Source organism: Lotus japonicus, chromosome 1 (assembly GCF_012489685.1).
Source record: "Lotus japonicus ecotype B-129 chromosome 1, LjGifu_v1.2".
In the NCBI taxonomy this organism is placed as follows: Eukaryota; Viridiplantae; Streptophyta; class Magnoliopsida; order Fabales; family Fabaceae; genus Lotus; species Lotus japonicus.
Genome location: NC_080041.1, coordinates 37824483 through 37896571, shown reverse-complemented (window position 1 = coordinate 37896571; position 72089 = coordinate 37824483). Strand labels below are relative to the sequence as shown.

At 39.2% G+C, this 72089-nt stretch overlaps 2 protein-coding genes, 1 non-coding gene and 1 pseudogene across 3 annotated transcripts; all 4 read left to right on the top strand.

Annotated features, from left to right (window-relative positions):
- The first annotated feature begins 28753 nt into the window (after positions 1–28753).
- Positions 28754–28860, top strand: LOC130734860 (small nucleolar RNA R71). The gene has a single exon (XR_009018198.1). It is a non-coding gene; the product is annotated as a small nucleolar RNA R71 (small nucleolar RNA).
- A 2116-nt stretch (positions 28861–30976) lies between these two features.
- On the top strand, positions 30977–36014 carry LOC130734998 (dynamin-related protein 4C-like). The gene is made up of 3 exons (XM_057587216.1): positions 30977–31686; positions 33629–33746; positions 34694–36014. Exons 1-3 carry the CDS (start codon positions 30977–30979, stop codon positions 35891–35893), a joined length of 2028 nt encoding a protein of 675 aa, XP_057443199.1. The 3' UTR covers positions 35894–36014.
- A 2430-nt stretch (positions 36015–38444) lies between these two features.
- LOC130734982 (protein REDOX 2-like) lies at positions 38445–39770 on the top strand (annotated as a pseudogene).
- Positions 39771–52213: 12443 nt separating this feature from the next.
- LOC130734966 (uncharacterized) lies at positions 52214–52669 on the top strand. Its single transcript, XM_057587215.1, has one exon. It carries the CDS (start codon positions 52214–52216, stop codon positions 52667–52669), a length of 456 nt encoding a protein of 151 aa, XP_057443198.1.
- The last annotated feature ends 19420 nt before the right edge of the window (positions 52670–72089 follow it).

The following is a 72089-nucleotide window of genomic DNA, read 5'->3' as shown; positions in this document are numbered from 1 at the left end:
TGAAAAATATTAGAAATATTGATTTTGCAGATGAATTCAAGTTATTTGTGTACGCTAACTTAAACCCTGACAAGTTTGGAGAGAAGTGGGATAAACTGGTTGAGAAATATGGTATAGCCAACAATCCATGGATTGATACGATGTATGAGACAAGAGCTTCTTGGGCAAGCACCTTCATGCAAGACAAATTTTGTGCCGGTATTAGGACGACATCCTTATGTGAAGGTATTAACTCATTCATAAAGAATTATCTGCATTGTAAGTGTTCTTTGTTGGATTTTCTTTTCAATTTTGAGCGGGCTATGAAGAAATACAGGCACAATGAGTTGGAATCTGATTTTAAGTCTTCTTATGGTGAGCCTGTTATGACAACTGCACTTAGTGGCATTGAGTATGGAGCTGCCAAAATATTAACAAGGAGCATGTTCTGGGAAGTCAAGGGTCAAATTGAACATGCCCTGGGGCTAAATGTGGAGCGTTCTGAGGTGGCCAATATTGTGATGATGAAAATGAGAAAAATTAGCAATCGCAGAAAAGAATATATTGTTGTTTATGATAAGAACCAGAAAAAGTTTGTCTGTGAATGTGGTCATTTTGAGTTTTATGGCATCCCTTGTTCTCATATAATAGCTGGGATGAGAAGTGAGTATATTGATGAATTTCCAAGAAATCTAGTTTCTAAGAGGTGGTTGAAAACAGCCAAGTCTGCTCATGTGTATTCAATTTCAGAGCCTAGTATTCATTCACAGAATATGAAATTGTTGCGAAAAGGAGCTATGTCTGCCGCATGCAACTATCTCGCAGAAATAGCATGCGAAAAGGATGATGATTTTTCAAGTGTAATGGAAGACATTTATAAGCTGTTGAGGGATGTTCAGAAGAGTCGCAAACCGGGTTGTACAACAAAGAGTGCAGCCTTTAATGTGGGTGATCCAACTGTTGTACAGGGTAGAGGTGCCCCCAAGAAGACCGGAACTGTCACCAAGAGAAGGCATTGCTCAAATTGCAGGGGTATTGGACACACGATTCGTACGTGCCCGGTTTTGCTTTATCCTGATCAAGTCAATAACACTGAAACAGGTGAATCTGCAAGTGAAGGAATTGAGGACATCACAGACGACGAGGTGATTCTGATATTCACCATATTTATTGCCTGGTCTGATCATAATCATGTTGCTTGTGCATTTTGGATATATAATTGTTAAAATTGAAATGATTTACAGACAAACGTTGGCAGCGTAGATTCGCAAAATAATGGGGCTTCGGTGGCAAGTAAACTTAAATCGCAGCAACGGAAGCAGGGAAATGATTCCTCATCCACCCAAGTATCTGTAAATGAAATGGCTATTATTCATCTTAATTTATCTTGCATTGTGCAGAAGTTTTCTTTTTGGAGTGATGTGTGCTTACAAATTTTGCATAACAAGCGTTCAAATCAAAACACGGTGTCGACAAAACAAAATAAGCGTAAATCTAAGCAGCAAGAAGTCCCAGTCATGATTCATTCAAGCCAAGTATCTGTGAATGAAGTGGTGAGTAATCCTTCTGTTCTCCTTTTAGTTTATTTTACTTGAATGCATCAATGTGTGATACTCTGCTTCCTGGTCATAACCTGTGCAGAATCAGAGTTCAGCAAGTAATGCATGTCGCGGTAATGTGGATAACAACAGAGTTACTTTGTTGCCCCAGCATCCACAGGAAATACCTTTAACCCAAGCATCTGTGAATCAGGTAATTAGAATGCTTGTATAAGTTATTTGCCCTCGAATGGTTTGTACTCAAGTTCCCCATTAAATTGTTTTCTCATGGGCATAATCTGGACAGTTACAGGTTTATAACATGGAGCCTATTGTACAACAAGTCCACTATCCTGTCGTTCGTGCTCAAACTGGACATTCATTGTTGCAACCTACTTATGCTGTGAATTTGACTGGTGGTGTTCAGGTGTTTCCACAATTGATCCAGCATCAAAACTTGCAGGTTCCTTACGAAGGAGCTCAGGTGCTTTTTCAAGCTGGCCCTTCTGGCTTACTCCCGACATTCTCATCGACGTTGGCTGCAGTTGATAGGATTCACAATAGAAATTCAAATTTAGGAAAAAATTGAAAGCATTTCATTTTAAGTCAGTTTGATTTTGATATTGTTCTAAACTAATTCTTTGAGGTTGGAATAGTTATTGGTGTTTTAACTTGTATTGAAAAAGTATGACAATCAATATAAGTGCTAACATTAGAAAATGTGAATGCATCCTTATTCAAGGTTGTCCATTCATGTGAATAAAGCCTTATTCATGCATGATGCTGAATGGAAATGTAATGTTTTTTATTTGGCCTTTTGTTGTGTAGACCAGTTTGAGATGCTTGGCCATTTTTATTTTTTTTGGTCGAAAGATGCTTGTCCATTCATATGTGTAAACATGAAATTCTTACAAAATTATTGATAGCCCAACACGGAAGGTTTTACTTTGGGCCTGTTAGCCCGTTCATCAAAATAAACTGTTTTTGAGATCCTGTTATTTTGGCCTCAAAGGTTTTCATTTTGGCCATGTTAGCACATTTCGTGAATATAAATCAACTTCATTCATGGCAAATTATACTAGTAAAACAACAAATTATCGCTAATTATGGAGAAAAGTAAACAAAGTTGTCCGCAAAAGCAACACAATATTTTTGTACAAACTTCACCGAACATGTCGGTGAAAATAAAAGTACGGTAAACAAACACCAGATATAGGTGCTATTTGAAAATGTTAACAAAATGACCACAGCCAGACCAGATTCCATCTCCACTCCACCTTAATCAGCGAAGGCAATATTGATGTTCACAATCCTCTGATTCATGTTATCAAACTTGAAAGCACAGACATCACCTTCTTCAAGCTGATACTTTGAAGTGAATTCCCTCCAGCCATTAGCAAACTTGCTCTTCGCCTTGCCATGAATAAGTTTGCATTCCACCAGTTTGTCTTTTGGACCCTCATATGGACCTTTCAGAAACACTGGATCAGATCCAAATTCCTTTAAGTGCTTCCCAATTCTCACGGGAAGGTCCTAAGAAATTGCATAAAACATGGGTTATATGCTTGCTTACATGGTACAAGAAGTAAAAGTGCTGCTGAATATAAGTATAGAGACTAGCAAGTTACCAGTTGGCTTCCTTTTGCATGATGGTCTTTGAGGGTAACAGTGAAGGAGGGATTATCAGATTCATGGTTAAATAGCACAAAAGTGGAGTTGCGAATAGGCATGAAAGGGGGTGTTTTTGTGGGTGGTGGAACCTCCAAGAATTCACGAACCTTAACAACATCAGATTCCTCTGTCTTGACGGGCCAGCCATGATATTTGATTTGCTTGGGCTTACCATTGAAAATAACAATCTTAAATCTTGATCTGCTCACACATTTGAAGAGGAACCAGCAAACACCATGAAAACCAAAGACATTGCGTAGCTCTGTCCATCCGTTTGTCAAGTACCCCTTTCCTTCAATTATTTCATACACAACCTTGTGTGTGCAACCAAGAGGCTCAGTCAAATACCAAGTGCAGTCCACCCGATAATTACCCATCCTCACTAAAGTCTGAGGGACTTCTACTCTATACTGTATACAAAGGAAACCCAAATTACATATCATCAGACTAAAATATACATGTGACTGGTTTGATCAGAAAGAATCTAATTAGAATGCAGAAAATTACCATAGATGGATGATGGCATGCAACGAAATCGTGCTCGGGTATCCTTTTTTGGGTAGTTACCATGGTAGAACACAGTAGTTGCTTCTATTAACAAGTTTGCAGTTAAAAATATGTAGTTAGAGTTTCACCACATTGAAGAAGAAAAGAAATAAAAGAGCACATAATAAATTCATTAGAAGTATAACAAGCATGAACATCAGGGGAAAGGGGAGATGGCAAAGTATTCAATTTGTCAGAAAGTGAGTTAGAGTTGAAACTATGTAATTCAAGTAAAAAAGTGTCATAAACAAATGATTGGTTAAAAAAGGCAAAGGTCACTATCAGTATTAAAAAAGGTGGGAAACTTGTACATGAATATGGCATATACCATAAAGACATAATCAGATCTTTTGGACTCTGGCAAATAAAACAAAATGAAAACTCATTAGCAATATGTCCAAGGATCAAATCTTTTACACTGCATGAAAAGGTCACTATCATACTGAAAAAGGGGGTTAAATTCGTACTGACATGTTACACAAAGAAATCAATACCCTTTAGAACATGCATGAACAAGAATGTCAGAGGGAAAGGGGAAACAGAATGAGATTCAATCAAGAAATCAATACCCATTTAGAAATAGAACATGCTAGAACATCAGAGAGGAAGTGGAAACAGAAAGGGATTCAATAAGCCAAAAACTTGTGAACTAAAAAATTTTCATGAACAACTAAATCCGAGACCCACGTTTCATGAACATCATGCAAAAATCATCAAGTTTCGAGATAGAGTGAAATTACATAAAATGGAAAGAATCTTACCAAAGACAAGAGTCTGCAAGCGACTCCGAATCTCTGTAGAAAAAACCCTAAATCGCAAGGCAGTCTTCCAAAAAAGTATAGCCTAAATCGCCAGACAAGCGGCTGCGAATGCGTGATTTTATGAGATTGTCGATTGATTCACATAAGTGGAATGGTGTTTAAAACCATTAAATGATCGTAACCGGTCAATAGGGGAAGATAAAAAGTTGTTTATTTGGTGTTTCATGAGTTATGTGTGAAATTATTGCAGTTATATCTATTAAATCGAATAAAAGACTAAAAACAATAACTGTTGAAGTGGTTAATGCTACACTTATTTAGCAATAGGCCCAAGGATCAAATCCAAACTTGGACAATTTTTCATTATTTACTAATATGTTAACATTTTTAATTTTAGTTTATATAAAAAAAGTCCACATTTTTTTTGTTCCTAAAAACGTTATTTTTTTTTTAATTTTCATACATTAATAAACCTTACTCAATCTTTTTTTTGTTTACACGACTATATCAAGGAACCCTAATGCTTCTAACATGACCTAAGAAATGGTGACTCGTCGGTCGAATGTTAACCTTACTCAAGATTTAACGCTCATGGTCCATTAATGCTAACCCTAATATTATTGGAACGCATGACGGATAATATGTCGTTGTGTGTGCCTTGCACTAGCGCGAGTAAGCGAAATGGATAACTTGGTGTAAGCGACAATATCACGGGAACCCTAATGCATCTAACTTGACCTAATAAGTGGTGACTCGCCGGCCGATCGTTAACCTTACTTGGGATTTTACGCTCATGATCCATTAACCCTAAACCCTAATATTATTGGCACGCATGACTGGTAATATGTCGTCGTGTGTGCCTTGCACAAGCGCGACTAAGCGAAATGGATAACTTGGTGTAAGCGACTGTATCACATCTAACTTGTCCTAATAAGTTGTGATTCGTCGGCCGATCGTTATCCTTACTCAATGTTCTACGCTCATGATCCACTAATGCTAACCCTAATATTATTGGAACGCATGACGGATAATATGTCGTTGTGTGTGCCTTGCACGAGCGCGAGTAAGCGAAATGGATAACTTGGTGTAAGCGACAATATCACGGGAACCCTAATGCATCTAACTTGACCTAATAAGTGGTGACTCGCTGGCCGATCGTTAACCTTACTTAGGATTGTACGCTCATGATCCATTAACCCTAAACCCTAATATTATTGGCACACATGACTGGTAATATGTCGTCGTGTGTGACTTGCACGAGCGCGAGGAAGCGAAATGGATAACTTGGTGTAAGCGACTGTATCACATCTAACTTGTCCTAATAAGTTGTGATTCGTCGGCCGATCGTTATCCTTACTCAATGTTCTACGCTCATGATCCACTAATGCTAACCCTAATATTATTGGAACGCATGACGGATAATATGTCGTTGTGTGTGCCTTGCACGAGCGCGAGTAAGCGAAATGGATAACTTGGTGTAAGCGACAATATCACGGGAACCCTAATGCATCTAACTTGACCTAATAAGTGGTGACTCGCCGGCCGATCGTTAACCTTACTTAGGATTGTACGCTCATGATCCACTAATGCTAACCCTAATATGTGGCACGCATGACTGATAATATGTCGTCGTGTGTTCCTTGCACGAGCGCGAGTAAGAGAACTGGAAAACTTGGTGTAAGCGACTATATCACGGGAACCCTAATGCATCTAACTTGACCTAATAAGTGGTGACTCGCCGGCCGATCGTTAACCTTACTTAGGATTGTACGCTCATGATCCATTAACCCTAAACCCTAATATTATTGGCACGCATGACTGATAATATGTCGTCGTGTGTTCCTTGCACGAGCGCGAGGAAGAGAAATGGATAACTTGGTGTAAGCGACTGTATCACATCTAACTTGTCCTAATAAGTTGTGATTCGTCGGCCGATCATTATCCTTACTCAATGTTCTACGCTCATGATCCACTAATGCTAACCCTAATATTATTGGAACGCATGACGGATAATATGTCGTTGTGTGTGCCTTGCACGAGCGCGAGTAAGCGAAATGGATAACTTGGTGTAAGCGACAATATCACGGGAACCCTAATGCATCTAACTTGACCTAATAAGTGGTGACTCGCCGGCCGATCGTTAACCTTACTTAGGATTGTACGCTCATGATCCACTAATGCTAACCCTAATATGTGGCACGCATGACTGATAATATGTCGTCGTGTGTTCCTTGCACGAGCGCGAGTAAGAGAACTGGAAAACTTGGTGTAAGCGACTATATCACGGGAACCCTAATGCATCTAACTTGACCTAATAAGTGGTGACTCGCCGGCCGATCGTTAACCTTACTTAGGATTGTACGCTCATGATCCATTAACCCTAAACCCTAATATTATTGGCACGCATGACTGATAATATGTCGTCGTGTGTTCCTTGCACGAGCGCGAGGAAGAGAAATGGATAACTTGGTGTAAGCGACTGTATCACATCTAACTTGTCCTAATAAGTTGTGATTCGTCGGCCGTTCGTTAACCTTACTTAGGATTGTACGCTCATGATCCACTAATGCTAACCCTAATATGTGGCACGCATGACTGATAATATGTCGTCGTGTTTTCCTTGCACGAGCGCGAGTAAGAGAACTGGAAAACTTGGTGTAAGAGACTATATCACGGGAACCCTAATGCATCTAACTTGACCTAATAAGTGGTGACTCGCCGGCCGATCGTTAACCTTACTTAGGATTGTACGCTCATGATCCATTAACCCTAAACCCTAATATTATTGGCACGCATGACTGGTAATATGTCGTCGTGTGTGCCTTGCACGAGCGCGAGGAAGAGAAATGGATAACTTGGTGTAAGCGACTGTATCACATGTAACTTGTCCTAATAAGTTGTGATTCGTCGGCCGATCGTTATCCTTACTCAATGTTCTACGCTCATGATCCACTAATGCTAACCCTAATATTATTGGAACGCATGACGGATAATATGTCGTTGTGTGTGCCTTGCACGAGCGCGAGTAAGCGAAATGGATAACTTGGTGTATGCGACAATATCACGGGAACCCTAATGCATCTAACTTGACCTAATAAGTGGTGAAAAAAATAAAAAATAATAAAGAAAAGACTTGCAATTAATGTTTTTTATTTTTTTTGAAATGAAAGAATTTTTTTTCTTGAAGATAACAATCTTTGATGGTCTGAATTCTGAAATGAAATCAATCACTTCAAAGTTCAAACTCATAGAGATATGTAACAAAAAAAAAAACTCAATGAGATATCACATCGGTATTTATGAGATTTTTAATGCTAAATTATCAGTAATTAATTACTTGTAAAATACTCCAAAATTGGCAGCTGATAAGACAAAGGGAATTTTTACGCGCCAGAAGAAGATATTCCTTAGTTTCTTTCGCATTATCCCAGCTTCATAAATGTGACGGTCAGACGTAATAATTTCAGCATCGGGAAAGAAGAATATTTCACAGGAATCAAAGGCTACTGAACATTGAATCCCACACGCACCTAAAACACTATCTATCACTTTCTGCGGGATTCACATACTTCTCTTCCCTTTGTCAAAACCTTACTTCTCATCCAACCAGCAGGCATTCAAGCAGGCAGCAGGAATTGAGGTTAGCCCTTTTTCGCATTTGTTAGGGTTTCTTCACTTGACCTTGGTTTTACTGTTTTGGTTTTTTTTTATATTATGTTTTCAGCTTCAATTTTTCCCCAAATTTTCCTTCATATGCTTGATTTGATTGTTCTTTTTTCTGATTGCATCACTGGGTAACCATATTGTTCCTTTGTTTTAGGTTTGCTCATCCTCTATTTGCCTATTTATGTGTCCAACCATGCAGTTACTTTTGAATTTCTAATAGCATGCAGTTACTTGTTTTGATTATTCTTTTTTCTAATTGCAATTAGAAAAAAGAATAATCAAAACTGGCGCACACACTCACATGGTATATTGGTTGCAAACCGTTTTGTAACTTCCCCCTGTTTGGACTATATATATAGTGATGTAGTGGTGTTTATTCCCCTCAACCATTCTTTTAACTTTAAATTCCCCTCAACCATTCTTTTAACTTTAAAGGTGAAATATACAACTTTTAAGAACTGCAGAAGTGATAGATATACATGCATTATTTAAATTCTGCTTCGGGTTCTAATTGATGATTGTTGTTGCTATTCCCTTGAATTATTTCAAAAATACTATTTGTTTGTGACATACTTTAAGTTTATTCTTGAATTGTACACAACAAACCCCTTTTGTTCAAACCCCATTATGCATTCTATTGTATATAATGTCTACATTTTGATTTGTTTGCAGAAATTGTTAATGCTATTTTTCACAACATGCCTCTAAGAGATATTTGCCCACACCACTGCTATGATTCAGACGACTTGGCTATATGGGATGTTCCTGCTGCTGATTTGATTATACGTTCATCACTGGATGCAATCAACGCTGCTGCTACCCTTGGCCATATTTACCCAGAGATTGTACAGGAGTTTTGGGGGTCTGCAAAATTCACTGAAGATGATGGACTGAAAGGTGAGTTTTTTGGCTATGTCCTTAATTACAACATGAAGTCTATCTCAGAAGTGCTAGGGGTTCGAAGTGAAGGGAAAAATTCAAAACAGGGTGGATGCTTGAAAATGATCCTGTTCATATCAGAAAAACTGTTTATGGAGATGGTAACCTCTCTGCCCCTGAAGCCACAAAGGCAGCCAATTTGACTCAACCTGCAAGAGTGATTCATTTATTGATCACTAATGTCTACACACCAAGGCTCAAATACCATGATTATGTCTTTGAGAAGGACGTTTTTATAATGTACCACATGCTGAATAATGTCACCATAGATCCAGTGAATTTAGTCTATGTGCATCTAAAGACTGTGCAGGCCAACACAGCACATGCAATTCCATATGGCTATCTGATCACACATTCTCTGAATGAAATGAGGGCTCACCCCTTCCCAGGTTGGAGCCACTTCTACCCGGTGCTTGTTGCTGTTATGGACAAGGACATTTTTCTGTGCAGTGGTGTCAGACTTCCTGATGTTGAGTATGAAGATGAGGATGCTGCTATGGATTCAGAGAATGAGGACGAATACATAGGTGGCTGCTGATGTGTTATGTTGTTTTGTTTAGTATAATTCTTAATTCTGGTTTGTAATTTAACAAGTATTTGGACAAATTTATATTTCACTTTCCTCTGGTATGGCAGTAGTCAACCAGATGAAAGCTGGCATTGTTCTATGCTGACAATGGTTTAATTTTAGGGTTTAATTTATGCAAGTGTTCTATGCTGATAATGGTTTCACTTTGATTATGGTTTTATGATTTTACTTTCTTTGATGGTGTTTCTGGTGGTTGGTATATACTTTAGTAAATATCATTGCAAAGATACTTTGGTAAATATCATGGTTTGGAGATGTTCATGAGTTTGATAATATGCCCAGTTTTTTTTTTCCTTTCTTTTGCTTTCTTGTTTTATGATTTCTGTGTTAAATTATTGGACTTATACATATTTAATCGAACAGAAAACAAAAATCGATAACTGTCAAAGTGGTTAATGCCACACCAGTTTAGCTATGGGTCCTAGGTTCAAATCCAAACTTTGGCACTTTTTTAAGTAGGTCGATATTATTAAGGTTGATATTATGAAAAAAAGGCTAAAGTAGGATTCGAACACTCTACCTTAAACAACCAACTAAAGTACTTGGCCAATGAGACAAGGCAATAATTTGGTCATTTTAGTCAACAATATATAATATATTCTAAAATATTTTGTTACACGGTGTTGTAACCCACACTTCATCAAGTTCAATCTCATCCACTTCGCAGCCCCAAACAACAATGTCTGCATCTTTGTTTCTCTCTAGAAACTAGTGTTAAAATACTAAAATTAACAATATCAAATTTATTTTTTCATTAATAGATAAATTGATTTATTTTCACATAAGATATCTATTCTCATTAAAATGTTTACTAAAAAACGCCATATTTTATTTAAACCTGAACAAAGTAAAATTGATTTATTTACACATCTTCTCATGAAAATGGGTACTCTATAACGTCATACATTGTTTGATGATACTAAACTACACAAAGCACGTTCACGCTAGCAATACATATGAAGCTGGGGCCTGATTTTTACTCCTACCTAGGGTTGCTACAATATATCTAAGATTAAAGAATGGAGATAGAAGAAAATAATATCTTATGGAGCAATCTTGGGTGTGAATAGACTTCTTTGGGAAGATATCGTGTGAATAGAGATGGTGTGAATAGATTTCTTTGGGAAGATATATGACTATGGCAGAAATGTTTGTGTAGGTTGAAATGGTTGCAACTTTTGGAAGGTGGAAGGTTGAAATGAATGAAATTATTAATTTGTTTTCGGCCTGCTTAGAGTGAACTGGAATGGAGAAGATCAAAGGTTTATTTAGTTAACATTTCCAAATATTTATGGAGATTAAATTAACAAATTTTAAAAATAACTCAAATTGGCTGATTGATTATGAGGTTTCTTAAAACTTATTTTTTAATTTTCCAGTGATCCAAAACCAATATGCTTTTGAAGCACTACTGGTAGAAATAATTAAGAGACTATGATGACAAAAATGAAATTAAAAGGATGAAGGGGAAAATCAATTGAACACACGTTTCAAAGAAATTTCTTGCAAATTTTACTTGATAAAATCACATGCACTATCGGGGAAAAAAATTTATACAACACATTGATTCAAAAATCCCCATACCCAAAACGCTCCTAAATATGCTCTTGAAGCCCTACACCCTGTGAATATAAGCAATGCGATTCACTGCATTGGTAAAACGGAATCGGAGAAGATCAGAAGCGCATATATCGTTAACATCGCAAAAACTACTCCATCCATCCCCCATCTTAGCAATGCTGGAGTTGGGAAGAAGGTGCATGGAAAATTCCCTCAGATATTGCTGAGGACCGATAAAAATCCACTTGTCAACCCCAACTCCTTTGAGGAATGAAGCACCAGATTTGGGCACGGGCTGCATAAAATAAAAAATATTGAATATGGATTAGAAGACATAAATATCACAAATTTATATATAGAAAAAGATAATCATAAAGAAACTTACAACTTCATTAAAAGAGAAAAACTCTGAAGTGATATGTGTGTCAAATTCACATTCAAATAACACTTCATGAACAACATTTTGTTCAGCAACATCAACTTGCATGGGACCTTCTTGAATAGAATTCTGGTCATCGTCAGACAAAATAGGAGGCTCAGAAGGAGTAGGAGGGTTATACGAAGGACTCCCATTCGGATCAACTTCACCTGAAAATCTAAGATCATGATCCATTTAAAAGTTTATAACCGAATAAAAATAAGAATTTTGTATGATATGGGAAATCCAAACTAAAGAACGGAAGACTTTATAGAGGGGAAGAATTAAAAGTCATGATGGTTGGAGTTCCATGCAAAATAAGATGTTTACACGTGTTCCACTTTTAAACCTTTCAAATTACAATCATGGAGAAGGAGAAAAAAGCATTCATGGAAGATTCAATGAGATATGAAGCATTCGTTGAATAGACATTGATATCTGGTCATGAAAGTTGATGTAACAGGTGCAGTTGAAGACGGAAAGGTGGTAAAAAGAAGCAATGATATAAAAAAATCGAATTGGTCCCCGTGCTGGTTCGTTGGTTCTTTCATTATACTAGTTAAAAAAATCCCCGTGCTGGTCCCGTGTTCGAGGCCATGTCTCAATTTTTTTTTCCTTTCTTTTGCTTTCTTGTTTTATGATTTCTGTGTTAAATGATTAGACTTATACCTATTAAATCGAACAGATCACAAAAGTCGATAACTGTCAAAGTGGTTAATGCCACACCAATTTAGCTATGGTTCCAAGGTTCAAATCCAAACTTTGGCAGTTTTATTTTTTTGATAAGCTAACTTTGGCAGTTTTTTAAGTAGGTGACTTAAGGTTGATATTATAAAAAAAAAAGGTTAAATTAGGATTCGAACGCTCTACCTTAAACAACCAGCTAGAGTACTTGGCCAATGAGACAAGGCAATAATTTTGTAATTTTAGTCAACAATAAATAATATATTCTAAAATATTTTGTTACACGGTGTTGTAACCCACACATCATCAAGCTCAATCTCATCCACTTCGCAGCCCACCAACAATGTCTGCATCTTTGTTTCTCTCTAGAAATCAGACCCAAATAGACCCTAATAAATGCCGTTGGCAAGAGGAAAGAAGTTGCACTTTGTTCAAAGGCTACGAATTAATTTCTATTGTTCAAGCCCTATGGCTCGATGCCTAAATGACTCTCCTTCTTCTTCCTTCTTTCCAGACGCATGCAATGTAATGGTGACGATTATTATCTTCAACACATTCCTACTGGGCATCACAAATCCAAATTTTTCACATCTAAAGAGATATAAAATGCTGATTTTAGGGTTTCGTTTGAAACTTTTTTCCCCAAATTTCCCTCCTACCATCAAACCTCGAACACCAATCTGAATGAGTCATGGCTCGCAAGGGAAAGAACCCTCGACGAAATCATCTCAGAAAGCGTCCATGGGGAATTGACGACAGTCAATCCGTGTCCGGTCCTTTGTTCAGTCCTAGGGTTGAAAGAGCCCTTCGAGCCAATGCTGGCAAAAAGGAGAAGCCGCCGTCTTTGATAATACTATCCTCAAGGTATTTGTTATGTAATCGAGAATGCGGTGCAAAAAAGGTTTATGATCTGATTAGTTTAGTTGTTCACATTTTTTGCAATACAAGTTCTGCTCAATGTTTTTTCAATTTAACATTTGAGAACCAAAATTTTTCAATGTTTTAATGTTTACAAGAAACCCACCTCACCAAAATTGTCTTTTATTTCCAGTAACCAAGAAACCGAGCTCCATACCAAACAAGTAGATGTATTATGCGATGAGTCTCCTACCATGAAAGACTGTCAAAAGAAGGATGCCAATGTGAATCAAGAAGATAAGGTAGAACAAGTTGCCTTTTTTGATTCTGTTTCTTCTGTTTATTGTTATCACGATACCATGTTTTGTTCAGTACAAAACAATAATTTTGTTTTTCTTCATGTCTTAATTCACAATTCTCTGCTTTAGATGAAAAATTGGAAAAGGTTATTCTAGCAGTAGGCATGCTTAGCCAGGCCCTTCATAGCCCTCAACAATATACTCAGTTGGCTTCATCATCTCCGTTGCCCCTTTGTGTTACTTCACCAAACAATTGCACAATGTCTGAACAAATGATTTCTACTGAAACGATCCTGAAAAAGTTTATGCAACCTGATGAAGAAGCTCCGAATGACAATGAAGAACGTGTAAGGGCCAAGGCAAAGGGATTGGTGAAGAAGCTTTTTAACCGACCTGCAATGGATGAAGACAATAACTTTGTACCTGGACATCGACCTATAGTATGCACCCCTCCTGCATCACCATTCTCGGTTCCAGATGTAAGTATTAATTCATCTGAATATTGTCATGAATTGATACATTTAAATTTTGACTGATGAAGAATCTTAAGGTCCCTGCAATGAGATGTTTCCTTTTGCATTTCTACGATATATTGTGTGCTTAGCTTACATATCTTTTATAGCTTTAATTCAACAACACAACAGTAGTTTCCCTAAACCCTAAAATGACAGTCATAATATGTCCTCTATAACCTTTCCAAATATTTATGGAGATTAAATTAACGAATTTTAAAAATAACTCAAATTGGCTGATTGATTATGAGGTTTCTTAAAACTTATTTTTTAATTTTCCAGTGATCCAAAACCAATATGCTCTTGAAGCACTACTGGTAGAAATAATTAAGATACTATGATGACAAAAATTAAATTAAAAGGATGAAGGGGAAAATCAATGATGATTAATGAATCTAGTTTGAAGTTTTAGGCTAGTTTGCATAAGTTTAATTCTTTCAGGTTATGTCTTAGTTGCATGACTTTGTTGTCATTTTTATTGTGAAATATAATATTACTGCTTCATGTTACTGCTATATTTTGTTAGAGTCATTTTTTTTCTAACCTGAACATTGTCATTAATTGATACACTTAAATCAGTTCATTAATTTACATTGTCATTCAACATTTTTTTATTAGTGGCTGCCTTCCATGTTTGGGAATACAAATGTGATGCATTTGAATCATCGTTGTTGTTGCAAATTACATCTTCAACCCAAAACATAAAACAGGGGCTCCACTGTAAGTTTAATACTATGTGGTTTGTGGTTGTATTTAGACCAACAACATTTGCATGCCCTTAATTATAGACTTTATATTTTTTCAAGGGAAGAAGAGATTGTGAAACTTGAATGCAGGGATGCTTATGCCCTTCGGAAGGATATGTTATGTCTTCAACCAAGAGGGAAGCTTCAGGATGAGGTGAGTTATAATCTAAAGATTATATATGGGGATAAATTAATTTAATCTGATTATATAGTTTGTCCAGATATTGACCTTACATGCCAACATACTTACACTGAAAGAGCGAGCAATGACCTTCTACCCATCTATATGGTTCATGCCTACTGCATTTGCTGTGAGTTTTTTTCATATCTATGAAGAACCGATATTAGGTTTTGTTTATAGTGATTCATAACTAAAATTTGACATACTATTTGCACTGTTATCATGTTAGCAATTTGTCCAGTCCTGGACCGTAGAATCAGCTGACATGATCGAGTTTTACTAGAAGGATTTTATGAGAAAAATCAACTATGTTACCAAGGTACAATGATGCTGTATGAAATTAATTAACAAAAATATCCATTACATGTAGTCTCAATGTGTGTTTTACTCTTGTAGATATACATCCCTATGAATGACATTGGCTGCCACTGGTATTTACTTGTTGTTGACTTTGTCAACAAGAACTTGGTGCTGCTTGACTCCTGCCCAGATCCACACAGGCTTGATTTTAGAGTGTTGGACATAAAGCACATGGTTAGTAAATAACTATCAACTACATTGTATTAGATACCAACATATTGTTAATATATTTACCTCTTTATATCACTCAATCATTGTCTCAGGCTCTTTTTATCGAAAGAATGTTAATGGATCAATCATTCTATGCAATGGGAATGGCAAGGCCTAAGGTATCGGAATTTAAGATTGTTATTCCAGAAGGGCTGAGCATGCAGAAGGATAAAACGTAAGTTAGATTTCCAGTGCTCCATCTCTGATTAAAAATGTTTACTTAACTATAAAACTAACTTCTTGTTGTGCTTGTAGGAATGATTGTGGAATCTTTGTGGCTAAATGGATGTCACACCATGGATTCATTGACTACAAGATTGAGGTAAATAAGAATTTCATACTTAAATATTTTATAAATTACTTGCTTCAAATTTTTAATTATTTATCGGTATTTACGCAGGTTGATGAAGGTTCCAGGTTGAGGCTAGCTCTGGATTTGACAATGAGTCAATTTAACAACAAGTATGATGTCCTTACCAAAAAAAGCTTTGACCTGCATGGACATATGCAAGGAGGCAGCTGTGTCAACAACTTGAGATTTTTCATTACTTTCTGGGCACCTACTTTCTGACATTTAACTGCTTGATCGTGTGTTGAATCATGTCCTGTTTCTGTTCTTGATCATTTTCGACTTTTTATATCCCGGTTATTTTGTTTGGACAACTAAATATTGTGACTGCTGGTGGTTAAATGACTATAATTTTGCTATGTAGTCTTTTTATATCTACTATTTCCTGTGAATGGTTGAACTAAATATTGCTATGCGTTATTGTCGAACCATTCATTCATTTTAGAAAAAAAAAATTGAGTATCAAAATGTTTTCAAAGGAATTTTGGTGTCAGGTTATATTACTATTTCAGTCACAAAAAAAAACCTGTACTGTATCAAATAATTTTCCTGAAGCATTCAACATATAGTTCGCAAAATTAATTTTTTCCTCAAAATGTTCCCTTATTTTTTCCAAACAATTGATATTTCAAGTATGAAAATACAATGTTAGCGTATAATTTTTCTATAACGTATTTCCTTATAAATTTTCCATATATTTTCCACATTAACAATTGATATATCAATTATATGATGTATCAATTTTAATTTTAGCGTTTTATTTTACTATCAAGTATTTCCTCATAATTTTTCCATATATTTTTCACATTACTAATTGATAGGAAAATTTGTCAGATTAAAATTTATGAGGAAACGCAAAAATAAAATTTTAGCATTTGAAATTAAAATTTTAGCGTTTACTTTTCCTATTGAATATTTCCCCAAAATATTCCGTTTATTTTTCAAATTAACAATTGATTTATTATTAATTATGCAGTTCAAATTTTAGCATAAATTAATTGACTTTTAGCATAAAATTTTTGCATAATTAAATTTTTAAAACAAAAGAAGCATACATTACTTTTTTTTCTAACTAAATTAATTAATAAAAAATTAAAGCGATTATTTTATTATTTTTCCAAACATGCTTATTTTTTATTTTATGAAAATCAAAAAATATTATTCTCCTCACTAACAAAATACACACACTCACAATTTGGTCCTCTGGTATCCCTTTCTCGAGCTTTCATTGAAATTGGGAAATCAAAAACCAAACCTAGCCCCTTTCTTCCCAAAACGCATCAGCCACCCTAATCATCACTGCATTGGAAACCATCAAGGTATTCAATTTTCTCTTTAGCACTTTGCCAAATGGCTGCGGACACGAGAATTGAAACCATACTCGAGCATCTCAACCGGTGCAATATCAACACACGGTTCCTTACCCCTTGAATATATGAAGAGATTTCCACAACCACTGCAAAGGTTTTTCGACACCTGCGGAATTTCAAGGTACACACCATTTTTTTCCATTTTTTTCTCAAATTAGAAGTTAGGGTTTTAATTTTCCTCATCTATCATCATGTCGATTGCTTTCTTTGTGGTTTCGGTTAGAATCTTGTAAGAGTTTTGTCAATTACTCAATTTAGAAATTAGGGCTTTATTTCTCGTTCTCTATCATGAAGTATAATGCTTTCTGTGTGATTTGGATTACAAACGATTATGGGTATTGTCAATTGTTCTTCTACTCTATTTATAATAGATTAGGGCTATAATCTTCAAAACTGCTTCATCTTCGAGTTCAACCTGTTTAATGTTTTATGAGATTGATGGTTTCGTTTATTTAACATTGTTATTATTAACATGTTTGAGTAGTTTGTAATGAGGAAACCTGTTTTATGTGTGTTAGATTCACAAAAACCAGTATATGCATGTTTTTCAATGTTTACCCCTTTTCAGAGTTTTTTTCCCAAATAAATCATAATTGCTTCCTATTAATGCTTCTTATATATGAATATAGATGGCGGTTTTTTGTGAATTATCTACATTTTCTGATCCCTTGTAAATTCTCACATTTCTGATTCCAGGCTCAAATGGCAAATAGACCCATCTGCAAGCCATATTTTATTGACACCCATGACTTATTGGAGTGGTACATACCAGGCGCCAAACGTATTCATTCTAGTTCGCTTATGCACATAAATTATGCTGCTGCTGAGGAAACCATCTTTCCAGAGCTTGTGAGAGAATTCTGGGGCGGTGCCCGGTTCGATGAAACAGGGACTTTGAAAGGGCAGGTTCTGGACTATGATTTGTCATTTGACATTGACAGAATCTCCGATCTTCTACAAATCCCAACTGGAGGGGAAATATATGATAAGGACTGGAAACGTGGGAAGGACATGGATGATATTCGCCAAACTGTGTATGGCGCTCAGGAAATCTCCAATGCAAATGCCACCCGCGTCATATATCTGACCCCTGCTGCCAGCCTTGTTTTCCTTATGGTTGTCAACGTCTTCTGTCCAAGGGTATCTCAACATAACTATATCACAGATCTGGATGTGTTCATCATTTATCACATCTTGAAGAAAATTAAGTTAGACCCTGTTAATCTCGTCTACCAACATTTGAGGCGTGTCCAAGCAAATAACTCCATGGGCATTCCTTATGGATTTCTGATAACTCTATACCTGCGGTATATGGAACCGATGCGCTTTGCTGGGTGGAACCAATTTGCTCGACAAGAAGCACGGCAGATGTCATCTGCCTTTCTTGAATGTAGAGGTGTTGGCACTGAGGAGCGCCCAGAGTCTGAAAGGGATGCAGATGATGATGATGATGATGATGATGATGATGATGATGATGATGATGATGATGATGATGATGATGATGATGATGATGATGATGATTTTGCATTGGATGCTGCTGCTGCAGATGCTGAAGATGATCATGATGGTGCTGGAGATGCTGAAGATGAACATGTTGTTGATCCAGATGATAACAGTGGGGACAATGAAAGCACATCCAGCGTTGTTAATTTATCTGACCCTACTTCAACCTCTGGTAGTCCTTTTTCATGTCTTAGTACAAGGAAGAGGAAGAGAATTTTTCCTGGATCACCTTCATAACCAAATTAAGTTTATTTATGTTGTTATCATTTTGACTATGACAATTTTATGGCTACTTATGCCATGGTTTGTAATTTTTGGGCATTGCTGACAATCATTTTGGGCCTTTATGACAAATTTCGGTTTGATTTGCATTTTGTTAAGATTGGAAAATGTTTTAATGGCTGATTTTACATCTTTAAGTTCTTTACTTGTGAAATGCTTGTCCTTATTTATATGTATGGGGTCATACAGATACAACTCACCACATGCTATTGTCCTATAAAAACAGAGCAAAGGTTAGGATTTTTTAGAAGTTTTTGGGTAGACTCGCTCACTCATAGTCATAGGAAATGGGCCTGGCCCAAGTTATTTTTTTTTTCGGTTTAGTTTTCATTCCACTTCATTTCACTGCATCCAGGTTTTCTGTTTAAGATTCAAGATTAACTGTGGAGATAAGATAAATCTTTTTCCATGAAGCTTGTGAAAAATTGTACCATGTTTTCATTCATTGCTGAAGATGAATAACCTTTCCATGAAGTTTCATTTACATCTAGGGCTAACAATGATAAACATATTACTTTGGCAATGTACTTATAACCACAAAAATGTACTTAACTTATAACCACCAAATTGTACTTATAACCACCAAAATGTACTTAACCACCAAAATGCTAAAATTTAGCATAATACACACTTAGTCTAATACAAGAATTCGAAGACAATAAACACAACAATTACAACTTCAAAATAACAAGCAATAACGTAATTAGGACCACCACAAGAATTCCAATAACTACAGTCAACAACATTTGGTCCCTGGACTTCATTCCATCCACCAGTTTTTGAATTTTGGCATCTTCATTCTCATGGCCACTATTCTCTTCTTCTTCAGCTACTGGATTAACAAAACATGTACTCGCTTGATTCCTTGGTTGTCTACTAGTTTGTTGTTGGATGCATTGAGGAGGATCAACCCAGACAAAATAGTCACACTTCTATAAAAATGAAGAAAGAAAAGAAAAAATATGTTATTCAAACAACTTGAATCAAGAATTCGTGTTAGCAACCAGAAACGATGATTACCATTGCAGGAAAATTATAGAAACGACGTCCATAGTTCAAATCTGTCAAGGATGTCCTAAACGAAGCTAACAGACCACATTTGCATAACCTTTCATAATCAACATGACTACAAGGTCCTGGGGAGCTATGTGATTGGGATGTCATGATCTTCATGTAACACCTACTAAAAATAGGATACCACACATAAGTTCTAGCATGCCAATAATATGCCTTTTCAGATTAAAATTTGGGAATTTAAAAATCCAAAACACCCAATTCGATAAATTATAAACCCTAATTTCCCAATTTCGCAAATCTGGGTACAATCAGCCCCAATTTGTACGCATTGGACAAATCATGACTTATGCTTTACCAATAACGATCCAATTCAACCCTACCGTCTCTAATTTTTCATCTCAACAAATTAGGGTTCCAATAAATCCCAAATGTTCCCCAATCGACAAATTGGGGTTTCGGATAACAGTAAAATCAGCCCCAATTTGTACGCATTGGACAAATCGTGACTTATGCTTTACCAAAAACGATCCAATTCAACCCTACCGTTTCTAATTTGTCATCTAAAAAAATTAGGGTTCCAATAAATCCCAAATGTTCCCCAACCGACAAATTAGGGTTTCGGATAACAGTAAAATCAGGGTTCAAATGTCTCTAAAAATGACAATCAACATCAACATAATATGGAAGCTACTACTAAACAAATTAATCGTTAATTTAGGGGAGCTAAATCCAAAATTCCCAAACGGAAACGAACGAGACATCTCACATATACTAACTGACAACACTCAAACTGTCTAACAAAGAAAACAAAAGTAATATTACCTTAACTCAGCGAACAAATGAGGAGGAAATAAGATAAAGAAGAGAACAGAGGTGGAGGATCGAGTCAGCTCGCTAATGGTTCCACAGCCATGTTCATCTTCTCCGTGCTCGCGAGTTGATTCCAGAAGCAAATGGTGAAAATGATTTTAACTGAGGTAACCTCAATTTTACTAGGGTCATGTATTGAATAGTAAAATAAAATTGGGGCTATTTCACAATTAATGAAAGTATAAGGATATATTAAAACACTATGTAAGTTCAGATCATGTGCTTAAATACTAGTGGTCAGTCAAATTCCTGTACCTACCCATGTTGAAAATTGCGGGCACCACAACAAGCACCATTACTTAATCATCCTAACTCCTAATTACCTACACTAAACACCCATTACACTTTCATTCTCTTCCAAACACATAAGATGAAAGTCATGAAGAATCACATTATCACTTCAAGTCAAACAGTACTCTACCTTCCACCTCATCATCACTAATTTTCAAACTAAATCTTCCCGCCAGTCACGGTGACCCACTAACACACGCTAACACATCTTCTCTTCTCTCCATAACCGCACACCACCACCATCCCCACTACATCACCCTCATCTCTTCATGTTCATTTCCTCACAAACACAACACACTCTCTCAAAATCTTCCCCTCTACCTATCAAGTATCAACCTTACCACCACAACCAAGCTTCATTCTTCTTCTTATATACCACCGAAAACCATTTCTCTTCTCAGTCACCATCACCATCTTCATTCCGTCAACCTCTCCTCCTCCACCATCCATCAGGTTTGGTAGCAAGCACACCAAACTCAAGGAGGGTAAGGTTTTCATCTCTTTTCTCCTTGATCATGTCATGCATGTATTGTTTGAGCACCCCACCAACATCAATAGCCATAGATCTTACATGCATGCCCTTAGAGAGACCGTATTCGGATTAAGGTAATAGGATCAACAGTGTACCTTTTTTGGGTTTAGACAATCAAATAGAAAGGAGAGAGTTGGAAGAAAATAGAAATAAGTAATAAATATAAAATGCCATGTGATGTGACAGAGAGGTGTATGGTGGGTGTCATTTACTTACTGTTGATGAATTAACCCAAAAAACAAAGAATTAATAAACCACTGGAAATACTTGAATTATTACATTTTATTTAGGCTTGGGTTTTGTGAATGTAAGATTTTTATAGGAATTTACTACTATGCATTTAACCTGAAGCTCCATGTTGGTCAATTCGCAAGTGTACGAATACCTCCGGGTTTTAAAATATCGAACCACAGGGATTGTGAGTGAGAATTGTTGATTTAAGCCTAAAGTTTGCAAGTTCTTAAAACAGTAAATTTCAAAGATTGGTTTTGGTTGTTTGTGACAAAAGTTTTGCAAAAGAGCAATGATAAATAAGTTGTGAAAAACAAATGATGGAAAATTTCCTTGGGTTGTTGATCATCTAATCCATTTTAGTCCACCTATCCTATGCATGTGAAACCTTGATTTAACTCTTGTTGTTATAGCATATGTACTTACTAGTTGATTCCTCACAAAAGTAATTCTCTCAAATTGAAGTTAAGCCCAATTCCTTGTGTACTTAAACATTCATAAGAGGTATAATATCATGTATAATCAGGCCAACAAAACCCTAACCTCACTCTATTCCTAGAAGCAAGTATAGAAGGACCTATTCCAATTCATGTCCCTAAATCATAACAAATTTCCATTTGATTATAATCTAGCCTATAGCAAAGGTGCACCAAAGCTAAACATGCAATAAGGAATTGAAATACAAGATTGAATCAAGACTCATGCATAGAGATAGGATTTAACAAACTAAAATTTCATAGAATCTCTTAACCCAAAGCAAAAAGTAAACTAGCCACTCATGGCTAGGGAATTCATAAAGGAAATGTAAAGAAAACCTGAGAAGAAATACAAGTTGGAAGCCTCCCTTGGCCCCAAAGTTCTCCTCAGCTCTCAAACTTGATCAAAAATGAGTAAAATGTCCAAATGTATCAAAGAAATTGGCCTAAGCCTTATTTATAGGCAAAATGAACGAAACTGGGCGCTCAGGCGCCAACTCAGAGCGCCTGAGCGCCAATTGCATGTTGAAAAAACATGCCTCTGACCCTATTGGCACCTAGGCGCCCATTCTCAGCGCCTAGGCGCTCAAGCTCGCCTGAAAAGGACTTTTTGGCTTCTGAAACTCCTCTTTTCAATCCTCTTTATGTTCTTCATCAATTCCATGCTTCTTGGCCTTCTTTCTCCTTCAGTTTCTGCACTCCAAACCTAACCAACAAGACAAGGAAGATTCTAGAAGCTCCAAGAGCTCATTAGCACAAGAGGTCCTTCATAAAACACAACAAAACCATGCAAGTCCTAAACTTTACTTAAAATGCAAGAAAACTACCTATAAAACTACTAAATTACCAAAACAAAATAAAGACTAAAGAAAAGAATAAAAATGCATGAGAATGCATGAAACACTACATGAGACTCAACAAAAAGACTCAAAACAACCAAAGAAATGACCCGAAAAACACTACTAAAACAGGGTCATCACACCACTATACTCAACGAAAGCTCGTCCTCGAGCGTGAATAACACTCGCTTGCCCTCAAGCGCAAGAAATGCTCCCACACAAATGCTCTCAACAAGGAATACTTCACAAAAACAGGGGGACAAAGTAATCACAACTAGTTCCAAGAGAAAGACCCGACAACCTACTTCATGCATCTTTTGAAAAGAGAAGAGTGCAGAGTCCATTCATGAGAAGCATATAGAACTAAAAATCCTAGGACAAGATGTTCATTTAGTGCACTGAGCACACAAACAAGTTCATAGGTCCTGAATGTCATTCACTCAATAGCAACAAAGATCAAACATGCAAATATTCAAAGAGACTTCCCAAAAGGGTTGAAACATTGGCTAGGTAAAGCATGATGGTGGTTGGTCCCTAAGGGAAAACTAGGCTTTCAAGCACATTGAGTGTGGTCCTCTTCTGTTAACCCCGGAGCTTTTCACAACACACACTTTAGCACAAGTCTCTTGCACCCCCTTTTCAAACTCTTCTTTTCTTTTTTTCCAACTCCAACCTTTGTTTAGGAGTTCTTTTTCTTTCTTTTTTTTTTACTGTTTTTTTTCCTTGGGGCAAGAGACTATTTCTCATTTTTCCAGCTCCATACAACACAACAAGGACCATCACTCCCCCAATATTCCAACCAAACATCCGTCCCAAACTTTTGGCTACAAAAAGATTCTCCAATTAAGCTCAAATGGGGCAACTAAAGGTAATGTTCAACCACAAACTCAGAATCTCAAGAAATCCTATAAGTCTCAAGAATAAAACAGAAATCACTAAGCATGCTATGAGTGAAATTAACGCAGAACCAAGAATTGCAAATGAGTCAGGATCCTCTAGGGAATTTTTATGGTAAAGGGTCAAAGTTAGACCCTTAATGGACTCACCTCGACTCCCTTTTCAAGACACACTCGGAAGACCGAAGTCTCCTCCTCTCTTCCCCAACATGCAATCACTCATCCCCGAAACAACAACAAGTATTCACAAAAGCATTTTCAAAAACAGCACTAGTAGGGAAGCAAATCTATAGCTAAAAGCATGTGAGTATAGGGAAGTAAAGACCCAAAAAATAAAAACAAAACCAGCTAAAACAATGCATGATCAAAAGAAAACAAAATCTACAACTTGAAAATATGCTAAAAATGCATGACCTAAACTAAGAGTAGAGATACCTCAACATAGTCACTCCATGGGGTCATGGTCACCCCTTCCATCGCCATAATCCGGATGAACACCGACATCATGCATCAAGCTCAAGTCTATCATCCCCTGCTCCAAGGTATTAAAATCCATGGGCCCATTGTACCAGGGGTCTGATGTGCTACCTCCCCCCCAATGGAGGTCAAGATCCCTGTGTAGGTGATCTTGCCTCAAAAACATCCGCCCGAAAGCGACCTCCATCCAAGCAGGAGAAGGGTCAGCACGTGGTGGAGTAACCACCTCATTCACCACCTCAACATTTTCTTCTTCCTCTTCTTCTTCTTCTTCTTCTTCATCTTCTTCCGCTGGCTCCTCAGGATCCTCTTCCTCTTCCTCCTCTTGAGGCATCCTCGCCGTACATTCCTTATAAAGTTGAGCGATCCTCTCCTTACTGAGCAGAGGTGCCACAGGCAACCTCTTCTCAATAACATGGACTGGCCTCCTAGCTCTGTCCCTCACCGCATGAATCAAAGAGCAAATCAAGTGAGGAAAGATGGGTCGATGTTTGTCTTTACTCCTGTTGTAAAGGGAATAAATCCGACCAGCAATGATGGTGGCCACATCCATAGGATGACCTCTCACGATGCAATAGATAGAAACCAATGTAACCTCTCTAACTTCAGACTTGTTAGAGCTAGGAATGAGGGAATCCTGCAAAAATTCAGCCCAAACTCTAGCCAGCGGCGTCATATCCTTCCTTCTCACAAAAATGATTTCATCTTCAACTGCTTCCCAGTCCCGCCCAGGCCTAACAATCACTGCCTTCATGTCGTCCAAGATCTCCGGTGACTTCTCCTCTAAGAGCTCATGATAAGTGGCCTTCTCGGGGAAAAGCTCCTTCTCTTGGTCCTCCGTGAGGAGACCAAGATGCCTGCGAATGACTGCTGGATTGTAATCAATCACATCTCCCCTGAACCAGGATGAGTTCACCGGTGGCCTGGACCTGTCCTCTTGATTGTCACAGTAGGTGTTCGCGTAGAACTCCCTAACCATGACCTCACAAGCGAACGGAATGGGGTTGACCCAATTCTTCCACCTCCTAATCTCCATGGCTTCTTGCATGCCCAAGAGGTCTCTCATTCCCTCCCGATACAAAACTCCCCGCTCCTTCACACACTCCTTGTGTGCTAGGTGAGCTCGGTAAAACTCCTCCTTAATCGCTGATAGGAAGCGGGAGCGATCAAAACTCCGGGAGGTGGAGGAAGAAGCTGCAGCTCTTGTGTTGGTTCTTGCTCTTTTTACAGGCATCTGCAAAGTTGTCAGCACATACACAAGCCACAAACGTTAGAAATGTTAGTTCAAAAAAAAAAAAAATGAGAGGAGAAACTCTGTACAAAAACAAAAATAGAACAACCTAAGAGCACCCAACAAGTTTCTTAGTGATTTTGGCAAAGAGAGAAAAACAACCACAAGCACCTGCCAAAAATCGACTAAGAGAACCAATTGAGGCATTCTATCAAACACCTTATAAGCAAAAGCTAAACTAAACTAATCCACAAAATCCTAACTACCCATTCCTCACAAATTCACAACCCCTTTCTAATTAAGCACAAAATCAACCCATAATGAACAAATACAACCCAAACCCAACTTGCACTAACACAAATTCACTCACCCTTACCCACAAGAAGCATGCATTGCAAAACTCATGAACTATGATGAAGGAAAGTGGAAAATGGAACTTACCTTGACTTGAGAGTGAGTGGGTGCAAGTGGAATAGACTTGATGCAATGCAGAACTTTGAAGTAAAAGGAAGAGCCAATGTGTGTGCAAGTGAGAAATGAGTAGTGGAAATGGGGTTTGGAGAGAGTGGGGTGCGGTTATATGAGAAAAATGAGAGTTAAGAGTGGGAAAATGAAAGGTTGGGGTTTTAAAACCCAAAATCTGGCAGAAAAAACGTATAGGAGCGCTCGAGCGCTCATGGGGAACGCTCAGGCGCTCGTGCCAGATACAGAGGCAGTGCCTCTGCCACTAATTGGCGCCTAGACGCCCATGAATTGGCGCCTAGGCGCTCAACCCAGTTTTTCCACAAAAATTTTTACTTTTTACTTTTTTTTTTTTGAAATTAAATACTAAAATGCTACAAAATTAAAAGATAGAAAATAATAAAATAAAAAGAATGGGTTGTCTCCTATTTAGCCCTAGGTTATAGTCCTAGGTGGACTCTCCTTCCGATGGTGTTAGGAAGGAAATTCCTTTCCATTGATTAACTTACCACAAGTGCAAGGAAGAAACCTTGCACAAAACCTCTGGAGTAAATCCTCCCATGAGGCTATGTCCTCTTGCTCATCAAACCAAGCTCTAGCCTCTCTCGTCAAAGAATGAGGGAAGAGTTTAATCTTCACTTCATCAGTTGAAACACCCTCAATCTTAGCAAGGGTGCTAGCTTGGGTAAACTTCACCAAATGAGCATGCAAGTTCTCGTACTTGGACCCCCCATACTTGTTACCATTAACAAGCTTGATGAGAGCCGGATGGAACTCATCACTTTGGGCATTAACTTCGGGGATCTCTTCCGGAACCTTCGACCTGCTTCTAATCACATCACAGACAAAGTCATTGTCATGGTTAGTCTCAATCATAGGATTAAAAACAGAAAACCGTACCTTTTCCTTACCAACACGGAGAATGAGGTGACCCTTGTCAACGTCAATCTTAGCTCTACCAGTAGCTAAGAAAGGTCGACCAAGAATGAGAGGAATCTTCTCATCCTCCTCCATATCAAGCACAACAAAGTCTACGGGGAACACATACTTGTCCACCCGCACCATTACATCCTCCAGAATCCCATATGAAGTCTTAAGGGATCGATCCGCCATTTGCAAGGAGAGCATGGTTGGAGTAACCTCTCCTAGGTTAAGCCTCTCAAACATGGTGAGCGGCATCAAATTGATGCTCGCTCCAAGATCACACAAGGCCTCCACATCCGCCATGCCTTCAATTTCCACCGGAATAGTGAAACTTCCGGGGTCCCTTCTTTTCTTTGGCATCTTCCGCTGCAAAATGGCACTACATTCCTCCGTCATCAACACCGTCTCATCTACTCCCTTCAATCTTCTTCTCTTATGCAGAATATCCTTCATAAACTTAGCATATATAGGCATTTGTTCCAAAGCATCGACAAAAGGAATACTAATGTGGAGCTTTTTGAAAACATCAACAAATTTTGAAAACTTTTTATCTAAGCTCTTCTTAGCCAATGCTTTAGGGAACGGAACCTTGCTAGTTTCAGGAGTAAGATCAACTTCCTCTCTCACCTTAATAGGTACAACTACTTCTCCTCCCACTATCTCCTCTCTCTTTTCTCCCTCTGTTTTTTTCTTCAATTCATTCATCACTCTCCCACTTCTAGTGGCTACAACAGAGGCATTTTCTTGCTTAGGATTGGGGATAGTGTCGGAAGGAATTTTACCTTGAGGTCTCTCGGCTATTTGCTTGGCCAGCTGGCCAAATTGATTCTCAAGATTCTTGATAGCCGCCTCTTGATTATTGTAATTATTCTCCGTCCGGTTGATGAAAGTTTCCACCAACTCTTCTAAGCTCTTCTTGGAACCACCACCTTCACCTTCTCCTCACTCTTGAGGTTGTCTTGAGCTTTGGCCTTGAAATCCTTGGCTAGGAAATTGTCTTTGAAAACCACTTCCTTGCCCATTATTACCTTGCCTCCAAGAAAAATTAGGGTGATTCCTCCATCATGGATTGTAAGTATTTGAAAATGGGTCATTCCGAGCTTGACCCATAGCCTTCACTTCCTCGTCCGGTCTAGTCTCTGCGCATTCTTCGCTGTCATGTGGCCCTCCACAAGTCACACACTCCACCTTGGCAACTCGACCACCAATCTTAGTGATCTTCATTTGATTTTGAATCTCATTCATTTGCTTGGAGAGTTGCTTGTTGGAGGCCATAAGTTGATCATAAGCTTCAACCACAAGGACTCCTCTTCGGGCTTGGCGATCATTACTAGAGTTCATGGCTCTTATAGCCATCTTTTCAATCAACTCATACCCCACTTGTGGAAGTAAGGCATCGAACTCTCCACTTGAAGCCGCATCCAAGCCAAACCTCGAAGAATATTGGAGACCATCATAGAACTTTGCTACTTGCTCAGCTTGAGTGAGGTTATGTTGAGGACACCTCCTCAAGAGCTTCTTGAACCTCTCCCAAGCTTCATAGAGATTCTTGTCGGTGGATTGAGCAAAAGTCATGATGTCATTCTTGAGCTTCCTCAAGAGGGCTCTTGGAACAAACCTTGTGGTGAACTTCTCAGCCAAGTCTTCCCAAGATGTAATGCTACCTTGGGGCTGTGAATTCAACCACTCTTCAGCAGTATCCCTCAATGAAAAAGGGAATAAACTCAAGCGGATGATGTCCGCTGAAACATTCTGAACTCTGTAGGTGTTGCAATTGCGGATAAACCGCTCCATGTGTGCATGAGGATCTTCAAGAGCACCTCCACCATACTGATTTTGGCTCACCAAGTTGATGAATGCCGGCCTCAGCTCAAAGTTTCCCGTGCCATCGGGGGAAACTATGCTGCCCGGATAATCGTAGCTCATGGCAGCCGAGGTGAGGTCTCTGAGAGAACGATTGGCATTCTCCAATTCTTGCTCTTGAAGTCTTTGAGCAAGAGCCTCATTCACTCTTTCTTCAATGTGGGCTTGCATCTCCTCTTCCGTCATTTGAGCAGCCATGGCTTCAAGCCTTTGTTGGGCTCGACGACGGCGAAGAGTACGTTCAGGCTCCGGATCAAACAGCAATGGATCCGTGCCAAGCCTACTGTGCATAAACTGAAATCACAAAAACAGAGAAAAGGTTAGTAACACCTATTCAATGCAATGCTTAGTAAAACAAACAAACAAACTCTTTAACTTAAACCGAAAACCACAAACAATCCCCGGCAACGGCGCCAAAAACTTGTTGGTCAATTCGCAAGTGTACGAATACCTCCGGGTTTTAAAATATCGAACCACAGGGATTGTGAGTGAGAATTGTTGATTTAAGCCTAAAGTTTGCAAGTTCTTAAAACAGTAAATTTCAAAGATTGGTTTTGGTTGTTTGTGACAAAAGTTTTGCAAAAGAGCAATGATGAATAAGTTGTGAAAAACAAATGATGGAAAATTGCCTTGGGTTGTTGATCATCTAATCCATTTTAGTCCACCTATCCTATGCATGTGAAACCTTGATTTAACTCTTGTTGTTATAGCCTATGTACTTACTAGTTGATTCCTCACAAAAGTAATTCTCTCAAATTGAAAGTTAAGCCCAATTCCTTGTGTACTTAAACATTCATAAGAGGTATAATATCATGTATAATCAGGCCAACAAAACCCTACCCTCACTCTATTCCTAGAAGCAAGTATAGAAGGACCTATTCCAATTCATGTCCCTAAATCATAACAAATTTCCATTTGATTATAATCTAGCCTATAGCAAAGGTGCACCAAAGCTAAACATGCAATAAGGAATTGAAATACAAGATTGAATCAAGACTCATGCATAGAGATAGGATTTAACAAACTAAAATTTCATAGAATCTCTTAACCCAAAGCAAAAAGTAAACTAGCCACTCATGGCTAGGGAATTCATAAAGGAAATGTAAAGAAAACCTGAGAAGAAATACAAGTTGGAAGCCTCCCTTGGCCCCAAAGTTCTCCTCAGCTCTCAAACTTGATCAAAAATGAGTAAAATGTCCAAATGTATCAAAGAAATTGGCCTAAGCCTTATTTATAGGCAAAATGAACGAAACTGGGCGCTCAGGCGCCAACTCAGAGCGCCTGAGCGCCAATTGCATGTTGAAAAAACATGCCTCTGACCCTATTGGCACCTAGGCGCCCATTCTCAGCGCCTAGGCGCTCAAGCTCGCCTGAAAAGGACTTTTTGGCTTCTGAAACTCCTCTTTTCAATCCTCTTTATGTTCTTCATCAATTCCATGCTTCTTGGCCTTCTTTCTCCTTCAGTTTCTGCACTCCAAACCTAACCAACAAGACAAGGAAGATTCTAGAAGCTCCAAGAGCTCATTAGCACAAGAGGTCCTTCATAAAACACAACAAAACCATGCAAGTCCTAAACTTTACTTAAAATGCAAGAAAACTACCTATAAAACTACTAAATTACCAAAACAAAATAAAGACTAAAGAAAAGAATAAAAATGCATGAGAATGCATGAAACACTACATGAGACTCAACAAAAAGACTCAAAACAACCAAAGAAATGACCCTAAAAACACTACTAAAACAGGGTCATCACTCCACTAATCTTAACCATGCCAAACAGTTCTAATTATATTCATTTTGCACCTTCTCAGTGTATCACCTGTGTGCTGTGTGTGTCCACTAAAAATGGCTTCAGAAAAGGCTGCTTCTACTGCTAACCAACGTGAGGACTCACTTGCATTAGTCCTTGATGAACAGCCTCAACCTCTTGCTGTTGCACCAATAATATCATCATACAATGAGAAGATTCGTCCTGTTCTTGATGCCGTCGAAAACCTGAGGCGACTTAACATTGCTAAAGAGGGAATACAACTTCCAACAATTGTTGTTGTTGGTGATCAATCCTCTGGAAAGTCCAGTGTACTTGAATCTCTTGCTGGAATCAGCTTACCCCGTGGCCAAGGCATTTGCACCAGGGTCCCTTTGATCATGAGGCTCCAAAACCACCCTCTCACAAAGCCAGAACTTATTTTGGAGTTTAATGGCGAAACCATTACAACAGATGAAGAACATATATCTGATGAAATTAACAGTGCCACGGAGAAGCTTGCTGGTCCTGGTAAAGGGATTTCCAACAATCCATTGACTCTGTTGGTGAAGAAGAACGGTGTACCTGATCTTGCAATGGTTGATCTTCCCGGCATTACTAGGGTGGCTGTTCATGGACAACCTGAGAACATTTGTGACCTAGTTAAAGATATTATCATGGAGTACATTACTCCTGATGAAAGCATCATCTTGAATTTTCTTTGTGCCTCTCGAGATTTCACCACTAATGAGTCCATTAAGATGTCACAGACTGTGGACAGCAATGGATTGAGAACACTTGATGTGGTCACAAATGATGCAGCGGAACGCACAAGGGTTTGCAAATGCAAATCCTAAAAAGAAAAGGTTTATGGAATCCACCAGAAAGTAAGGGTTAGCAAGCACTGAACCCTAAAAAGATAACTCTGGAATCCACCAGAAAGTCTGGAATCCACCAGTAAAGAGAGAGAAATCTCAAATTTGATTATCAATAAACTGAATAGGCTATTGCCTTACAAGTGCTTAAATAGAGAAATAGGAAAACTCTAATGAAACTAAAAATAAAGAAAATCCTAACTAAAAGATCCTAAACTCAATTAGAAAGTAATTAAAAATAACAAATCCTAACAAATTGATCCTAAACTTAATTAAAAACAGAATAGATTCGGAATAGATCCTAAATATATTTAAAAATACTAAAAATAATAAATTCCTAATTAATCTGCTCCTGCATCAGTCTCCTCTTCTTGTGAAGAACTCAACCCCGAGTTCTAACGTAACAAAAAAAAACAAAGGAGGCCTCTGTCCAGAACTCATGAACGACATTAAGAATGCCAGGGTCAAATACCCAAATTTGTGTAGAACTATCTGATGCGTAATAACCAAGTGCCTCTGATGTCTTTACATTCTCCTCTTCTCCAAAGAACTTGACCACAAGTTCTCTTCTAAATAAAAGGCTTCAATATGCAAACCAACCAAACGAACAACACAATTACTACAACTCCGAACTATTTTTTCATCATCTCCTTCAACAAATATCTCATGAGCACCATCACTATCTTTAAGCAATTCTAACCTCTCCAGTTTCTCCAAAATAACCTTGGGGGCTTTTGAATTATAGGGGATAGTGCTTTGTACTCCTGTAGGAAGCGGAGTTGAAGATTTGAATGTAAGAAACTCTGAGGACTTCATGTGGCCAAAGTTTTCATCTTTTGTAACGTCAACTTCCCTTGGTTTCTGCGCAGATGGTACCAAATCATCCACCGACATTTTTGCCTCATCTTCCATGTCAACAATAGAGGATGGCGCAAATGAAATTTGAGAATCTGATTCCAAAGAAGTTGCGTACATAGGTCTTGCAGATGGACATGAATTTAAAGTAGGTTTTGATAGGGATTGTGGCAAGGAAATTGGATTTGCAGTCGGTGATATGTTGGGGTAAGGATTGATAAGGTTGGATGTAGCAGGTTGGGGGTGTGGAGTTTCGGTGGTTTTAGAGGTTGGGTACTGAACTTGGTAATAAGGATGAGATACCGATGGTGAAGGTAAGGATTGGGAAGGTAAGTATATAGCGGAATGATTGTTGTCGTTGTCACACAGAAACCTATGTGGTTTCCCTCTCCTGTCTTGTCGGTTCCGATTCACGTTGTAGGTGTTATTGATTTGCGCCGTTATAGCCGCCATGAACGTCGCCACCTGTTGCGTCATAGCAGTGAGGGCCGCGGTAAAAGCCGCGGTAACATCCTTCAGGTCTGCTTTGGTTGCTGTTTGATCTCCCATGATAGATCAAGCTTCAAAAAGAGACAGGAGAAAGCCTGCTCTGATACCACTTGATGCAGCGGAACGCACAACGGTTTGCAATTGCAAATCCTAAAAAGAAAAGGTTTCTGGAATCCACCAGAAAGTAAGGGTTAGCAAGCACTGAACCCTAAAAAGATAACTCTGGAATCCACCAGAAAGTCTGGAATCCACCAGTAAAGAGAGAGAAATCTCAAATTTGATTATCAATAAACTGAATAGGCTATTGCCTTACAAGTGCTTAAATAGAGAAATAGGAAAACTCTAATGAAACTAAAAATAAAGAAAATCCTAACTAAAAGATCCTAAACTCAATTAGAAAGTAATTAAAAATAACAAATCCTAACAAATTGATCCTAAACTTAATTAAAAACAGAATAGATTCGGAATAGATCCTAAATATATTTAAAAATACTAAAAATAATAAATTCCTAATTAATCTGCTCCTGCATCAACAAAGGCTGACAAGTCCCCTGAAGGCTTGTTAGAGAAGGTGACTGCTGATGATGTAAAGATAGGTCTTGGTTATGTTTGTGTCAGAAACCGCATTGGAGAGGAGTCTTATGAGGAAGCAAGAATGGAAGAACTAAAGACTTTTTTACCTTGGTAGTGTAAATTTAGAATTTATTTACCAATCTGGTACAACTTTTAAAATATTTACGGAATTAGTGTAAATCGCCACTACCGGTGACGATATCTTTTTTTTTTTCTCTCACCCTCATAAGAAATCGCCAGTAGGTGTGGCGATATTTTTCTTTTTTTTAGTATCGTCATTATGGTTGGCGTTAACAATATATATGTATTCTTTTAATTTTTTTTTAACAAAACGCCATTAGCAGTGGCGATATTTTTTTAAATAGTAACGCCAACAAGATTGGCGATTTGTTTTTTGGTTTTTTCTTAAAAATTAAAAATAGTATCCACGTTTTATTATAATGGCATGCATATTTTTTTTGACATGCATACATTTAATTTTTTTATGGACTATTTGTTTTTATTTTTATTTTTAAAAGTAACTAACTACTAAACCTCTATATATAGTGTTATTATTTAATGTATTACTATTTAACTTAAAATTAACTATATATTTTAGTGTTTAAGAAAACTATATTTTATAAATTCTAAAATAAATCAAACTGAACAAAAAATTAAAACGTAAATACTATAGGAATTTCAAAATACCATTATAACCAAAATCAAAAAGTAATGTTTTAAAAAAGCTTGTTAAAAAAAATATGATATCGCCAGTGCTAATGGCGTTTTGTTAAAAAAAAAAATCAAAGTCGCCACTTATAATTGCGACACTAATAAAAAATACATATATAATATTAACGCCAAGTCGCCAATCCTAGTGACGATACAAAAAAAAACAAATATCACCACACCTACTGACGATTTCTTGTGAGGGTGAGAAAAAAAAGATATATCGCCACTGGTAGTGGCGACTTACACTAGTTCCGTAAATATTTTAAAAGTTACACCAATTTGGTAAATAAATTCTAAATTTATACTAGGAAGGTAAAAAAGTCAGAACTAAAGCTGTTTGAGTCTCACCCACTTCTTTCCAAAAAAGACAAATCTATTGTGGGTATTCCTGTTTTGGCAAAAAAGCTTGTTCAGGTTCAAGCAATGATCATATCTAAAACTTTGCCAGAGATTGTTAAGAAAATCAATGAGAAGCTTGCAAATAACTTATCTGAGTTAGATAAATTGCCGGCCAACTTAACTTCAGTTGCTGATGCCATGTCCGCTTTCATCCATATCATTGGGTTGTCCAACGAATACCTTAAAAAAATTCTTCTAACAGGAGATTTTGGGGAGTACCCTGAAGAGAAAGACAAGCATATGCATTGCACTGCTCGCTTGGTGGAAATGCTTGACTCTTGCGCAAGTGATCTTCACAATTGCCCTGCAAGTGATCCTACCAAGGATTTTCTGATGGAAGAGATAAAGGTGCTGGAGGAAGCCAAGTTGATTGGTCTACCAAACTTTATGCCGAGATCTGTTTTTCTTACTATACTCCAGAGGAAAGTAACTGCGATTGCACATAAACCAATTGATTTTGTTGAAAAAGTATGGGACTATCTAGAAACTGTCGTGATTTCTGTTCTAATGCTTCATTCGGGAAACTATTATCAGCTTCAGGTTTCAACAAGAAGAGCAGGGAAGAAAGTTATTGCTAAGAAGAAGGAAAATTCAATCAAACATGTGCTAGAAGCTATAGAAATGGAGAAGCACACGGATTACACTTGTAATCCTGAGTACTTGCAGGAATATGATAAGCTGATATCCCGTCAAGATTCTTTTTTGAATCAAGTATTGGACACTACTAAAAATCTGTCAATAGTAAGGCTTGAAGGTGTCGGGGTAATTGATGTTGGTTATTTGAGGGATCACCCCAACATACTAAGTCAAGCCTTTGATTTGAAGGTGAGAATGATAGCTTATTGGAAGATTGTGCAGAGGAGGCTGATTGACTGTATGGCATTGCATTTAAGGATGAGTATCAAAGACCTTGTTGACCATGAGCTGGAAAAGGAGATTTGCGATGATTTCATGTCTCCAAAGGACGGTGGGATTGAGAGGCTGTTGGAGGAGTCTCCATCTATTTCTGGGAAGAGAGAAAAGCTGAACAGAAGTGTGAAAGTCCTCAGGGAAAGCAAGGAGACTGTGGCAAATATCCTGAACAGAATTGGAAGTTATGGTGATAATTCGTAGTGATGTTCCCATGTTCTTGGTGGTGTCCTGGCCTATAATCCAGCTATTCTGTCGTTTTGGAAGTATTAGCAGTTTGAGGGTCTCCATTTTTTTTGTTTGGTTTATGTATTTTGAAGGTTGTTTTCATGTTTTTTCTTTTGATCAAAACGTGTTTCGGTCATTTTTAGGTCTACCGGCCATTTTTAGGTCTTGGTAGTTTGATAGTTTCCTTTTTTGTTCTTGTTCTGTTGATGTTGTTTTGTATGATTGACAGTTCTGTTAATTGAATCGTGCTGGTTATGTTGAATTTTGCATGGGTAATGTTTACATAACGAAAGTTAACTCTTACTAGATTTCCTTCTATATCATTGTTTGATTTTTCAAACAGGGTTTGGCAAGGAGCTGAATTGTCATGTTCACTTTGCTGTCCGACTCTCATTTCTTTTCTAGTGTGCATCACCTCCAAGTATCCAACTGTTTAAAGGATGGGGTAGCAATTTTTATTGGGTAATGATATATACACACATCTTTTTTTATACACTTCATTTCCACATATTTTTATTTCTATCTCTCTCCTCTTTATCACATCTTATACTTTATCACTCTTACTTTTTCTTTTCTTCCTATCTCTCTCTTCCTCCACCTCATTCCACCTCATTTTGAGGTGTGAATAAATAATTATTGATTTTTATTCAATTGAAAAAATCCAAAGTACTATTATTTTTAATTAATATCTTTTGTTTCTTTCACCATGGTCATTTCCTTAGGAAAGAATTCAATGTTTCTAACTTGAAAGTTGTAATAGATGAATGTTTGAGAATTATTAAACATCAATCATGTGATCTTACCCAATAACTTAAGCTTTTAGGATAATTGATTTTATACAAGAATAATCTTGTTTAGAATTCTGATTAATGAAGTCATTGTTGCGGGCGCCGCTATGGCCAAGTGATCTAAAGTTTGATCTTATTGCCCTCATTATTCTAATAAAAAAAGTTTAGTTAAACACATGTTAGACAGTTTATGAGACAATTTGGAACTCTTGAGTCCATTATTTAAAATGTAAAGAATTAAATTGCAAGTTATAAAAATTATAGTATGAAAGAAAATATAAAATGTATATGAAACCCCTCGACTTTTAAATATGTAATAACAAATTATCTATATATACATGAAAATGGTAAAAATAAATTGTAACTGTTAAATCTATTAATAATATATGTATTTTTAAAGTGTTTTAATTTATTTTTGTGTGCTTATAAGTATATCTTGTACTATGCACTACTTGAACTGACCACCCGTTGATATTTTAATTATTCTTTCTTTTAAAAAATGTCACATTTATAAATAAAAAGATAATGTAACAAATCCATTCAATTACGGTGACCATCTCTATTCTTTTATATTGTACATGGCTACATGCTGTTTTATTTATTATGTAGCATGCCAAATTAATAGCTTCCATAAACTCTTTTCAGTTTTATGTGTTAAGTTGTAAAGAAATCATGACAACTAGATATTATACTCGTGCATCGCACGGGTTTACGTACAATACTTTTTAACATTATATAAAAACTATTATAGTTTAACCAAATAAAATAAAAATATTTTTTAATTATAAATATAAAAAATTGTGTTAAGACATTTCAATAAATATAATATAGTTCTTTTTCATAGGGTTGTTCTCATCATCTTTTCTCATTCTATAATAAAGTTCTTTTGTTATAAAAAAATAATTAAAATTACTCAAATTTAATTATTAGCATAGAAATAATTTTAAAAATTAAAATGTTTATTTATTTAATAATATGAAAAATTATTAAGTTAATTTGAAATATTTAAATTACGTAAAAATGTTAAGTAATAAGTGTTTAATGTCATTAAATAAGTTTTAATATCATAATTTGGTTAAGTTTTTATGTAAAGCTCACTTGAGCTATAAGACACTTAAAGTTACAATGGAAGTGCATATATTTTTTTTTAGTTCCAATCTAACTTTTTTTGAAACTATAATTTGGTAAACTTAAAAATCACCTAATAATGCATATTATAAAATATAAAACTGAACTTTAAGGGAAGAATAACGGTTAAATTGGTAATTAACTCTATCTCTAACGGATTAAGATTTTCTCATATAAAATGACACAATTACATGAAATTTTGCAACTATTTATCTTTCATCAATATAGAGCGTCTCACCCACTATTCAAGAGGCTTAAAGAGAGAAATTGACATAATTTTAACATGACAGTATCCTGTGAATTCACTCACTTTGCATATGTTATCAATTCCTTCGTGCTTGCCAATTAAAAGCTTAATAGCAAAACAAGCAACAGAACACAAATACACCCAGCAGCTAGTGTATTGTATCAGTTATCTGGAAAACTAGAAAGTGACAAATGATCCTTGTGGAACGGTCTATTCATTCAAACGTGATGCTTCTCAACTTCTTCCAGAGGCATAGCCTAACGTGTGGATACAACCGGGCACCATCATCATATCTTGGTAACTCATGTCTTGTATATATTCTAATCACAACAAAATTAACACAAACCAAAACCAACAAGAGACTATGGAAGCTAAGAAAATCCCAGAAGTGGCACTAAACTCAGCGGAAAAAAAGCCACTGACAGGCCTGGGAACTGCAACAATGCCTCTCCCACCACACGAAGCACTCACCTCCATCTTCATTGATGCCTTTGATGTTGGCTACAGACACTTTGACAATGTTGCGGTGTATGGAAGTGAGGAGCCTCTAGGCAAAGCAGTGGCAAAAGCTTTAGAGATCGGCCTCGTTAAGAGTCACGATGAGATATTCATCACTTCCAAATTGTGGGGCACAGATGCACAACATGACCTTGTTCTTTCAGCTCTGAAAACAACACTTCAGTAAGTACAATACAATACAGTCCTCTTCCTCACTTTAATTTGTAGCCTCCCTATGATTGGTTATGTTCTAAGTATCCTTGAAACTGTTTAGGAAGCTGGGGCTGGAGTATGTAGATCTCTATTAAATTCATTGGCCAGTGAGGTTGAAGCCTGAAACTGAAGGCATTAATATATCAAAGGAGGATGTGATACCCTTTGACATGAAATGAACATGGAATGCTATAGAAGAGTGTAACAGATTGGGGTTAGCCAAATCCAAAGGTGTCAGCAACTTTGGCATCAAAAAGCTCACACAGCTCTTAGGAAAGCCTCCATCCCCCCTGCAGTGAATCAGGTATGAATATTTTGCAATGCCAGATTGGTTTTCACAGAGAGGTGATGAATAATTGCTGGCGATTCCTTTGGTTTTAGGTGGAAATGAGCCTATCATGGCGGAAGGTGAAACTCAGAGAATTCTGCTAGCAGAAAGGAATCCATGTAAGCGCTTGGTCAGCCCTAGGAACCTACAATTGTGTGTACGGTAAAAATGCAGTGATGGAGAACCCAATCCTTAAGGAAATTGCACATGCAAGACAGAAGAGTGTAGCTCAGGTTCTCTAACTTTCCTAGATATGAAAAGTTCCCTTTAGAAAATAGTAAAGAGTAAAGAGACTATGTCCATATAAAAAAAGAACATAACAATTTGCTATGTCCAATAAGGAGTATCCATTTTTTATATGGACATAATCTCATTATTTGGTAAATAGTAAAGTGTCCATTATTTGCTATGTCATGCAGATAGCACTGAGATGGATATACAAGCAAGGGGCAAGTATTATTGTAAAAAGCTTCAACAAGGAGAGAATGAAACTAAACCTTGAACTATTTGATTGGGAACTGACCTGGGAGGAGGCACAGAAATTCAGCCAGATACCGTAGCGTAGGATGTGCTCTGGAGCCTGGAGATATGTTTGTATCAGAAAATGGGCCTTACAAGTCCTATTAAGAACTATGGGATGGTGACCCCTGAAATCATTCCTAGTGGAGCAAAATGTCTTCCAAATATATGTATCTTTGCAACTCCAGCCAGCTGCCAATGAGTTCAATGGGAGAAGATTTGGTTATTGTTGAGATATGTAGATAAAATAAATAGGGATAAATATATTTAGTAGATTTTATCTTTTATTAGGATAGATCTTTTCCTTATTTAGCTATCCCTAAGCTCTTGTATATATATATGTACTCAGCTTCATGGAATAACCAATCAGAATATTTCGTTCAAGTTGGTACCAGAGCTTTCTAATTCAAGTCTCCCTCTGAGGGTTTCGGCCGTCATAGGCTAACTCTTATTTTTACCGGTTAGATTTCCGGAAGCAACCACCGGCCGCAACCACTGCTGCCGGCTGCTGCTACCATAGTCTGCTGCTGCCACCACCGTGATCAGCCGCCACCGCCAGCCGCCACCGGTCGTGTAACACCCCGGTTTCTCAACTGAGGAGTCATATTAGTAACCTAACAAGTCTAAGGACTATTTCATAATCCTAAAAAAACACGATAATTTTTTTCTTTTCAAAACAACTAAACACAGTTTAATACATAACATAGTCTTAATTAAACAACCCGTTCCCGACATATAATAATAGTGTCTTACCATAGAATAAGCAAGTTCCCAAAATAAGTATACACACTTAAACAGTGGCGAAAACAAGGTTTTAGTAACAGAGTTTTCAGATAACGAAGAAGACTCGAAGCATAAACTACTAAGAGGAAACTATACAGCTTCTTCCATCCTCGCTCCGCCGGTTACTATCCCTCCTCCATCTCAGCATGGCTAAGCATCGCCAGAAGGCTCTTCATCGCCTAATAGCGTTAAGCGCCCAAACAACAAATAACAAACAGAAATGGTTAACTCCATGCAATTACCATGTATAAAAGAGAAAATCATGTTATTCAAATTTAATTACCTAGCATGGTGCCATTCCAATACTAGCATGAAAACTGTTGTTATAAGTAAACTCGATCAACGACAACAGCTCATCCCAGCTTTCTTGACTATCCAAGACACACGCTCGCAGCAAGTCTTCCAATGACTGTATTGTTCTCTCGGTCTGTCCATCTGTCTGAGGGTGATAGGCAGAGCTCAACCTCAACTTCGTGCCAAGCGCCTCGTGCAAGGCCTTCCAGAAATGCGAAGTAAACTTCGGATCTCTATCAGAAACAATACTCGAGGGTACTCCATGAAGTCGTACAATCTCAGCGACATACACTTTTGCAAGTGCCTCCACTCCGGCACATAGAGTGACTGTAACATACCCGCAGGCTTTTGATGTTCTATCTTTGCCTTCTGACATGTCAGACATGCCGCCACAAACTCTGCTACATTCTTCTTCATTCCTGGCCACCAAAAATTCAACTTTAGATCTTGGTACATCTTTGTCGATCCCGGATGAATACTCAATCTACTCTTGTGACCTTCGTCAAGAATCATCCTTCTCAACTCCATGTCCAATGGCACGCAGACACGTCCTTTGCAACGCAGAATGTTGTCGGTTCCTACCTCGAAATCCGGCGCTTTTCCCAAAATGATCAAGTTCTGTTTCTTGATCAGCTCCTCATCTAACAGTTGCTTCACCTTGATCTCGTTCAGAAAATCACTAGTGATCGTCACCATCCCAAAGCTCAATTTTCCAGGTGTCACTTGCATACCCAAACTGAGGTCGCGAAAAGTCTCGATAAGTTCCAATTCCTTAATCATCAGCGATGAAACATGAATTGTCTGGCGACTCAGTGCGTCTGCTACAACATTTGCTTTTCCTGGGTGGTACAACAAAGTGAAATCATAGTCCTTGATAAATTCCATCCAACGCCTTTGTCTCATATTCAGATCCTTCTGATCGAACAGGTACTTCAGGCTCTTGTGATCACTAAAAACAGTAAAAGTGCTCCCATAAAGATAGTGCCTCCAAATCTTGAGCGCAAAGACCACAGCCGCTAACTCCAAATCATGCGTAGGATAGTTCCGCTCATGTATCTTCAACTGCCTTGAAGAATAAGCCACAGCCTTTCGGTGTTGCATCAACACACAACCCAAACCTTGGTACGAAGCATCGCAGTAAACCTCATAGGGTTCCTCCTCTTGTGGTAAAGTCAGAACTGGCGCGGTCGTCAAGCGCTCCTTCATATCCTGGAAACTCTATTCACAATCCTCTGTCCAAGCGAAAGGTTGGTTCTTCCGGGTGAGTTTCGTCAATGGTCCTGCAATCTTAGCGAACCCTTCAATGAATCGTCGGTAATATCCAGCTAAACCGATGAAACTTCACAGTCTTAGGACGTTCCCATGCAAGTACCGCTTCCACTTTACTAGGATCCACAACAATGCCCTCCTTTGAGATGACATGTCCTAGAAACTTCACTTCTTCCAACCAAAATTCACACTTCGCCGCGTTGGCATACAATACCTTCTCCCGAAGTACTTGCAAAACTTGTCGCAGATGTTCCTCGTGTTCTTCACGATTCCTCGAGTAGATCAAGATGTCGTCGATGAACACCACAATAAAGCGATCCAAGAATGGATGAAAGATCCTATTCGTGTAGTCCATGAATACAGCTGGTGCATTCGTAACTCCAAACGGCATCACCAAGTACTGGTAGTGCCCATAACGTGTCCTAAACGCGGTTTTTTTGATATCCTCGTCTTTGACTCTAATATGGTGATATCCCGATCTCAGGAAAATCTTCAAGAAAATAGCAGCACCCTTCAATTGATCCATCAAATCGTCAATCCTCGGCAACGGATAACGGTTCTTTATCGTGACTTTGTTCAACTGTCGATAGTCCACGCAAAGTCGCGATCTTCCGTCTTTCTACTTCACAAGCAGCACTGGCGCTCCCCACGGAGAAACGCTAGGTCGAATAAACCCCTTCTTGGTTAAATCCTCAAGTTGACTCTTCAGCTCAGTCAACTCTGCCGGTGCCATACGATAAGGTGCGATTGATATAGGTCCAGTGCCTGGGACCATATCAATTGTGAACTCCATATCTCTGACTGGGGGTATTCCAAGTACGTCTTCGGGGAATACATCCTCGAAATCTTGCACAACAACAACTCCTTGTACCCCGTTCTCCTTAGCTTCCATCACCGTTGTTGACAGAAGGGTACTCAAAGCTCCTTTCCTCAAAGAGAGCTTCGAAAAGTACGAGTTCAGAAACTCGGCGAGTCCAGCATCGGGAAAGATAACTACCTTATTGGCGTAATCAAGAAGAACATGATGGTGGGACAACCAATCCATGCCTATGATCACATCCAATCCCTTGAGAGGTAAACAGATTAAGTTTGCTATAAACTTCTTATCTAGGTACATCCAAGGACATTCCAAACATGCAGTGTTAGTTACTAGACTCTTAGATGCAGGGGTAAACACTGTCAAGTCAAACGGTAACTTTGACACTTCTAGCTTTAAACTCGTCGCACAAGTTAAGTCTATGAATGAATGCGTAGCACCAGAATCAAATAGCGCGATAAGGGAATTACCCGCAATCTCGCAGGTACTGCGGATCAAACCATCGTCTTCCTCAGCTTCAGTTCCACTGATCGAGTAGACCCTTCCACCAGCTGTAGGCCTCCTAGCCCCAACAACATTTGCAGCAACCTCGACCTTAGAAATCCTGCAATCCCTAGAATGATGGCCTGGCTTGTTGCAATTCCAACACAACTGAGGACCCTCGGGACAGTGGCTGGCATAATGTCCCTTTTGGTTACACTTTAAGCAAGTCACACCCTCCAAACTCACTGAAATGGGTCTCGGTGCAATTGCATTCCCACCCGTGGGATAGAAAGAACCAGAAGCTGTCCCCCTACCCTGGGGACGAACATACGGCTTCTTCTGGAAATGCCTACCCTTGTCACTTCTTCCTTGGTTAGTCCTAGCCGGACCTCCACTTCCTTGGTAAGGCTTGTTCAGACCTTGGAATTTGCCCCTTGCATTATCAATGGCTTCAATCCCCTTGGTCTTCTCCACCAGCACTTGGTAGCGATTCAGTCCTAGCGGTTGCATCGCCCTCTGCAGCTCATAACTCAGCCCATCAATGAAGCGCTCACACATATAGCCTTCATCTATCTGTCCTCTAAAGTAGCGAAAATGTTTCGCCAACGACTCCAATTTTGCAGCATACTCAGCAACGATCATGGCCCCCTGACGGAGCCTCAGAAACTGTGCCTCCTTAGCAGCTCTGGCACTAGCATGAAAATACTTGTCCAGGAAAGCTCTACGGAAACACTCCCAAGTGATGGCTTGTTGGTCAGCCTCCAACATAGCTCTAGCCCCACGCCACCAATACTCAGCTTCACCAGTCAGCAAGTAGGTCGCATTATCCACTTTCATCTCAGCAGTAGTACGCAGAAAGGTGAAGATTTTCTCCAACTCCTGGAGCCATAAGTCAGCTTCTTCCGGATCAAAGCCCCCAGAGAACTTCGGCGGATCCTAACGCTTGAAATCATTCAGACCCCTGGTCTGAGCAGCAGCTAGTTCACGCTCCTCACGCTGAACACGGCGAGCATTTTCTTCAGCATGGTTTTGTGCAGCCACCAAAGCAGCAGTAGCAGCACGTTGAGCTTCAGCTTCTTCCCTTGCGGCAGTGTTAGTAACTTTTTGTGCCATAAGGGCAGTTAGATTAGCAATAGCTTGCTCCATCGGATTCATGTTGTCCGAACCTTGAGTCTCGTCCAGTTGTGGAAACCTCCTGTTCCTGTTTTCATGAACAGTCAAAGACCACAACAGAAACTCAGGTCAGAACAACAAAAAGTTCTATAATAATAACTAACTATGTATATACTTATATCATATGTATAATTAACAATAACTAGCATAAGGTTATCCACTTACGAACAACCTTCAAAAATAATCTACATAAGCAGTAATCAAGCACATTCTTCCTCCAATTGACACCCCATCAATCGGTCTCAGAGTTCAAACATCTTAAGCAGACACTCTACCCAAAAGCTCTGGTTTTCTAGACCAAAGCTCTGATACCACAATTGTAACACCCCGGTTTCTCAACTGAGGAGTCACATTAGTAACCTAACAAGTCTAAGGACTATTTCGTAATCCTAAAAAAACACGATAAATTTTTTCTTTTCAAAACAACTAAACACAGTTTAATACATAACATAGTCTTAATTAAAGAACCCATTCCCGACATATAATAATAGTGTCTTACCATAGAATAAGCAAGTTCCCAAAATAAGTACGCACACTTAAACAGTGGCGAAAACAGGGTTTTAGTAACAGAGTTTTCAGATAACGAAGAAGACTCGAAGCATAAACTACTAAGAGGAAACTATACAGCTTCTTCCATCCTCGCTCCGCCGGTTACTATCCCTCCTCCATCTCAGCATGGCTAAGCATCGCCAGAAGGCTCTTCATCGCCTAATAGCGTTAAGCGCCCAAACAACAAATAACAAACAGAAAGGGTTAACTCCATGCAATTACCATGTATAAAAGAGAAAATCATGCTATTCAAATTTAATTACCTAGCATGGTAAATAAACTAGTGTAAGACCCTAACCTTGCTTATGTATTGCTTAAGTGATTTATTGAATGAAAGTGAAATTTCTAGTGAAGTTTGATTTAATTGCTAAACTGTCCGTGACCTTGTGTGAATTTTTGAGAGGTCTTAAAGACCTAATCTTGAAAAATGTCCTTCATTAGAGTTGTAGCTCTCTGAGTTAGCTAAATTCTCTCGTTGGTTTCAGGTCATTCCGACCTCTGTAGCCCGAGATAGCCTTGTTTTAGTGACGGAAGGTCAGGCTGTATTGCACTAGCAATTTTGTTAGAAGAAAATTCTTAAGTCCGAATTTGTTTCTTTAAAAATCAAGAGAAGGAGTTTGCCTTGATTTAATTGAGCCTCTTAATCAGTAGCTAGGAGAGTATTTAGTTGGACTTGGGCCAAGTTATGAAGAGAGAAGAAAAAAAAAGGAAAACCTAGCCCATGATGCATGCTAGTCGAATTCCATGAGGAAGGAAGGAGGGAAGACTTGTTGTTGACTAGGATTTCATGTATTGGAGTTCTTGCCAGCGGGTTGTCAACTCACTCTCTTGCACGCTCCTTTTACCTTTCTTGCCAGCGGGACGTGTCACTCGGCTTGTTCTCTGGTGACACGTCCCTCTGTTCGCCATCCTTCTCTACCTTCGCGGGCCTCCGCTTAAAAGCGTCATCCTCCTCGTCGAGTATGTACGTGTTCGCCCGGGCTCACACCTCCGCCATTGACTTGGCTGGCTTTTGGCTCAATTTACTTTTTAGCTTTCTTGGCTGCAATCCGTTTTTAAAGGCGCGGGCGCAGGCATTTGGCTCGGATTCCTCTATCTTTACTGACGCAACGCTGAACCGCTTCACGTACTGCTTCAAAGTCTCACCCTCGGATTGACGCACATTGTACAAATCTTCAATCGTCACCTGCTTAGTTTTGCTCGCCGAGAACTGGACAAGGAATTTGGACGAGAAGTCACGAAAGTTCGTAATGGATCCTCGTGGTAGAGTCGTGAACCATGCCATTGTTGTTCCTTTGAATGTGGCTGGAAGCATCCTACACTTGACCGCATCAGAAGCGGCGCCGATCACCATCTTCGTGTTGAAATACATCAAGTGCTCCTTGGGATCAGCCTTTCCATTGTAGGTTTCGAGCATTATATACCTTATATTGTCCGGAATGGCAACTTCTCTCACTGCCGCTGAAAACGGTTCAAACTCCGCCACAGCCTCTGCCTCGCGCTCACCCTCATCTTGCTACTCAATGCGGTAATACTCTAGCTGCTCTTGGAGATACTCGTTTCACTGTCGTATATCTTCAATACTACTAATCAAACGGTGCCTGAGGTGCCTGGGTCTCTTCTCTTGACTCCGTTGGTGTCCTCTGCTGCTCTGGCGAGGACGACGGTGAGGGCAACAGAGGTGTTGCAGAAGGAGGAGGTGGAGGCGGAGCAGGAGGAGTCACCTGATCCGTCTCCTCACGTTGAACCTGCGCACGTCGTGGCCTGCCTCTGACGTAGCGCGTCGACGAAACATGCCGATGCTGTGGATCGTCATCACGTCGTCTGCGACGTGTTTCCATCGGAATTGGAGAATTTCTCCGGAAAAACTCGGAAACGGAAGAAACTGTATGGAAAATCGAAGAATCTTTCTCTGGATCACAATCTCCCAAAAAACTCAAGGACCATTACTTAGAAGAACAAGCTCCACTCTTCTGAATCACGATCCACGTAGTCCGGAAATAGAAATCTATCGTTCCCCACAGACGGCGCCAAATGTTCCGTGCTAGAACATAGAGAGGGAAGGTAGTACCCAAAGTATGAAGAGAAAATGTCACTGAATTTCAATGCCATCATTATTCAAATGAGTCAAGCCCCCCTTACAATTTGTATTTCCCCATATTTATAGAAGTGAAGTTGGGTTTTGACGCCTTTATCCTGCATAAATGGGTCAGTTGGGCCTCGGGAAGGGTGGTCAAATGTCATGGCGCGTTCCCTGCCTAAGGGCAGGTTCCCTGGGCGAGGAACCCTAAGGTCTCGCCCAGTCCAACCAGTTGTCCAACGGTTAAACCGGTGCATTTTAAAATCTTTTTTCTCTCTCTTTTTAACTTTTCTCTCTCACATGCTCGAATTCCGTGTGACACATGTTAACTTTTCATAACTTTTCACTGACAAAATTCAATCTTTCCTCTCTATTACATTAAATAAATCTTGAAAAGTGGTAAATATTAATATTTTTAAAAATCTTTGCCTCTTTTCAATGTATATAACGTCACTTGCTGGTTTCAAAAAAAAAAGTCACTTGCTATTAGTTCATTCACCAAAAAAACAGTTAAACATCACTAGCCAATTACAAACTTACGAAAGGTACCTGTTTTATTGTTTTTTTTAAGGGAGAATCTAATATATGCACCATTTTTAGATGGTGTAATTTTACACCACCTACTTTGACTTGGTATAGCAGGTCAACACATTATATTTTTTAAGAAAAAAACATCATTAAAAATTTCTCATATATTAAATATCTTTAAAAAAAATGTGTTAACCTGTTATAGTAGGTTAAAAAAAGTGGTCTAAAATTAGACCACCACATTAGGGGTCACTTTTTTTTTAATATATACTCTTTTTTTTTGAACTTAATATATACTCAAACATAGAATATTTGTTAACTTTATAAAACTTCATTTCACAAAAACTTTATAAAACTTAATATTATTTTGTTTGCTTGTATCTATTTGTAATATTACATGTAATGAAATTTAAAAGTATTATTTTAAATGATATTTTAAATGATATTTTACTATTAACAATTCGACCCCGGTTCGACCTCGGTTAAACCTTTAAACCTTAAACTAGTACCTTCACCGGTTCAATGACCGGTCCGGTTTTTAAAATATTGGTAAAAAGACATTAAAGAGGATAGGTACCCTGTTAGGTGAGTAGAGAGAGTTCATAAGGGAGGTCGTGAGTTCACCCTTAAGAAGGAGATGTTAGCCCTGTGTTTGGGGTGAACCAGAACAAATATATGTGTGCTTACCTTTCTATCTCTCTTTGCATTCTGCTTTAAACGTCTACACACTCAATCTATCAAGAAGCAATGCTAGATAAAACTTTGAGACAGATTTTTAAAGTTGTTAACCATTAAAAAAATTTACCGACACAATTCAACACTCCTTCTTGTGTCTATGTGATTAACTTCAGGTTACACGTGTGTCTACGCACCTTTAAGGACTCAATGTTTTATATGTTCAATGATGTAATACAGTCTCTAGGAACTTTTGGTTATTTATGGATTAGACTCTAAGAACTTATGATTTTTATCGATTTTTTTAACTATGCTTTATTATGAAGTTTTGGTTAATGTCTCCTTTATGGTTGTAATATGTGTTCTTTATACACAATGACATGTTTTATTTAATTTTTGTTTAGACTCTTACGAGTCTACGAGTTAACTCGGCGAAATAAGTTTACATTCCCAAAACGAGTCTACATGGACTCTCGAGTCTGACAACCTTCCAACTAGGGCCTACCCCATGCAATATACACAAGTCAGCTAGAAGATGTATGTTTCCACTAAGATCTGGTTAATCCAATTCCTAAAGGATAACACATATGTGTTGGCTTAGACCGCAACCGACATGCCTAGGATTGATGAGAACTTATACTGCCACAAGCTATCCATTAACTCTAGGCCAGGTTGGTCACCCAGAGAGGCAAAAAGTGATCAAGGAGAATGTGAAAGAATTGTTGGTGGCTGGTTTCATCAAAGAAATCAGCTACACCACTTGGTTATCCAACATCGTTTTAGTAAAGAAGTTGATTGGGAAGTGGCACAAAGTGTTGATTACACCTTAAAAGCTATGGTATTATGTCAAACAAATAATTATCTTAAGAGCTTAAGTCGTTGAGTACTAGTCACATGAATGATTTTATTATTAATACAATTATTTCTAATAGTATGAATAAAATGAAAATTGTACTTCCTGCATTCCAAAACGATTGTTGTTTTAGCTTTTCCCTTATTTTTCAAAACAGTAATTCTAGACTATTTATCACATTTTCTTCCAACTATACTGTCATTAAATGTTTTATCTCCCACCTACTGCTTCTATTTGTTTTAGTCAAATTATATATCCTTGAACGAGCTCGTAAACGCACTCTCAAATTAACTCGTTTTTCATTGCTTAAAAAGATTTTACTTTTGAAAAAAATAATTGATTTTATTTTAAGTGATTTTTTTAAAAAGCAGAAATTTATTGGTTTTTCAATAAGTTCTTTTTACTTTAAGAAGTGATTTTAAACGTTTTGAGTATAAAAAAAATTCAGATATAAATTAGGGGCATTTTTTATCATGTTAAATTTTTAAGAGGGTGTTCTGTTCGGTTCTCTTCCGTGCCACCATTTTCCAAGGAATCAAAGTGTCTCGTTCCAAGAGCATTTTGTCCTAATCCATTCCATCATAAAAACACAAAAAACACAGAACAAAACTCATATGTCTCGTTCCGTTCCTTTCACACCTATCTGTCAAACGCTACCTAAAAGTATATGCTTAACCAGGGCCGTGTACAGACATTTTGGGGCCTAAGATGAAAATGTTAAAGTGATTTTCTGGTGATAAAAATCTTTAAAGAATTAATGTATCATATCTTAATAATATATAAAGCACATCCACCAAAGTGGGTCATATAGTTACTTAAATGACACATGTTTTTATTCTATTGGTTATCATTCATGAATTTCCAAATGTCTTATTATGATTGGTCCAAATTGATGAATTATCGTTGGTCGAAAATGATGACTCAATAAATCAATAAAGTCAACATTTAATTCATTCAATTAATACATTTTGAAATTTAAAATGTGAATCATTATTAAATAGGAATTCGACAATCTTTAATGGCACATGTGAAACAAAACGAAATGACATCTTTAACTTTATACAAAGTTTTTTTAAATGACAAAATTATAAATTTTTAATAGTGGATTTTTAGAAACAAAGTGAAATCAGAGATATATTCTTTTAAAGAAATATAATTTAATAATTGGAAAAATTGACAAAATATAAAAATCCCTTTTCCAAAATTTTAAAATTTAAAATTGAGGTTTTTAGAAAAAAAAAACATAATCATTATGCAAATATTGCAAGATATATATGATTTTCTTCTATTTTTTGTTGTTGTAATTAACCGTTACAAATTAAAAAAAAAAAAAGTCAAAAGAAAACATCATTAAGCAATACTTTTATGGATAGTATTTATTTTTATCATGTAAATGATACCATAAGATATACTCCCTCCGTTCCTTTTTAAGTGTCGTTTTAGAACAATTTTTTTGTTCCTAATTAACTGTCGTTTTGATGTTTTAGGTTTCATTTTGTCAATTATACCCTTACTTTTTCAATAACTCTACTTCACATTTTCCATAAAATTCTTCTTTCTTAATAACTATGAAGACCCTTTTGACTTTATGATTGGGTGAGAGTGATAGGTGGTTTAATGATATGAGAGAGTGGAAAAAAAACTAACAATCCACTCTCTTGGTCGGAGAGATTTATGACTTTATGATTGGGATGTGAGAGGGTATAATGGGAAAAACAACTCTAATAACCGACTATCTTGGTTGGAGAGCTTTATGCTAAAACGACACTTAAAAAGGAACGGAGGGAGTATGTTTTTAATCTTAATCTTAATAATATATAAAGCTCATCCACCAAAGTGGGTCACATTGTAACTTAATATCCACATGTTTTGATTCTATTGGTTGTTGCTATTGAATTTCCCAATGACATCGTCTGATTGGTCCACATTATTCAATTTTCATCGGTCGAATTTAATGAGTCAACAAATCAATAAATTAATTAATTAATAAATCAATAAAATTCCAGCATGTTTTCAAGTGGAAACGGTTAAATTCAAAGTTGACATTCAAAGTTTTTCCATAAATGTTACTTTTTGAGTTAATTAACCGTTACAAATTAAAAAAGGAAAAAATAATCATCATTAAAAATTCAAAGTTGACATGAATGGAAACAAAAGATATTATTATTTATAATTTTTTATGGAATCTTGGACTGGGCGAGACCCCAGAGTCCCTCGCTCAGGAGCACTAACCTCATACAGGGAGCGCGCCAAGGACTTGGGCCTCTCTCCCCGAGGCCCAACTGACCCATTTAGATAGATTAAAGGCGCGAAAGCCCAACTCTGCCTCTATAAATAGGAGGGGAATACCAATTGTAAAGGACTCTTAACTCATTTGAGAAATATTCACATTGAAATTCAGTTATTCTCTCTCTAGCAGTTAGAGTTTCTCTCACTAAAACTTTCATACCGTTTTCCTCACACTTTGGGTACTCTACCCCATTCAATGTTCTCATGATAGAACATTTGGCGCCGTCTGTGGTATCGGTAGATTTCGATTCCCGGACTACGTGGATTGTGATTCGGTTGAGTGAAGCTCGTTTCTCTGTGCGATTTCTCTCCAGTTTTTCTTGGTGGATCGTGATTTGGTTCCCGCGCGATTCGTAATTTGATTTCAGGAAGTTCAAGTTTCTGTGAAAATTTGTGCGATTCAGAGGCTTGTGGTTGAATTCTTGATTCGTCAACAGAGCCTGATGGAGCCATCTCGCCGACGACGTGGCAGGGAACCAGAGCGAAGTTACATTTCTTCCCCGCGCACCGCGAGGTTGGATAGACATCGCCGTACAGAAGCACGTTGTGCTGTTAGTGGTGACTTACGGTTGCAAAATGAATGTCTGCAGGAGCAGTTGAGGTACTATCACCTTCGGTAGTGGAATCAAGTAGAAGAGGAAGCTGAGGCCGCTGCTGAGGTCAGGTCTTTCCCGACAGCAGTACGAGAGGTGACTGTGCAAGAAGGTATAACAAACCTCGCGTTGGAGGCGTTCGGCGGGAAAACGGATCCGAAGGATCATTTGCTTCATTTCAATGCAAAGATGGCGATGAGCGCGGTTTCCGACGCGGTAAAGTGTAGAGTGTTTCCATCCACATTCCGAGGAGTAGCTATGGATTGGTTTATGGCTTTGCCTCAAGGATCCCTAGCCAAGTTCCACGACTTCTCATCTAAATTCCTTGGCCATTTCTCTACAAGAACGATCCAGGATCTGTTTGATATGCGGCAGTGGGAGCGTGAAGCCTTGGAACAATATATGAAACGATACAGTGCTGCATCTGCGAGGTTTGAGGAACTGGAGCCACGCATGTGCGTGTGCGCTTTCAAAGGCGGTTTATTCCGGGGAAAGTTTAGCCGCGAACTAAGTAGGGAGCTTGCAAGCTCAATGACGGAAGTTCGCGCCCGAGCGCATGACTACATCCTAGAAGAAGAAATTGAAGCACACAAAAGGAAACAAGAGAGGGCGGCAAACGTGGCGCTGGGGAGGAAACAAATATAGGATGAGGAAGCAAGTCGCGTGCAAAAGGTTAAAAAAGCTGATGGATCTGTTAAGAAAAGCAAGGACGGGCAACTCAGTCGGCGCTCTCGGAGAACAGCTGAGGCGAACCAGCAAACGAGGCTAAAGGGGCGCTCAGGTAAGGAATTGACAAAATTACTCTTGAAAGCAAGAATTGAGGACATGAACAGGGAAGGCGAGTGCAGAATGGACCCAGGATGTGAGGCGAAGAATCAGCCCAAATGGTGTGAGTACCACAACTTGGAAGGCCATGACACCGCCGACTGTTTTACGCTTAAGGGTCAAATCAGACACCTAATCAAGGCAAGACAGCCATGGGCGGCGAAGAGGAAAGAGGCTGAGGAAGCTGAGAGCGGCGAGGGCGAAGGAATGGTGGAAACAGCTAACGTGATCATTGCTGGGGTTGCGAGGATGGCGATGGCGTATCAACAGTAGGGCGAAGACAGGCAGGGGTAACAACACCGATGCAAGGTTGTCAAGCTCGGTTTGGGAGCGAACATCCAAACATAGTAGTATCGTCTGCAAATTTTGAGGGAATCAAGACCCATACACCTGACCCCTTGGTGGTAATGGTGAGAATCAGAGGTTTCAATGTGCAGAGGGTGCTATTGGACCAAGGTAGCTCGGCCGATATAATCTACGGGAACACATTCGAGCAGTTGGGACTGAGGGACGGGGATTTAAGGCCATACATAGGAAATTTGGTAGGATTCTCGGGGAAGCAAGTTCAGGTACGCGGCTATGTGGAATTGGACACAGTTTTTGGAGTGGGCGAGGACGCCGATCTTTTGAAGATAAGATATTTGGTCCTCCAAGTCGTGGCAGTTTATAACGTCATCATAGGGCGAAACACTTTAAATCGCCTCCATGCAGTTGTATCCACGACCCACCTTTCGGTAAAGTACCCGCGGCCCTGCGGAAGGATAGGGAGGATAGTAATAGACCAAAAAGGGGAGAGGAAATGCCGCGACCATTGCCTTGACTTGTATGGCAGATGTAACGCCCCGAATTTTGGGTGTCACTTTAGTAACCTATTAAAGTAAATATGCAATATTTTTCCAAAAGAATGTATAAACACGAGTATATTTTTTTCTTTTCAAATGTATTTCCAAAACATGTCATGCATACTCCCAACTACAAAGGGATTTACATCAAGCCTTGAACAAGGCGAGTACCCGAAACCCCAAATATAAATTCCTAAAATATTTATGCAAGCTTAAACCAATATGGGTAAGCTCTCTAACCCAAGGCTCTAACTCTACACCCGACTTTATTCTTCAAGTCTTCCACACTTCTTCAAGTTCTCCTCTCCGACTCGTACGAAGGTCAAGCTCCATCGAAGATTCTCCATCGCCTAATAGCGTTAAGCGCCCAAACAACAAGTAACAAACAGAAAAGGTTAACTCCATGCAATTACCACGTATAAAAGGGAAAATCATGCTATTCAAATTTGATTACTTAGCATGGTAAATACACTATCAATTTAACTCAAATTAGATGACAACTCATCCTATCGATCATGAAATCAAATCATATATTTAACAGAATTAAACGATATGGTTTTAAAACAGACATTAACAGAACTTAGCAACATAAACTAACTCGTGAATCAATAACTTAACAGTATAGATGTAGATCAAATTTCAACAAAACCAATATTACAAATCAACTCATATATCAACAAAACCCACAATGTAAATCAAATCAGATATCATCATGCCAACAATATAACAATAAATAAGATATCAATAATCCTCAACAATATCAATCAAACAATAACGTCTCGCAAGACGGGATGGTCATGTGAAAACATTCACTCCACTGCCACTAAGTAACGCCTCGAAAGACGGGATAGTCATGTGAAAGTATCTACTCCACTACCACTTGATAACGTCTCGAAAGACGGGACGATCACGTGGGACAATATCCACCACATCGTCACTTCAAAAGCTCCAAAACATTCCGATAAATTAAGCTAACAACATAGAATTAAAGCAGATATAAACATAATCAACGATATATAATTAAAGCAGATAATAACATAATTAAATGTTAGTGTCCTATAATGCGGTTATATGCTTCTACCAATATGGATCGATCAGCAACGTCTCGCAAGACGGGACGATCACGTGGGACAATCACCACCACACCGCCACTTAACGCCAATATGGACGGGACAATCACGTGGGACAATCACCACCACATTGCCACTTTAGGACATCTCGAAAGATGGGACGATCACGTGGGACAATACCCATCACATCGCCACTTTATAACGCCTTGAAAGACGGGACAATCACGTGGGACAATCATCACCACATTGCCACTTCAAGTTCAAGCCCTAAATGTCAAGTTAGTCAACAACAATCCTCAACCTCAGTAATCACTCAATCAACAATTCCAAGTCTAATAATCAAGTCAAGCATCAACAATAACCACATCTTATCCATTAGAAAGCACTAATGACAGAAACCAGTAAACGGTCGAAGCTTCTCAGAAAACGGAGACACACGTCTCAATAAGTTCACTCGGTCGAAGCCTCCTGAAAACATTTGGCACCAGTCTCAGAAACGGTCAACATAAGCAAGCATACAACATTGCACGCATACCAACATTTTAATCAATTGCCAATCAAGTTTAAACAGCTTCATCTCAAACGCATGCAGTGCAATAAAAGCAGGCAAAACTCAAAGACGCGCTAAAACTGAGTTACCCTTACCTTAGCCAATTTCTCATTTCAAGCTCAACATCCCAGTCCAATCCCAAAATAAAGCTCCCGAACTCAGCAAGTTCCCCGGGCGTCCTCCTCAGTTGTGAAACCTCACTAATTGCTCCAAAGTCTCTTTCCTCAGCTCAACTCGTTCCAAACCTTAAGCAAAGTATCATTGCTTAGTCGCTAAGAAACAATACAACTAATAACACTATCAAAACCCGAAAAGAAGCTTTCAAAGCTCTAGAGTTCGACATTTAGGCACGAACGGACAACGGAGACTTCGTTCGCTAAAACGCGCATAACTCGAGCTACAGAACTCGGAATGACACGAAACCACAGCCAAAATTTCGACAACGGAAAGGGCTACGCTATGGCTCAGGCCATACTAACCCAAAAATTATTTTTGGACACGGTACAGCTCACAAAAGTTTCGGCGACTTTAGAAAATAGGATTTCTGAACTTTTTCTTTGATCTAATGTAATTCCTAGGTATTCGTAGGTGATATCTAGGCCAGGGAAACTCTCAGAAATATTTAACGACTGAAAATACGACTTAGGGGTATTTTGGTCCAGAATTAATGACCAAAAACTCAAAGTTGAAATTCTGAAAAACAAAATTGATGGGGTTGTTCACAACGACGTTTATAGCACTTAATCTCAAGGGTACTAAGCTTGGTTGTGACTTTTTGATAATAAAGTAAGAACATGTGAAGAAAATGGGTTTTTAGTCAGTTTTTCAGATCTACGACGACTCGGTGAAAAGCCGAAGGATCCGACAGAGATTATAGCATGTTGGGTTGCAGTAGAAGATAGTTGGAAAGAAAAATCGAGGTAATCATACATTTTTACAAAAAAGCTCAAAACTTTGAGCACAGAAATAGATAGAATAAGCCGACAGATAGCAGAAATAGAAGTAGGATTATGCATCCTTACCTCTGTGCCTACGCGTAGCTTTCGAAATCAGGACGATCAGGCAAGGATTGAAGAAAAATCTCACTCTCTCTTTCTCTCTTGGAGCTCTCGGCCACTTTGGGAGAAAATGAGATATTTTATCATTTTTTTCCCTTTTTATAGGAGAGGGGAAAATCCGAAAAATTGAGATTTCGCGGTTCCGGTCGTTTTGGTACTTTCATCTGCTGATAAAAATTGAGTATTTGGCGACAGAATGTCGAAACTCAAATCAAGGTTCATTTAATTGAGGAAAACGTCTCAAAGACGGTGTGAGTCGATTTACGCCGAAAAACTACTTTTTGCAGTCGACGTCGGATGGAGAAACTTCCTGCTGAAGAAATGTCGCAATTGCTGAAAGAATTGTGACAACGCGGATGGAAACTTCGTTAGAAGCTCCGAATAGAAAAACTCTTCATTCAGGGTCTTAATTAAAGTCCTCGAGAAGTTAAAGTCTAGCTTCGACGGACTTCCGGGAAGCAAAATCTAACAAGCGTACAGTCCAGGGTTTCGTATCGAAACACTAGTCATGGGAAAAATATCTAGAGGTTCTTATTCTCCCTTCAATTCTGAAATTCTCTTAAACAGTGCTCTAGGAGCGGATATAGCCTTTTTCGGACACTCTCGACCGTAGTCGGGTGCGAATATGGCTCGTGCTATTACTTAAGCTGACTACAGTGTCAACCTTAAACATAATTTGAACTTAATTATTATATAAATAGTTTTCATGACTCGTAATAGGATTCGAGTCGTGAAAATAACATAAAACAATAAAATATAATTACTTAATAAATCAACACGACGAAAGTAAATAAATAATCTAATTATTTAATTCGGGGTCTTACAGTAGAAGGGGAGCTGGCAGCGGACACAGGTGTCATGAGATTCGGGTGGCTGAAGGAGAGCAAGGGCATCCAGCGGCACAAAGCCAGAGCATCTCAGGTGAACAAAGAAAGCAGGACGGCGAGAAGGTGAACGGGGTGAAGAAAGAGAAAGAACGGGGCGAAGAACCCCGAAGGGTGGGGAAGAGTGTATCCTCTACTCAAGTAGACAGTGAGTGGTACGACGAGAGCTGGGACATGAACGCTACCAGTAGAGGTATATTGGCGATCGAGCTCAGGCTGACCATTGAACAAGAACGAAGCCTAAGTAAGCTGGTAAGGGACAACGCCGACCTCTTTAGTGGGGAGCAAGGAGGAACCACTTCCAGGGGGCTACCAATATTAGACTAGCTCTCTGGGAAGGCTGGAGAAAAGGATAAACAGTGGCAGAGTCGTCGGGATAAGAGGAAATGCGAACAGCTAGTGGATGGGAGTAAGAGACCAATGAAGTCAGCCCGGCACACTGAGTGGGAGGATGAGCAACAATGGATTCCTTCTTACGACAAGAAAGTCAAGCAGGGCGACGAGGATGGAATACTGGGTGTAATACTCTGACCAAGGAAGCAACTAGGAAGCCTGGACTAAAAATAAAGATGCACTCTTTTTCTCCGACACGGGAGTTTTTTAACGAGGCATCCCTCGATGTAAAAATTTAAACAAATCAAATACAAAAGGATATTCTTAGCAATACTCCTAACTATCGAACTGAGACGGAAGCCTGGTGAGAAAAATTCCCTGAAGGTGGCGATCCCAACACGACCTTGATGTCTGGGGATCGCTCTGAAAAGTCCGGTGCTGACCGTAGCCCCTGCAGGCGACGTGTGCAGATGAGCTTCCCGTCGCCACCCGTTGGCGGCGTGCGCGAATAAAGCTCCTTATCCAAAGAACCTCCCCGAAATTTGGGCAAGTCGAGTCTTCTTGAAACGCGGGAAGCATTTTTTAACTAAGCCAAAAGTCTCGGGTAAACTCATATGGCCATTGGGCCCCGAGCAACTGTAAGTCCCCACCTAATAAGGCTGGAGGGTCCGCATCTGCTCTTACGGGAAATATTGGTGCAAACAAAAGGCTTGGTAAAATACCGAGCGAAAGTCCTAGTTATACGTAGCACACTCTCGAAAATTACTCAAGCAAAACTGGGAGACTAGCACTGAAAGCACGTGCCAAGTGGCGATCAACGAAAGGTGAAGATAAGTAGCGGGCCGCCCTCCTCGCCCTCTTAACTATCCTTCACTCATTTAATTATTCATTTATTCCTTCATTTATCTGTTTGTGTCGTGACGATTTACAAACTCGTTTATTTGTTTGCTCATATGATTCATAATGATGCACGTCAAAACAATTCGGGAAACAAAACTTTTATTCAAATATTTGACTTTATACATTCAAAAGGAAGGATCTCTCCTCATTTTCCTACATTCTTCGCGTTGCTCTGTCCTCTCATGCTCCAAATTGTATTGCCTGTACTCTAGGTTGCACAGTCTTCGGCTCTGAGAGACCTAAGTTTTTAAGCTTAGAATAAATTAATGAAATTCCTATTCACGATTAGGTTCGATATATCGTGAAGGAAAAACCTGAACAAGTGTTTATCGAATAGAATGAATTTATGAAGGACAAAGTTCAGGAAAAGGCTAAGGATAGTATTAAAGTCGAAAAAAGTTATAGCGCGAGTCTTATTCGCTTACGCATAGGGCAAGAGCGTTAGTAAATGATTAATAGTAAATGATTAATTTACTCTTAAAGCACTATAGGAACTAATTCCAAAAATCTTCAGAGAAATATAAGAATTTCTCTTATTCATTTCCATGACATGTGTTTCGACACGAAACCCTGGAATGTTGTACGAACGTCCGATTCCAATTCTCGGAAGTTTGCCGAAACTGAATCTCTGATAGATTAAGAACCTTAAAATAAACTCTCGATGATGACTTTTTCTATTCGAAGCTTCAAACGAAGATTTCACACGTGCGTACCGATTTCTTTCGATGTTTCTAATCTTTCTTCAGAAGGAAGTTTTCTCATCTGACATCAACTGCAAAAAGTAACTTTTAGGGTTAAATCGATTAACACCGTTAGTGAATCGTTTGCTTAAATTCCAAGAACCCTGTTTCGAGTTCTGAAATTCTGTCGCCGGATTCTCTCTTATAATTCACAGAGGAATGTACAAGAAAAATCGGAATCGCGAAATTTTCATTTTCCCGCATTTTCCCTCACCTATAAATAGGTGAGAAATCAAAAATCCAAACCCATAACCCCATTGAAGGCCGCGAGCTCAAGAGGAAGGAGGGAGAGGAAGATTTTCGCCGTTTCTTGCCTGATCGTCGCACTAACAGTTGCTATACGTAGGCCTCGAGGTACTGATGCTTTTCCTTACCTCTGATCGTAAATTCTGTCGCTTTTCTCTATGTCTTTCTGTGCTCAAAGTTTCGAGTTTTTTGTAAAAGTGTTCAAATAACTTGATTTCAGTGTCTAAACTTATTGCCTACATGCCCAAGAGTATGAATATCCGGTTGTTTTCTCCTGAATCTCGCCGAATCGTCGCAGAGATGCAATTTTCTGGAAAAACCCATTTTTGGGTAAAAGCTTCGCTTTTTGAATCAAAAACTCCTGACTGAGCTTAGCGTTAGTAGGATTAGTTGTTATAAATGTCAGTAGGAACACGCTCATCAAATTTATTTTTCAAAATTCTGACTGAGTTTTCGGGCTAAATACACTGACCAAAATACCCCTGTGTTAGTTTTCGACCCGATAATTTTTCAGAGAGTTTCTCTGGCCTAGATATCGTCTAAGAGTACCTAGGAATTAAATTAGATCGAAGAAAAAGTTCGAGAAACCCTATTTTGATAGTGGCCGAAACTTATTTGGTATGGTACCGTGTCCAAAAATAATTTTTGGGTCTGTATGACCTGATTTATAGCATAGCTCTCTCCGTTGTCGAAATTTTGGCTTTGGTTTCGTGTCATTCTGAGTTCTGTAGCTCGAGTTATGGACGTTTTAGCGAATAAAGTGTTTTTGTACAAAACTTGAATCGAGTCAAAACTCATCCATTCGGGGAAAGCCCTTCCATTTGTGCCTAAATGTTGTACTCTGAAGCTTCTTGAGCTTTGTCTAACGTTAGTTAGTATTGTTTTGACTGTACCGACTTATTTTGATTGATTTTTGCTTTGTTTGCTCTAAGGTTCGTTTGTGGAAACCTTGGACTTGACTGAGCAAGCTTGTGAGTGTGACTTACACTATGATTATGGAGGAACTAGAGGTGATGGCAACTTACCTTGCTAGCTAATGTTTTAGGCGTCGACCAATTTGATTTGATTTATTGTTTATGCACTTGATTGTGATTGACTGGGAAATGTTTTTCTGGAGGCTTCGGCCGAGTGAACTAATTGAGACGTGTGTCTCCGTTTTCTGAGGCTTCGGCCGACATTGATGATTGGGATTTATTTATCGCTTTGATTTTCCATTGATTGATTCATATGCTGTACTTGCTAAATGGATAATCATAGGCTATGTGAATGCTTGTGCACATGATTTGCTGGATTATATTGATTATACTGTGCAATTATACGAATATTTGTGGAACGTCAGAGTGTGGGGAAACGGGTAGTTATGCCATACTCAAGATGAGAATTTGGGAAAACGTTTGATGGGACGAGCTGAGGTTCGGACCCTTATTATTTTAGTGGATCGAGACCTTCTCTGGGAGTTACTTGGGATGATGAGATCTTTTAAACTTATAAGATTAGAGATAAACCTAAATGGAAACTATTTTACAAGGAAAATTCATAATACACTAAACAACCTCTGAACCCTTTAAATAATGATAACAATGTCAGATGAAAACTTAGGGCTTGGATGTTAGTTTTGGAAAATGAGAAGTGTCGTCGAATCCATGTTTTGGGGAAACTAATAATTTTCTGAGTACGTTGATACTTTTCGGTCGATGAGCAGTTTGTTGTTTGGCTATCTAGAGGATAAGTCGGGGAACTATAAGTTTCCAAGTACATTTGTAAGGCCCAAGTTTTAACGCTTTGGATAAGTGAATAAAATAAAAGAGTTATTTGATTAAGATAAATTTGGGAAGGAAAAAGGTTCAAGAAAAGTCCAAGAATTTATCGAAAAACCGAAAGAGTTATAGCACGACTAACATACGCTTAATCCTAGGTCAAAGGTATTAGTGAATAGTTAATTTACGCTTTAGGACACGATGGAAACTAATTCCAAGAATCCTCAGAGAAATGTTAGAACTTCTCTTTTCCGTCCTTAAACAAATCATTTCGATGCGAAATCCTGGAAAGTACGAACGTCAAATTCCAATTCTCGGAAGTTTGCCGAAACGGAATCCCTGATAGTTCGAGAAACCTAAGATCGACAGACGATGAAGGTTTTTTCTATTCGGAGCTGCAAAAGAAGATTCCACCCGCGTTCTCCTATTTCTCTCGTCAATTCTAATCTTTCTTCAGAAGGAAGTATTCTCATCCGACGATCACTGCAAAAGTAGTTTTTCGGGATAAACCGACTTACACCGACTTATGCCGATCTTGGATCTTCTGGTTTAATTCCAAGAATCCTATTTTGAGTTCTGGAATTCTGTCGCCAGAACCTATCTTAGAATGCGCAGAGGAACGCGCAGGAAAAATCGGAATCGCAAAAAAATCATTTTTCCGTTTTTTCCAAAACCTATAAATAGCTTGAAAATTAGATTTTTTGCAAAAAAATACCCATTTCCCCTCCCCAAACCCGCGAGCACCTAGAGAGAGAGAGAGAATCCGGATCTTCGTCGTTTCTTGCCCGTTTGCTTCACCGATCGTCACTAATCGAAGACCTCGAGGTAGGTAATCTATACTCTCCTTCGAATCGTCGTTTCTGTCCACTTCTCCTGCGACTTTCTGAGTTCAAAATTTTGAGGTTTTTGAAAAACTGTTCAAATCAGCTGATTTCAGCGTCTAAACTTCTTCCCTGCATGCTCCTGAGCGTGTTCTGCGGATTAGATTTTGTCAAATGTCGACGAAATGCCGCCGGGATCAATTTCTACCCTAAATACCCATTTTTCGGCAAAGTCGCAACCTTTACGCTCTAATCTATCGACTTGGCTTAGTGCTAGTAGGATTTATCGTCATAAACGTCGTTGTGGACGTCCCCATCCAATTTGTTTTTCAAAAATCCAATTTTGAAATTCTGAGCTAAAAATAATGACCAAACTACCCCTATATCAGTTTTCGATCCGAAAATTTTTCTGAGCCTAGAACCGTCTTAGTTACGGCTTATGTTAACCTAGGAACCAAGTTTGATCGAAGAAAAATCGACCCTCCCAATTAGAGGAAGTGGCCGAGAGCTATATCAAGGGGAGAGGAGAATCCGATTTTTCGAAAACTTGTCTTAACGCGTTAGATTGTCGTACCACGGAGGTAGTAGTGTACTGTGTAACCCTAGGACTCTTTGATTGCTGAGTTTCTGACTCTTGGTGTTGATTTCTGTGATTTTTGCTTAAGGTTCGTTTGAGGAGATTCCCAGAAATCAAGGAGAAGAGCTTGAAGAACATTTTGAGGAGGAAGCTGGAAGACCCACCGGTGAGGGCTACTCTCTGAATTACTAGATAATGCTTTAGGTGTCGATGAAATTCGACTTGATTTATGTGTTATGCACCTAATTGCTAAATGTCTGAAATGATTTCTGAGGCTTCGGCCGAACTTGTTGAGTACTTGATGCCATGATATTGTGTGCTAAATGATTCACATGCTATGTGCTACATGGTTAACTTAGGATGTGTTGGAATATGCTGTTTATGCCTATTGGTTGAGCTGTTTCATGATGCTATTCCACTCGTGCCTATGTTTCTGGAAAGTGAGGATTACGGGCAAGTCATGCCGAATTTTTATGAGATTTTGAGAGAGTTTGAAAGGACGAACGAAGTTCGGACCTTGTTATATTTTAATGGATCGAGACCTTCTCAGAAATTAATTGGGATTATGGGATCCCTGAAACTCATAGGAAGTATCATAAGACTAAACGAAATCTATTTTCTCAAAGAAAATTCATAAGACATTAATCAATCTCTAAACCCCTTGAACAAATGATAACAACATTTAGATAAGAGCTTAGAGCCTGAATATTAGTTTTGAAAATGAGAAGTGTCGTCGAGTCCAAGTCTTGAGGAAACTTACAAGTTTCCGAGTATGCTTATACTCTTTCGCTCGATGAGCAGTTTAATGTTTGGCTATCTAAAGTTTAGCCGGAGACTATAAGTTTCCAAGTACTTCGGTACCTTTTCGCTCGATGAGCAGTTTATTGATTGGCTATCTAAAGTTTAGCCGGGAACCATGAGTTCCAAAGTACATTCTTCTTCTTTTGATTAATTCATTTTGTCGCAGAATCGACGTTTGCCTTAGGGTAGGCTTTTTAGAGACATTAAGTTAGTTAGAACACGTGGCGACGTGTCGAGTGAGGTCGGAGACGTTGTTTGGCTAATCACTTGCATTCATGCACTCATTTTGAGGTTAATACACGGCGGATTACCGGACCTCGGTGGATTCCAAAATGGTCATAAGACCCGGATTTCCATATTTAGGACACTACGGTGGTCCTTAGTAGCAGACGGAATGGCAGACCTACGGGTTCACTGCTGATCTGACTACTTTTGTGTGGTGTAAGAGGCGCCCGAGCGGAATGGTCCCACTTTGGCCGGTGTTAGGGCTGACTCGATGGTGTCCATCCTTCTTCCGGAATGCATTTTGTTATCCAGCATTGCATTTCATGCAACATACATACTGACTTAGTTGTTGAGTGTGATTGGTACTTGTTAATCCTATTTGAGGCATGCTAATTGTTATTATGATCTTTATATTCATTGTGATATATGCAACCCTAGGATGTTATCCCTAAACGTATAAGCCTGAGAGGCTAAATAATTATTACCCTATATATCTGGTTTTATTATTTATATAATTCTTTGGAGTTGACCCTCGCGTCTTCTGTGTGTGTTTGGGCGGACTACGCCTTTGTCAGATGTCCATGGCGGACCGGTTCACGATGGTTCACCCTTCAGGGGAAACTAGGTTGAAGAAGCTTGATCAGGAGGACTACGGTTCAGGGGTGGTCGACCCCGCTGGCCACCGAGCGACTTACTCGAGATGGGATTAGTGTAGGAGTAGAGTCTTAGCTCTGACCGTCATTGTTTCTTTGGGGACAGGGTAGTTTCCCGCCTATAGCTTTTTGTGTGGTTCCTCTACGGGGATCACAGAGAGTTGGTTGGGCTAAGAGGTCTTGTTTTAGGCCATCTGGGCTAACTCATTCTCATTTTGAGGGATAGTGTTGCGGACACTTGACTTTTCTTTTGGTTTGTACTTTTGCCTACGGGCGTTACTCTCTTTTACTTTCCGTCACTGGAGGTTTACTCGTGACGTGGTTTACAACTTACAGTGGGGGCTGTAACTATTATTGTATATTAGTTTTGTTATCTTCTGTTGTCAAGCCCTATTTCTTTCAGTTTTAATTTTGTATTATCGAGAAAAAAAATATTCACGTTTTTCCGCATTAAGTATTTCTTTTGGTTACGAAAGTGACGCCACCGAAATCGGGGTGTTACATTGTGGTATCAGAGCTTGTCGAGTCTTTCGGGAGTCTTTGGGGAATAGGTCTTCTGTGCTAGGTTGTGTGACTCTGCAAAGAGTAAAAATTGATTGTCTGCCAAGCGATTTGTCGCTTAGAATTGATTGAGTTATTGCTTGATCATATTGTATAGTTGTGCTAGAGACTATCTTGTGATGGGTACTAACTGTTTGTTTGACTAAGCATAGGATGGTAAGCCCTGACAGGATGGCAAAGGCAATAGCTACCATGATTGAGGCAATGATGAATCAGGCTGCTGAGGACGCTTACAGACGCGCTGAGGAGGCTGCACGTGAACGACCTCAACCGCTAATCGAGGCGTCCAAGTACCAGCATAGTGGATTGGATCGAGCTGGAGCTGGAGGACCAGTGAGGTCAGATCCACAGGAGTACCGGCAGTGGAAGCCATACCAGCATCCCGAGGGAAGAGACCCTACCCCAGGATCACGCAAGTTAACGACCGCAACTAATTTCCAGGAGGCTGTGACATGCTACCGTTGTGGGAGACTTGGACACTACGCCTTTCAGTGCCCAATGACTGGACCAAAATGCTGCAAGTGCAAACAACGTGGACATTTGGCTGTAAACTGTAGGACGTTCCAGGCAGGACCGTCTGACAACAAGATGAAGGGCAAGCTTCCTGCCATGGTCAGAGGGGAAAAGAAACAAGTGTCATGTTACAGATGCGGGGAGATTGGGCACTACTCCACGAAATGCCCGAAGGGGAAGCCGAGGTGTTTCAAGTGTGATCTACCAGGACATCTGGCCAACAACTGCAAGACACCCAAGGTTGAGCCGTTTGTTAACACCGTAAGGGGAAAGCGCCCTGCTGCTGAAGGAAGGGTTTATATCATGGACGGTGAAGGAGCTGAGGGATTAACCAGAGGAGAGCTCAATAACGATGGTAACCTTCTAACTATTCTTTCTCATTCCGGTATAATACGCTTCAATACTCTCGTAACGTGTGCAACACACCTAACTTGCCTTTACTGTCGAGCTTTGACTTTATAGTTATTACGCCTAATAATACTTTATTTGACCGTTGCTCGTGTTTAAACTATAGAAGTTACACGAGGTTTAGAATAACGCGTTAAGCCTAGAAAAGTAGTCTTGCACCGATGTGTTTAACAAAGAAGCTAGAAGCTGAAGGATGAACCTCAGAGAGATTCCGTATGGATAGTATACGTATGATGTCGAGAGTGTGTAATTTCGTAGCGGCATCATTGGGGATTTAATATCAAGATCTCTGTGACTACTGGATGTTAGGAACTCATCGACTGTTCCAGTGGGTTTTTCTAAATCTTCACCTTCGATGTATTAGGCCTGATCAACTTAATATTGAGGGGGTGATATTCGGAATCAGAACTGGCAATGGACTTTGATAGATGGATTGGTAAGATTAATTTGATTGGATCGAGGATTAGTGGAGTCGGGAAGTAAAGTTTTTGTTAAGTAATTGATTTCCTTAGGGGAGGAGTTATAGTTTAAGAAATGGATATTCATTTAAGAAGTATTGAAGAATTAAAGGACATTTGAGGTCCAAACTTGGTGAAAGTTTAGGTTTTAAGTCTATGAATTCTTGTCTCAAGTGCGTAGGACTCAAGGTTTGTCAGGTTTTGATCGAGAGACTAAGTATCGGATTGATTGGAGGACGATCTAGTTACGGAAATAAAGAGTTAGTATTAAGATGAATACTTGAGGTTGTTATATGTGGACAAATTTCTTAGAGTCTAAGAGTGAATGGAACTTTGTTATGGATTCCGATATTGCATACTGGGGTTAGCAAGTGAATTTCACTAAGTTAAGTGAGGATTTAAGGGTTAAGATTGACCTTGGGAGGTGAAAATCATGTTCGAATCAGAGATTTAGTGGTGTTGGCATTAATGATTGTAGTTAAACCTCAGAATGTTGAGTGTAACGCCCCGATTTCTCGAGTGTTACACAGTAACTAATTAACCAATTTTCGTAAAGAGTTTTCGTCGATTCACTTATTAATCTTCAATTAATGACAAACCTTTCATTTTACAAAAACTCTTGAAACATAACCTTTCCAAAAACACGCGGAAGTAACCAACTTCGTAAAACTTTTTAAATAACCAACTGTAAAGAGTACGAAACAAAGGCCTGAATGAAAATAAAGATTACATCAAAACTTGTTCATTCGAATTTAAGCAATAAAATTGTTCGATACCAACACTTCGGAAACTCTCAACCCCAACAGAAAACAAAAGACTCTCAACCCAAACCCTATTCCTTAGCCTCTTCCTCTTCCTCTGAAGTGTAGTCGTCCTCCGGTATTGGCACGTCACGTAGCATCAACTCCCAAGAATGAGTCATCGCCATTATCTTCACGACCATCTACCCCCCCAAACAAACACATAGCAAACAAGCAGGGTCAGGTCCAACAAAAGAATGATAATGACAAAATCAACAACAACATATATAATATAAGTATATTATATGTCTTTTATGGGAAAGAGTCAGTTACTAACGGAATCTCACTTCACACAACCCACCAAAACTTCCATGGCCATAATCACGATCATCCGCAGATGAACAAATCTCGGAGGGGACTCACCGTACAACCCTCAATCATGTGGGGGGACACACCGTCCGCCAGACTCACCGTCCGTCCACAGAATCACAAGGCGACCGCAGTCAGCCAATCACGTGGGGACTCACCGTACAACCCACAAAACACCCTCGCGTGCAAGGTACCATCGTTCTCATGGTCCATAGTCCTCACCAGACCTATGTCCAATTATTCACATTTACTTGCAAGCGAGTTTATTACACTTTTCTCTTTGTTAAGTCTCTAAAATCAATCCTAGAGTCTTATCATACTCTTTATACAACAACCTTCACAACACAACATTCACGGGTTACAAGGGAATTACGGCTAGGTGAGCGACCCTTGAACCATTAACTCAGAAAATAAATATAATCCACGTAAAGGAACGCAAGAACATTCACTCATGCATAATATATCATCGCAACTTCAACATATTGACAGCAGAAACAACTTTCACAAAAATAGAGCCACAGAATGCATCTTTCAACCAAAAATCACGTATGATACCTTTCTAGAAAGCTATTTTAAATATCTACAACTCTCTAGTTAAAATCATTTTCATTTGAGCCCCAGAATTAGGTGATATTACTCCTTAAAGTTTCTGTCCGACACAGGGAAAAACAGCAAGTATGACAGTTACCCAAAACGACCTACAACACACAATACTAGACCAAAATTTATGATCTTTATATGCCTGGAAAGCTCTTTCGAAGATCTACAATTTGTATTTTAATCATTTCTTTATTTGACGACCAGAAACAAGTGAAAATAGGACCTGAAGTTTACTGTCCAGCACAGAAATCTGACAGAGAATGCATCTGCCATCAATTTCGTTTAAGCCATTCTATTCTAAGGGTTCTAAGTCATCTACCAGCATCAAATATAGTAACATGTTCACAGTGTAACCCAATATGACCTGGAAAAGTCCAGCACACATCGCATATTCAAAACCTCAAGCACATCAATCAAGTTCATACATAAAATCATGTCAAAGCATGGCAAGAATCATAATTTTTCCAAGAAAACTCATGATATAACCCCTATTCTACCCAAAAGATCCTAAGACCAGCCCTTACCTTGTTTGGTGATGGAAAAACAGAAGTTTGGAGATGGAAAGAAGGTTCAAAAGCTGCTGTCCTCGTTCTCTATTTCCTCTCCCTCGCGAATCCCTCTCTACTCGCGTTCTCTCCCTTGCTCGCATGCGTGACCGGCGACAATGGTGGTGGCTTGGGCGGCGGCTCCCTTCTCTTCTCTCACACGTTCTCTCTTTTCTCTCTTCTGCTCTCTCTTTGTTTTTCACGTGAAGGTGCTGTAGTGTATCTCTGTTTTCTGATTGTGGAAGAATAGGGTTTCCCCCCTTGGCTAAAATCCCATGCAACCCACAAGTGGGCTAGGGTTTTGTTTTTCCACAAGCCCGACCCAAGTCCAACCTTAACCCACCAGTCTAATTACCTAATCAGACCTGAAACTTACTAAAACCTAAGCCCTCAAAGGTAAATTCATAATTAAATTCGGACTTAGAAGAAAAACAATGTAATAATCCCGCTGGCACTGTACAGCCGGAACTACGTTCACTAAAACGGGGATATCTGGAGCTACAGATATCGGATCGACACGAAACCACTTGGAGAATTTTCTAGACTTGAAGGTCTACAACTCTCATGAAGGAAGTTTTCCCAAATGAAGTCGTTAAGACCCTCTAAAAATTCACACAAGTTGACAGTTCTAATCTGCCAGTTATCAAACATTAGCTAAAACTTCAATTTTATTCAAACTTCCATAAAATTGTTCCAAATTGAACTTAGGGCCTTACAATACCACCCCCCTTAAAATAGTTTCGCCCTCGAAACTTAAGGGTTTACAAATAAATCGGGGTGTGACTCCCGCATCTTATCCTCTAACTCCCAGGTCGCGTCGCCAGTCTCTTGGTTCCACACGACCTTCACTAAAGGCACCTCCTTGTTTCTTAAGCGCTTTATGCTTCGGTCGACGATCTTGATGGGTGGCACCTCCATTGTCAGATCATCTCTCAGCTGTATATCGTCTGGCGTAATCACATGTGAATCATCTGCCATGTACTTTCGCAACTGCGACACATGAAGAACGTCATGGATGTTGGATAGAAACGGTGGTAGGGCGATCCTGTACGCCACCGGTCCAACTCGCTCCGTGATCTGGTACGGCCCAATAAACTTCGGAGTAAGCTTCTTGGACTTGATTGCCCTTCCGACACCTGTCATCGGGGTAACCCGCAAGAAGACATGGTCTCCGACCTGAAATTCCAACTCCTTCCGTCGGTTGTCGGCGTAACTCTTTTGGCGACTCTGCGTGGTTCTCATCTTTTCCTGAATCCTCCTGACTTCCTCGGTGGTCTGTTGCACCAATTCCGGGCCAATCACCAAATTTTCTCCATCTTGATGCCAGCATAAGGGCGTACGACACCTCCGACCGTACAAAGCTTCGTAAGGTGCCATGCCGATGCTCGCATGGAAACTATTGTTGTAAGTGAATTCGATCAATGGCAGCGTCTCATCCCAACTGCCCTTGTGATCCAACACACAGGCCCGTAGCAAATCTTCCAGCGACTGGATTGTCCTCTCTGTCTGCCCATCGGTTTGCGGATGATAGGCAGAGCTCAATCTCAACTTAGTTCCGAGGGCCTGCTGCAAGGCTCCCAAAAAGTGAGAGGTAAACCTCGGATCTCTGTCTGACACGATGCTGGTCGGTACACCATGTAGACGCACAACCTCAGCCACATAAATCTCCGCCAATTTCTCCACCTTGTACTTCAGGTTGATCGGGATAAAATGAGCGGTCTTTGTCAAACGATCAACAACAACCCAAATTGCATCGAACTTCCTCCGAGTTAAAGGTAAAGCCGTCACGAAGTCCATAGAAATATTGTCCCACTTCCACTCTGGGACATCTAGTGGTTGCAGCTTCCCTGCGGGCTTCTGATGCTCTACCTTCGCTTTCTGACATGTCAAGCAAGTAGAAACATACTCAGCAACCTGCTTCTTCATCCCACGCCACCAGAAGTGGAGTTTCAAGTCCTGATACATCTTGTTCATTCCGGGATGGATGCTCAGTCTACTCTTGTGCCCCTCATCCAGGATCAATCTTCTCATCTCTACATCGTCAGGCACACATATTCGTCCCTTGCATCGCAGAATATTGTCATTCCCAATAGAGAACTCTGGTGCCTTTCCCTGAGTCACACGGTCTCGCCACTCAGCTATCCCTTCATCAGTCTATTGTCTAGACTTGATCTCTTCCAAAAGTCCACTTGACACCGTCACCATTCCGAAACTCAGTCTTCCGGGTGCGAGCTTAACGTCCAAGCTCAGATCTCGGAAAGCCTCCAACAGTTCTAACTCCTTGACCATCATTGAGGACACATGTATAGCCTTCCGGCTGAGAGCGTCGGCTACGACATTGCTTTTCCCCGGATGGTACTGTAGAGTGAACTCATAGTCCTGAAGGAATTCCATCCTCCTCAGCTGCCTCATGTTTAGATCCTTCTGATCAAATAAGTATTTTAAACTCTTATGATCGCTGTAGATCGTGAACGTACTGCCATACAGGTAATGTCTCCAAATCTTGAGAGCGTATACTATAGCAGCCAACTCCAAATCATGCGTAGGATAATTCTTCTCATGAATCTTCAGCTGTCTCGAGGCATAAGCAATCACTTTCTTCTCCTGCATCATTACACAACCCAACCCATTGTGTGAAGCGTCACAATAAACGTCATATGGTTCTCCTTCCTTGGGTAAAGCTAGTATCGGTGCAGTAGTCAGTCGCTTCTTCATTTCCTGGAAACTCTCTTCACATTTCTCCGTCCATGCAAAAGGTTGGTTCTTCTTTGTCAACTGAGTCAACGGTGAAGTCAACTTTGCATAATCCTTCACGAAGCGTCTATAGTAGCCAGCAAGCCCAACAAAGCTTCTGATGTCGCTTGCTGTCTTTGGTTGCTCCCATGACAGAATCGTCTCGATCTTGCTGGGGTCAACAGCCACACCCTGACTTGATATGACATGACCTAGGAACTTCACCTCTTCCATCCAGAATTCACACTTCGAGCCGTTAGCATATAGCTCCTTCTTCCGCAATCCTCCTAGCACTTGACGCAAATGCTCTTCATGCTCTTCCTTACTCTTCGAGTAGATCAAAATATCATCAATAAACACCACCACGACCTTGTCCAGGAATGGCCTGAACACTCTGTTCATGTAGTCCATAAACACTGCGGGTGCATTAGTAACCCCAAACGGCATCACAAGATATTCATAATGCCCGTATCGGGTCCTGAATGCGGTCTTCTGGATGTCCGATTCCTTGACTCGGATCTGATGGTATCCTGACTTAAGATCTATCTTCGAGAAGATCACCGCTCCTCTAAGTTGATCCATCAAGTCGTCTATCCGAGGCATCGGATAACGGTTCTTCACTGTCACCTTATTCAGCTGCCGGTAATCCACACACAATCTGGACTTCCCATCCTTCTTCTTTACCAATAGCACAGGTGCACACAAACGCACACAGGCGAACGCCTTGGGGTGCAAAAGGGATTCCAAGTTTCACTCTTCCTTCGATTGACATTCCATCAAACGATCTAATAGTCCAAACATCTTAATATAATCAAAGAATTAGTCTCAAGTATCAAGGCAATGATACTAATCAGAC

What these genes read in the sequence shown, in the direction of transcription:
- LOC130734998 (XM_057587216.1), top strand. Translation starts at nt 30,977, where the DNA reads ATGGCTTCAGAAAAGGCTGCTTCTACTGCTAACCAACGTGAGGACTCA. An exon ending in TTGAGAACACTTGATGTGGT is followed by an intron (nt 31,687 to 33,628) that starts CACAAATGATGC and finishes TGCTCCTGCATC; the next exon opens with AACAAAGGCTGACAAGTCCC. An exon ending in GAGAGGAGTCTTATGAGGAA is followed by an intron (nt 33,747 to 34,693) that starts GCAAGAATGGAA and finishes TATACTAGGAAG; the next exon opens with GTAAAAAAGTCAGAACTAAA.
- LOC130734966 (XM_057587215.1), top strand. Translation starts at nt 52,214, where the DNA reads ATGGCGATGAGCGCGGTTTCCGACGCGGTAAAGTGTAGAGTGTTTCCA.